General features: G+C 44.5%; 1 protein-coding gene across 1 annotated transcript; it reads right to left on the bottom strand.

Moving 5' to 3' along the window:
- Positions 1-32430: 32430 nt before the first annotated feature.
- Positions 32431-43255, bottom strand: bmp16 (bone morphogenetic protein 16). Its single transcript, XM_038961588.1, has 3 exons — positions 42708-43255; positions 36130-36482; positions 32431-35297 (listed from the first exon to the last, which is right to left on the bottom strand). The coding sequence occupies exons 2-3, from the start codon at positions 36473-36475 to the stop codon at positions 34207-34209; spliced, it is 1437 nt and encodes a 478-aa protein (XP_038817516.1). The 5' UTR covers positions 36476-36482; positions 42708-43255; the 3' UTR covers positions 32431-34206.
- Between the last annotated feature and the right edge of the window lie 28834 nt (positions 43256-72089).

Raw genomic sequence — 72089 nt, 5'->3', positions numbered from 1 at the left:
AAATAAACATGCCTTATACTTCATTAGTTACCACCAGATATTTCAGTTCAACCCTCAAATGTTTTGTATTAAAAACATACATAATATAAACAAATAATGAAAATGTGTAAAATATTTTGCAGAGCTCTCTGCCTACACAACCTCACGGTGCCATGGCAATCATGGAACCTAAGCATGTAACCTAAGCAACCCATTGTGGAGGTCTTATCAGGTCTTAAAAGTTGGACCTGGACCCGAACGGACCCAAGGACAATCAGACCCGGACTCAAAAGGACCTATCATAAAAAAAGATGGCCCCAGAGTCAAACGGACCGTAGAAAAATCAGACCCAAACTCCGTATGGACCCGACGACAATCAGGTCTATCAGCTGTAGTTACATAGACCCTACACCCAATGACAATCAAACAGGACCCAACCCTGATGGAAAAGTTAGATTTTTGGACCAGGACCCGCTCAGTTACCGGGTCAGCATTGGCGTGTATTCATAGATGCCAGGGGAAGCAAAGCCTCCACAAAAAATGTACCAAGAAAAAAGAAAACATATACAGTACCAGTCAAAAGTTTGGAAACACCTACTCATTCAGGGGATTTTCTTTATTTTTTACTATTTTCTACATTGTAGATAACACATATGGAATCATGTAGTAACCAAAAAAGTGTTAAACAAATCAAAATATATTTCAGATTTTAGATTCTTCAAAGTAGCCACCCTTTGCCTTGATGACAGCTTTGCAGACTCTTGGCATTCTCTCAACCAGCTTCATGAGGTAGTCACCTGGAATGCATTTCAATTAACAGGTGTGCCTTGTTAAAAGTTAATTTGTGGAATTTATTTTCTTCGTAATTCGTTTGAGCCAATCAGTTGGGTTGTGACAAGGTAGGGTTGGTATACAGAAGATAGCCCTATTTGGTAAAAGACCAAGTCCACATTATGGCAAGAACAGTTCAAATTTGCAAAGAGAAATGACAGTCCATCATTACTTTAAGACATGAAGGTCAGTCAATACAGAACATTTCAAGAACTATTAACATTTCTTCAAGTGCAGTCACAAACACCATCAATCGCTATGATGAAACTAGCTCTCTGAGGACTGCCACAGGAAAGGAAGACCCAGAGTTACCTCTGCTGCAGAGGATAAGTTCATTAGAATTAACTGCACCTCATATTGCAGCCCAAATAAATGCTTCACAGAGTTCAAGTAACAGACACATCTCAACATCAACTGTTTAGAGGAGACTTTCATGGTCAAATTGCTGCAAAGAAAACACTACTAAAGGACAACAATAAGAATAATATAGTTTCTTGGGCCAAGAAACATGAGCAATGGAGATCATCCATTCACCTACTCTGCGTCTCACAAAGACACTGCGGTTGGAACCAAAACTCTCAAATTTGGACTCATCAGACCAAAAGGACAGATTTCCACAATCTGTCCTTTTGGTCTGATGAGTCCAAATTTGAGAGTTTTGGTTCCAACCGCAGTGTCTTTGTGAGACGCAGAGTAGGTGAATGGATGATCTCCACATGTGTGGTTCCTACCTTGAAGCATGGAGGAGGAGGTGTGATGGTGTGGGGGTGCTTTGCTGGTGACACTGTCTGTGATTTATTTAGAATTTAAGGCACACTTAACCAGCATTACATTTACATTACATTTAAGTCATTTAGCAGACGCTCTTATCCAGAGCGACTTACATTTAACCTTTATTTAACTAGGCAAGTCAGTTAAGAACAAACTCTTATTTTCAATGACGGCCTAGGAACAGTGGGTTAACTGCCTTGTTCAGGGGCAGAACGACAGATTTGTACCTTGTCAGCTCAGGGATTTGAACTTGCAACCTTTCGGTTACTAGCCCAACACTCTAACCACTAGGCTACCCTGCCGCCTCTAACCACTAGGCTACCCTGCCCCTGGCTACCACAGCATTCTGCAGCGATACGTTATCCCATCTGGTTGGCGCTTATTGGGTCTATCATTTGTTTTCAACAGGACAATGACCCAAAACACACCTCCAGGCTGTGTAAGGGCTATTTGACCAAGAAGGAGAGTGATGGAGTGCTGCCTCAGATGACCTGGCCTCCACAATCATCCAACCTCAACCCAACTGAGATGGTTTGGGATGAGTTGGACTGCAGAGTGAAGGAAAAGCAGCCAACAAGTGCTCAGCATATATGGGAACTCCTTCAAGATTGTTGGAAAATCATTCCTCATGAAGCTGGTTGAGAGAATGCCAAGAGTGCGCAAAGCTGTCATCAAGGCAAAGGGTGGCTACTTTGAAGTATCTAAAATCTGAAATATATTTATTTAACACTTTTTTGGTTACTACATGATCCTATATGTGTTATTTCGTAGTTTTGATGTCTTCACTATTATTCTACAATGTGGAAAATAGTACAAATAAAGAAAAACCCAAACTTTTGACTGATACTGTATATAAATATGTATCTTTTGTCTCTCTGTGTTTCATAATTTTCCTACAAATCGCAAGAGGCTGAATGTATTTAACCGAAGAAAGCATCCGATCGAACGAAACAGCGCTCCTCTGTCTCTGTATGTGTAGGCCATCTATCTGATGCGGTCTGGTCAAAAAGAGTATGACATCGTTGCCGCCCATAGCATTTAATGCAAGGGAAGCCAGCGAACATTTGGGCTCCCTTGATTTAAAAAAAAGGTTAAAATAATAGCCAATCAGCAATGAGCTAAACTGAGTGAGCTCAATGGTGAATGGTCCTGGCGAACCAAAATAAAGTGTCAATGGAAGCCAGTTTGGATCATTGACAGAAACAACTTGAATTGTTGCATCTCTTTGTGTTGTTGTCCTCCGGTGGCTAGCTAGCCACAATTGGCACTTTCCAAAATTAGTCATGGATGGAGATAGGGATTTGAACTTGTAGTTTTACATATTTGTCTGTACTGGTCAATGATTCTAACGACGATTCTGATCTATCCATAAATTCATACATTGTTGTGCCCCTGGCCTGAGAGGATGGAAGCTAGATACGTAGCTAGATGTAGAAGGCTAATGTTAACTAGTTAACTTTGTCCATGAAAGGAAGTTAGGCTAGCGAGCAAGCATTTTAGCCAGGTAAACTAGGACAACAACAAAACTAAAAGCATGTACCCTATGACCGTTTCGTCAACATGAATTAGGATGGCTTTCCCATTTCTCTACAAGTAGGGTGAGTTAACATGTTTTTCCTACATGCATGAACGCACGCACGCACACACACACACACACACACGGATAGCCACATCATATTTAGCTTACGTTGATTGGACTAAATTGTTTTTGGTATCTATTAGTTGTCACTGTATTAGACTAAGCAGAGGTGATTTGATGTTGAAATGTTGAAGTTGAAATGGTGCTGGAATAGTGGAGGCAGCTCCTGTTTTCTTTCCGACTTGTGGTAACTCCGTGGTTCTAAATCAATAGTTGTTTCGTGGTCTGAAAATGTCAGAAACATTAACTTGCTTGACCATGCTGAAGGTCATGTAATTGTTTGATACATGCAAAATGCTTTGTGGACTTGACATAGGGCAGAGGTTGCTATCCGGTTTTGTGATGAAACAAAGGTGTGGTTAAATGTATTCTTCCACTATCTTCTTATTGTCTCGGCCTTAGGCCTATATATCACGGTGTCAAGGCATATGAACTAACAGGTTAACAATTCAATTATCACAACAAATAGGTTTTAATATGGCTTTTTTCTCTGGCTTGGCTTCCCCAGTCATTTTACCCACGCACCACTATTGCGATTCAGGTATTGGGTATTCAGGTTCGGGTGGACCCATGAAGACCTCTAACCCACTGGGCACAAACTGTTTGAATCAGCATTGTTTTAATGTAATTTGTCAATGTATTGTGCCGTGGGAACCACGTGGAAAATACATTGGATTTGAAAAAAGTCATCAACTGTTGTTTTGAGAGTGAAATTTCAAACACAGCATTATGTTATCATGGTAACAAACCATGTATAAAATAGACAAACCTTGTATAAAATAGGTTGAATTTGTACCTTTAAACAAACTAATGTAACGTCTAACCTTAAATTGAGTAACACACCCAGGTCACATTGAGGTTACTGTAACTAAAAATGTGTTCTCACATAATGTAAATCATATAAATAGTGCATGTTCATGATAGCATGCCATGCATAGGTTGTAACAGGTTTGTGGAAATCTTGACCATTGATACAATAATCTGCCTAACATATTGACAGGCATTAACCAAAAATCAGACATTGGTTTTACCATTGGAATTCTGTTGTGCTTTTAGATGGTTGAAAGCATAGTGATAGCACATTGGAAATTCAACAAACTTTTAGCTGTTTTTTGAGTGGGTGAACATAGGTTGTAATGTCATTGATCAATGTCTCAACCAAATGGTACCCAGTTATCCACACTGAAATGGCGTGGTGTGCACAGTGGGAAGTGTAGGGTTCTTCATAAAGCAGAAAAAATACTTTATGACTCCTTTCTGTCTCTCATTGACATTCAACCTGGCATAAAAAAAATATGCAAGTGTAAGTTTGTTCCACCTGAGCAAGTCTGACCCACAACCGCGCTATGATGACACAACAAATGCGTTTGATGCATCTTTTTGGTCGTCTTCTCATGCCTCTTCAGGGGAAAGTAATCCAAAAGTAACTAAAAGTAATCCGATTATGCTACTTAGTTTGGGTAATCCAAAAGTTATGTTACTGATTACAATTTTGGAAAGGTAAGTAGTAACTAATGGAATCAGATAATGTTACTGAGTTTGGGTAATCCAGAAGTTACGTTACTAATTACAATTTTGGAAAGGTAAGTAGTAACTAATGGATTACATTTATAGAAGATTGTAACCTATCCAACCCTGATTGACAGGTGTGCATATTCTTGAGATATTTACACAGTGTCAAGGTACACAAACAACTGTATGTGAAACATTTCCTGCATTTTGTTCCAACTTTTCTCATTAATCTTGAAATACAAATACATTATACCAGTAGTTTTATTTCGACCACCCTGACAGCAGAATGATGTGTGTTAACCAATCCTCACACAAGAGGGCAGTAAGTAACAGGGCGGTTTTATGCCAAGAAAAAGAAAGAAACATTTATGGTGAAAGTGGATTTATGTAGCCTAATTAATTAATATATTAGGACACTACAGACACATACTCCACTCATGGCTTTATTTACCTTTTTCATGTTGTGTGTAATCACAAATCAGATGCTGCAGGCTCAAGTACACAGTACAAATATGATACAAATATGAACATTAAAAATATTTTTATATTTCCTATAAAAAAAACTGTAAGAATAATGCTTGAAATGCAGTATAATCAAATTATAAAACAACTAATTAAGATTTCACCTTCCTTATAACTGTAAAATATACCGTATTTAGAGAAAATTAGAAAATGTGCATATTTTGTATAGGCCTTTCTCGATCAAAACATCTGCTTCCGTCACTGTGAATGTCACACAGAGCTCTAGCTTGGCTTCCCGAACTCGTTAGGAACTCGCCTTTCATCTCATATTATTGTCCGTCTATAACAAACAGAAAGTGTTTTTTTGTTTCAAATCTATGAATTATTTTAGATTAATGGCTGTAAATCGATCTCTGAATGTGCTACAGTGACGAAGCTGCTACGTTATGATGTAAGGATTGCAGGCATGTGTTTTGACAGTGGCCGTGAAGTAGGGTTCAGCCAGGAGTCGATGGACAGTCGGAAGAGCGAATGAAATGGTAGGAGGGACATCCCAGCTTCAAGTCGTTTCAGATTTCACATCCTACAGTGTGTCACCCAGGCTAAAAAAAATATACTACTGTGTCCATGGGAACCAGGGCTATTGCGCAATACAAGCCATTTCGATCTAAGGTGTCCACAGATCGATTTATAAGTGAGAGACAGGGGACTACATCTATCGGTTATTAATAATGGAATGCATTTCTGAAGTGCTTTTCACAAGCTCCCCCCTGGGGCTTCACATATTGACTCACATCATCTGGACCATTACCAGTGTGAAGCTCTGAACTCAACACAGACAACTCTAACGGAGAGGTGCTGAGAATTATTGCCTAATGTCTGTTACTATGCAAGATATAGAGTATTGGACATCCCCCTGTCTTTGTGATGGATGCATGCCTCACTATGAAGGAATAGGCCTATATACATGAATGAGTTTAAAACAAAATTTCAGAGCTATGGTAATATCATCAAGGCCTCGCCACATGGTCAGGCCAGTGTATTACCCCACATTAGAACAGTTCACTAGATTTGTCTCCCCGAAACATAAACACCATCTGACATGTGGTGCGTGACCCCCTGCGTTTGCATGAGGACTGAAAACAGTTACCAGGCTGCTCTAATGTGTCTGGGGTTCCAGATTAATGCAACAAACAAGGATTTAATTTACCGCTGGTGCGCAGAGAGAGAGCAGGACGGGAAACCGAGACCCCCCACGGGTGGACAAAAGTAAATATTTTAACATCAAATTGGAAGCCCTTGCAGCAGCTTGTTTTTTGAAGTCATTTCTGGACTTTCTCTATTTCCTCTGCAATCATTAATGGCTTGCTTTGTCACTGCCAATCTCCTGGTTGCCCAGTTTGAGGGAAACCAACTGTATCCGCTGTGCGTTTCCCCTTCCCTAAATTCTAAAAGAAAAAAGGTGGAGGGGAAAGCGAGAGGGACAAAGAGAGATAAAGAGAGAGAGAGGACGTTTTGAGTACAAGTTCAGATTCACTTTAAACATGGCATTAGGCCAATGGCTGCACCGCGGGAAGACAAATTAACCTCAGACTTTCCCATAGGTTGCCCTTGGACAGATTTGATCTGATTCTATTCAATCTCTCATTCTTTTGGAAAGTGTGAGATAGGGGAGGACTCACTAGCTGTCACAGACAGGTGGCTAGCTACAGATCCGAATGGCCTTCCTGTTAGGTGAGTGAGTGTGTGGAAAGTGAAGCCAGCCATCACACTATGCGAAGATCCCAAGACAATTTATTTGCACACCGTTTAGGTTTTCATCATTTGAGATGTCATGGTTGGGACCAGCTATTTGTTTTGTCTGCATCTTGAGACAGTCGTCCTCAGGATAAGGGCAGAAGGCTCTCTGTATTTATTAGTGACAGTAGCTGGTCTATTTATTAGTGACAGTAGCTGGTCACAGTGACCTGTGTGATGAGTGAGGAAAGAAGATGGAGAAGAGACGAGGGGACGTAGAGTGAAAGAGTCTGAACTCACATTTGGAAAGTGCAAAAGGTCAGGAGTAACAAGAATACTCATGCAAACCATATTGGAGTAGTCATGCATTTTCCTCCAAGCAGACCAAAACAGTACTCTCAATCATGGCAAGGATCAAACCCTCTCCAACACCTAATCCTCCTGCTGCCACCCTCCTCCATAACCCTATTGGTTTGGTTTATTCAGATCCCCATTAGCTTTTTCCCCAAGCAGCAGCTATTCTTCCTGGGGTCCACACAATAACATAAAACAAGAAGTATTCAGACATAAGTATTCAGACCCTTTACTCAGTACCTTGTTGAAGCACCTTTGGCAGCGATTACAGCCTCAAGTCTTCTTGGGTATGACGCTACAAGCTTGGCACACCTGTATTTGGGGAGTTTCTCCCATTCTTCTTTGCAGATCCTTTCAAGCTCTGTCAGGTGGGATGAGGAGCATCTCTGCACAGCTATTTTCAGGTCTCTCCAGAGATGTTCGATCGGGTTCACGTCCTGGCTCTGGCTTGGCCACTCAAGGACTTTCACAGACTTGTCCTGAAGCCACTCATGCGTTGCCTTGGCTGTCTGCTTTGGGTCATTTTCCTGTTGGAAGCACTCAGGTCTGAGGTCCAGAGTGCTCTGGAGCAGGTTTTCATGATGGATCTCTCTGTACCTTGCTACGTTCATTGTTCCCTCGATTCTGACTGGTCTCCCAGTCCCTGCCGCTGAAAAACATCCCTAAGGAATGATGCTGCCACCACCATGCTTTACTGTAGTGATGGTGCCAGGTTTCCTCCAGACGTGACGCTTGGCATTCATGCCAAAGACTTCAATCTTGTTTCATCAAACAAGAAAATCTTGTTTCTCATGGTCTGAGAGTCCTTTAGGTGCCTTTGGGCAAACTCCAAGCGGGCTGTCATGTGCCTTTTACTAAGGAGTGGCTTCCATCTGGCCACTCTACCATAAAGGCCTGATTGGTGGAGTGCTGCAGAGATGGTTATCCTTCTGGAATGTTCTCCCATCTACACAGAGGAACTCTGGAGCTCTGTCAGAGTGACCATCGGGTTCTTGGTCACCTCCCTGACCAAGGCCCTTCTCCCCCGATTGCTCAGTTTGGCTGGGCGGCCAGCTCTAGGAAGACTCTTGGTGTTTCCAAACTTCTTCCATTTAAGAATGATGGAGGCCACTGTGTTCTTGGGGACCTTCAGTGGTGCAGACATTTTTGGTACCCTTCCCCAGATCTGTGCCTCGACACAATCATGTCTCTGAGCTGTACGGACAATTCCTTCGACCTCATGACTTGGTTTTTGCTCTGACATGCAATGTCAACTGTGGGACCTTATATAGACAGATGTGTGCCTTTCCAAATCATGTCCAATCAATTGAATTTACCACAGGTGGACTCCAATCAAGTTGTAGAAACATCTCAAAGATGATCAATGGAAACAGGATGCACCTGAGCTCAATTTCGAATCTCATAGCAAAGGGTCTGAATACTTATGTAAATAAGGCATTTCAGTTTTTATTTTTAATACATTTGCAAACATTTCAAAAAATATTTTTTCACTTTGTCATTATGGGGTATTGTGTGTAGGTTCCTGAGGGAAAACAAATATTTAATCGATTTTAGAATAAGGCTGTAACAAAATGTGGAAAAAGGGAAGGAGTCTGAATACTTTCCGAATGCACTGTACACTGAGTATACCAAACACTAGGAACAGTTTCCTAATATTGAGTTGCCCACATACACAATCCACGTCTCATTTTATAACCTGTCTCCTCGCCTTCATCTACGCTGATTGAAGTGGATTTAACAAGTGACTGTCACGCCCTGGCCTTAGTTATCTTTGTTTTCTTTATTATTTTAGTTAGGTCAGGGTGTGACATGGGGGATGTTTGTGTGTTTTTGTCTCGTCTAGGGTGTTTGTATTGTCTAGGGGGTGTTTGTAGAGTTCATGGGGTTGTGTTCATTGTAGGTGTTTATGTAAGTCTATGGTTGCCTAGATTGGTTCTCAATTAGAGACAGCTGTCTATCGTTGTCTCTGATTGGGAGCCATATTTAGGCAGCCATAGTCATTAGGTAGGTTGTGGGTGATTGTCTATGTGTAAGTTGCCAGTGTCTGCACTTATTGTTTGTATAGCTTCACGGTCGTTGTTTTGTTAGTTTGTAAAAGTGTTCGTTTCGTCTTCATTAAAAAGTAAGATGTATTGTTATCACGCTGCGCCTTGGTCCTCCTCTCTTTCACTATACGATGATTGTGACAGTGACACCAATACGGGATCATAGCTTTCATCTGGATTCACCTGGTCAGTCTATGTCATGGAAAGAGCATAATGTTTTGCACACCCAGTGTACTGTACCTATGTCAGTACCTGTATATGCACACTGAGTGCACAAAACATTAGGAACACCTGCTCTTTCCATGACATAGACAGACCAGGTGAATCCATGTGATTATCCCTTATTGATGTCACTTGATAAATCCACTTCAATTGGTGGGGCATTTCTCCTCGCTCTGCTGATGAGTATTTTGCTCTGCTCCGTTAGTACAGGAGTAATAAAGGACCAGTGCACTAATTTGGTGGGCAAAAGTTTTTCCCCCTACATGTTTTTTTATTGTTATTTATCAGGAGGTGCTGCAGCCCCCTCAGCAGCCCTACTTCCCGCGGCTATGGGACAGTGTGCACTGCTATGGCGATTGCGTCATCCATGGATCTGTTGGGGCGGTATGCTAATTGTAGTGGGTCTAGGGTGTTGGGTAAGGTGGAGGTGATAAGATCCTTAACTAGCCTCTCAAAGAACTTCATGATGACAGAAGTGAGTGCTATGGGGTGATATAGTTAATTTAGTTCAGTTACCTTTGCTTTCTTGGGTACATAAACAATAGTAGACATCTTGAAGCAAGTGGGGACAACAGACTGGGATAGGGAGAGATTGAATGTGCATAAACACTCCAGCCAGCTAGTCTGCACATGCTCTGAGGACGCGGCTTGGGATGCCGTCTGGGCCGGCAGCCTTGCGAGGGTTAACAGGCAATGTAAAGCCATAGCTAGTGAGTTTCTTCAATAACAATTTATGATCAATAGCAACAGGACTCATCTTCAATGAACGATGGCGATTAATTAGGTTTTCTTCCCATGTTATAATTTAAGGTACTCCAAAGTCTTTTTCCATTGTGTTTTATGTCATTTATCTTGGTTTGGAATATAATTTCTTCTTCTTTTTGTTAAGTTTAGTCACAAAATGTCTCAATTTACAGTTAATCAACCAATCAACTGAGAGGCCTGACTTGTTTGCCACCTCTTGCATAATTTCTTTAAACCACCCAATTTTTCAATTAATCATCAATAGGAGCCAATGACAGGTGTTGTACCCAGCATATCTGGGTACAACACCTGTCATCACAAACAGCCACCTGCCGGACTTAGGTGTGTAGCTATGGCTTACACAGGTGCAGTGCAGGGAACGGGAGCGTGACTTGCTCGAGTGCAGAACTTCCATGGATGGGAGTCAGTCAGGGGGGGCCTCTCCCACTGGTTGGTCATAAATCCTGGAACGTGGCGACTAGGAGGACTGCGTTGTTACTTTGACTCATGCCTTTTTCCTCTCCTCTGCTTTATGGAGATGTCAGGCGAGGACTGGGGGAGGTCGGCCTGGGTCCCGAGGAAGGAATCAATCTTCTAAATAAACCAAATCCAAAAGTCAATCTCTGATCTGTTTCACACACGCAAGGAAGTGCTGCTGGTGGAATCAAGGGCCTGAAAATGACCAAGCCTCTACACATTTTAGAGTATCGTTGGCAATGGCTTTCATCATGGGCAATTTTCTACAACTTACAGTATTTCACGGATTCACAGACAATGGGGATAATAATGTAGTAACCATAACAACAAAACAGATAATGCGTCTTACTTGCTTGTAATTGGTGGTAATGACCCAATTACAATTTCCACAGTTTGGCCGATGAGTCACAACAATATCCACGGATAGTCTTTATGGCAACCCACAGTGGAGCCTGTGTCTCTCAAGGACACTTGGTTCTGCGGGCCCTTCCACTGGTCCCCTTCTCCCACGTCCCCTAAGGGATAATGGAGCTTGGCTGCTAATGATTGGTTTACCATGGCTTCTTTCACCGGGTGGAGCTGTCCTCCCTCCCACTAAACATGATAAACAACTAATGTCCCTGATGTTTACTGTTTTACTGCACTGCACTCAATGTATTGCCCCTGTACTGTCTTGCCCCCCACATCCATATGGTCTATTTTCCTTCATGATTTTTTTGTGTCAATGTAATGTCTGTATGTCTGTTTCTCAGTTTTTTTTTACTTCTTTTTTAATTGTAAAGTGTGTGTCGACTGTATAAATGCACTTGAAATAAATTGTGATTTGATTTGAACTAGGGCCGAACATTCAAACCTGATGGCCAGTACTTCCCTGACCGAAATTGTACATGGGTACACCAGATACCAGATATGAAAAATGAATTGTATCGCTTTGTACCAAGACATCAAAGAAAGAGAGACTTAGGGGCAACCAGAGATGGAGAAAGTTAGAGAAATTATACTTAAAACCTTGCTGACCGGGGGATGCAACTTGAGCTATGACCTCTATGTACACAAACACACTGTAAACTGTTAAGAATAAACTCAGACCATGCACATACTACAGACTAAAATACATAGTTGTTTACACATGCACGCACACACACACACACACACACACGCACACACACACAAATAAACTCACATGTACGCTTGCACATAAATACACAAATATTCACACACATGAACGCTAACATGCAAATACACAAATGAACGCTTACACATAAAAAAACACACTTATACATTATATGTGTGCACACTGCACACACACAGATCCAGGCCATATGATGGGGAGCGTCTCAGTTCCCAGGCCAACTCTGGCCCTTTCAGCTGGCTCCACCCACTGGGCACAGACGTCAATTCAATGTCTATTCAATTGAAATGACGTGGAAACAACGTTGATTCAACCAGTGAGTGACCAGTGGGCAGTCCTTTCAACGCACCCCTGGGATGTTCAACAGAACTGGAGAAACACACGGACGCTCACAGAGCATGAATGTAAATGAAATATAGTGAAGGAATGAGATACACAGAGTTTTCCCTGTTGGAAAAAAAACTGCATAGACCAGTATATGCTGGTGATTCGGGCTGGTTTTGTTGATGACCAGCCTTCGCTGTGTTTGGGACACTGCTGACCAGCGTGCCAGCATCAAGTAAAATTAGCCTGGCTTGAAAATTGATGTTTATTTCTATTGGAATCCAGCCAGACTGGGGATATCCAACAAGTGGAACTTTTATTCAGCCACAATCTGCATTCAGAATGACAACCAGGGTTAGAAAGATGAATAGGTGAGACTACCTAAACCATCTAAACTGGAACAACCATTTCGATAACAGGTGCAAAAAGTCCAACTAACAGATTGAATTAGTTAAACATTTATATTATTTATTTTTGTGTAGCATAAAATGTATTAATCAATCAATGTACATGCAAAAACACAACAAAGAACATATTAAAAAAAATCTAACTTCAATAGAGCATGCTGGGAAATATGATGGGTGTGGTTTTGCAGACCAGCTTGACCATGCTGGACCAGCATTGACCAGCTTGGTCACCAGCATACCAGCATAAGCTGGTCACCAGCATAAACTAGCCCAGCTAGACGGCCAGCCTAACCAGCTAGACCATGCTGGTCAACCAGCATAACCAGCTAGACCATGCTGGTCAGACCAACTTGACCAGTATCCAACCAGCACCAGCATAGACCAGGATGGACTAGTTTGAAATTTATGCTGGTCTAAACTGTAAAAAAATAAAAAATAAAGTACACTACTATTGTGTCACTCTGCTTTGATTAAGATTGCTGTCTCTGGCAGAGGTTTACTCTTACTGGGGATGCTCTGCTGCTTCCCTAAACTCTGTCTGTCTGTGGTAGTACAGTAGTTCTGAAAGTCATCATGTTAAACTGGGACTACTTTTGTTGTAGGACTTCTGTGTGTTCGTTTAGTATTCCTCCATCCTGGAAAATAGGACCAGTCTCGTTCTGGGAATGTAATATCTGTGTGCATGCTCTGTCTCCAGAGTAGGTCTTTCCTTTGGAACCTATTTCTGGATCTCCTTTGTTTTAGGGGAGTCTGGAGAGAGGAAGCCTCAGTCAGGCAGGTTAGCATAGGGGTGGGTACAGGGGCGTTAGTGATGCTAGCCCTCTCAGGTCTTCAAGGTGCACTATGCAGACATCGCTCCAACCTTTCCTGGTTGCTAATATTCTAATAATTTGCCTAATTTCAGTTTATCTGACAAAACAAGCAAGAATAGTGTGGAGAATCAATGTACCATCTAAACAGCTGTGAAATATATTTTCCAGCTGTTTGTTTGAAGCTGGTGTACAAAACCGAAAGTAAAAGATGCAAAAACTAAACTTAAAAACATGAAGCATTCAAAAAGTGCACATAGAACGGATCTACTGCTTCTTAGACTTGGTTTCAATGAGAATGACAGATCTGTAACTCACATTTCTATGTGAACTTGGTCGCGTCGCCCAAAAAGTTACATATTGCAGCTTTAAGCCAGCTTTGATGGCTACCACATGTACACCCGGTTTCCCAATCAAAACGCGTTTCTCTTTAAACATTATGAAAATACAGGGCGGGCCCTGGGAGATATAAAATCAAAGGAGGATTTGATCTGTCACTGAGCACCTGTGTGTGGGGACTGACAGGAACAGAGATGGGCTTCGACTCCACTGCCACGTCATTAGAAGAAAAAGAGGGAGAGAAAGAGTGGGAGGTTTTCCAGCACTGCAATCCATCCAGCCACCCATCCGTCCATCCCACCTGTGCTAAGCCTCCGTCCGCTCTTGCCTTTTATTCCACCATCTGTTTTTTCCATCTATCCCTTTCTCTCTCCATCCATAACTCGTTGCATCTCTCTTTCACACCCCATGTCTCTATCCCTCAATCATTTTTCTTGTATAGAGATTTCTCTCGTGTCCTGCCTCCCCTGTCCCTCCAACACGCACACGCACACGCACACACACACGCACCCGCACCCGCACCCGCACCCGCACACGCACACGCACACGCACACGCACACGCACACACACACACACACACACACACACACACACACACACACACACACACACACACACACACACACTCCATTTAAATATTCATTTCCGTCTGACTGTGATGTGCTCTGAAGGGTTTCCTGTTCCCAGCGTTCTCACTTCCCTGAGAAGCAAACCTGGCACTGTGTCCCTTCCCATCCTGTTCCAGTCCCAATCCCATTTTCTTCCTACCTTATTCCCAGCTAGAGAATAGGGTCAGGAAGTGAGAATAGGGTCAGGGAAGTGAGAAAGTGGGAGTCCCCGTCCATACAGGTCACTGTTAATTTAGCATTAGTGGCCTTGGGATTCTGTCATGGAATAGTTGTTGTGCTAACCTCTTCCTTCTTACAGACACTATCCCCTCGTCACCAGGACATCTTCTAATGCTCACCTCTAACATGCTAGACATATTAGTCTATTTCACAGGTGGATATTTCCGAGAATTTGTAAGGTATGATTCCTCGGACAGGAATCAAATAAAAAGGGTCAAATAAGATTTGAACCAACCACGTACCACCCTTGTGCTGCCAATCACGATCGTTCCATATGTTTTTATCCATCAACGCTACTTCTGCATTGCTACAAAAATACTGCATAAACAATATGAAAATTGAGTTTTAGATCTATTATTACTTAGGTAAATTTTCTGTGTAATCAGATTTGTTATAGATTTACACACTGACGCCACAAAGCCACAAACAGACAAGAAAACCGGACCTTAAGGCGACCACAAATCTCTGTTGCGGAAGAGCCCAGACTCTCAGAGGTGGTCCAGAACAGACGATGGGCAGACGAAGGGAGAGAGGAGGGAAATGGGCGACATGGACGTCTGTGGAACTGATTTGGTTCTGTGGTCGATTGTTTTCCTCAACCTCCCTGTCTGCCGTCACATAGAGAAAAGAGAGGTACCGGTTCTTTCACATCGCCCATCATTTACTTGTACGCTTCCACCTCTTCCCTTCTCCCTTTACCTCCTCTCCTCTCATCTCCCCTCCCATAACCTCCTTTCCTCTGCCTTCCCGCCCTCCCTCACTGGGGCTCAGGTTGGTCACTCCCTGCCTGTCAATGAGGAGGGGTCACTCCCTGCCTGTCAATGAAGAGGGGTCACTCCCTGCCTGTCAATGATGATAAAAATGTCCCTCTGATGACAGCACCTTCTCATGCTTGTGTTTGTGTGTGTGTGTGTGTGTGTGTGTGTGTGTGTGTGTGTGTGTGTGTGTGTGTGTGTGTGTGTGTGTGTGTGTGTGTGTATGTGTGTGTGTGTGTGTGTGTGTGTGTGTGTGTGTGTGTGTGTGTGTGTGTGTGTGTGTGTATGTGTGTATGTGTGTATGTGTGTGTGTGTGTGTGTGTGTGTGTGTGTGTGGAGAGAGCTTGGAGGTCTGGGAAGGCAGATGCACAGTCTAGAGCAGTGGTTCCCAAACTTTTTATAGTCCCGTACCCCTTCAAACACTCAACCTTAAGCTGCGTAACACCAGGGTCAGCGCACTCTCAAATGTTGTTTTTTGCCATCATTGTAAGCCTGCCACACACACACACCATACAATACATGTATTAAACATATGAATGAGTGTGAGTTTTTATCACAACCCAGCTCGTGGGAAGTGACAAAGAGCTCTTATAGGACCAGGGCACAAATAATAATATAATAATAATCAATAATTTTTCTCTTTATTTAACCATCTTACATATAAAACCTTAGTTGTTCATCGAAAATTGTGAATAACTCACCACAGGTTAATGAAAAGGGTGTGCTTGAAGGATGCACATACAGTTGAAGTCGGAAGTTTACATACACCTTAGCCAAATACATTTAAACTCAGTTTCTCACAATTCCTGACATTTAATCAGAGTAAAAATTCTCTTTATTTAAGAATGTGAAATGTCAGAATAATAGTAGAGAGAATGATTTCTTTCAGCTTTTATTTCTTTCATCACATTCCCAGTGGGTCAGAAGTTTACATACACTCAATTAGTATTTGGTAGCGTTGCCTTTAAGTTGTTTAACTTGGGTCAAACGTTTCAGGTAGTCTTCCACAAGATTCCCACAATAAGTTGGGTGAATTTTGGCCCATTCCTCCTGACAGAGCTGGTGTAACTGAGTCAGGTTTGTAGGCCTCCTTGCTCGCACACGCTTTTTCAGTTCAACCCACAAATTGTATATGGGATTGAGGTCAGGGCTTTGTGATGGCCACTCCAATAATTTGACTTTGTTGTCCTTAAGCCATTTTGCCACAACTTTGGAAGTATGCTTGGGGTCATTGTCCATTTGGAAGACCCATTTGCGACCAAGCTTTAACTTTCTGACTGATGTCTTGAGATGTTGCTTCAATATATCCACGTCATTTTCTTTCCTCATGATGCCATCTATTTTGTGAAGTGCACCAGGCCCTCCTGCAGCAAAGCATCCCCACAACGTGATGCTGCCACCCCTGTGCTTCACGGTTGGGAAGGTGTTCTGCGGCTTGCAATCCTCCCCCTTTTCCTACAAACATAACAATGGTCATTATGGCCAAACAGTTCTATTTTTGTTTCATCAGACCAGTGGACATTTATCCAAAAAGTACAATCTTTGTCCCCATGTGCAGTTGCAAACCGTAGTCTGGCTTTTTTATGGCGGTTTTGGAGCAGAGCTTCTTCCTTGCTGAGTGGCCTTTCAGGTTATGTCGATATAGGGCTCGTTTTACTGTGGATATAGATACTTTGTACCTGTTTCCTCCAGCATCTTCACATGGTCCTTTGCTGTTGTTCTGGGATTGATTTGCACTTTTCGCACCAAAGTACTTTCATCTCTAGGAGACAGAATGCGTCTCCTTCCTGAGCGGTATGACGGCTGCGTGGTCCCATGGTGTCTATACTTATTATTGTTTGTACTATTGTTTGTACAGATGAACGCGGTACCTTCAGGCGTTTGGAAATTGCTCCCAATGATGAACCAGACTTGTGAAGGTCTACAATTTTTTTTCTGAGGTCTTGGCTGATTTATTTTTATTTTCCCATGATGTCAAGCAAAGAGGCACTGAGTTTTGAAGGTAGGCCTTGAAATACATCCACAGGTACAACTCCAATTGACTCAAATGATGTCCATTAGCCTATCAGAAGCTTCTAAAGCCATGACATCATTTTCTGGAATTTCCCAAGCTGTTTAAAAGCACAGTCAACTTAGTGTATGTAAACTTCTGACCCACTGGAATTGTGATACAGTGAATTATTGTCACGCCCTGGCCTTAGTTATCTTTGTTTTCTTTATTATTTTAGTTAGGTCAGGGTGTGACATGGGGGATGTTTGTGTGTTTTTGTCTAGTCGAGGGTGTTTGTAGTGTCTAGGGGGTTTTGGTAGAGTTTATGGGGTTGTGTTCAGTGTAGGTGTCTAGTTATGTCTATGGTTGCCTGAGTGGTTCTCAATCAGAGACAGCTGTCTATCGTTGTCTCTGATTGGGAGCCATATTTAAGGCAGCCATAGGCATTAGGCAGGTTGTGGGTAATTGTCTATGTCTAAACGTTAGTAGCTTGTGGCTGCACTTTGGTTTTGTAGATTCACGGTCTTTTGTTAGTTTGCAAAAGTGTTTCGTGTTCATCTTCTCACAATAAAAAGGAAGATGTATTCGTATCACGCTGCGCCTTGGTCCACTCTTTCACCAGAAGACGATCGTGACAATTATAAGTGAAATTATCTGTCTCTAAACAATTGTTGGAAAAATTACTTGTGTCATGCACAAAGTAGATGTCCTAACCGACTTGCCAAAACTATAGTTTGTTAACAAGAAATTTGTAGAGTGGTTGAAAAACAAGTTTTAATGACTCCAACCTAAGTGTATGTAAACGTCCGACTTCAACTGTAACTCTGCGATGTTGGGTTGTATTGGAGAGAGTCTCAGTCTTAAATCATTTTCCACACACAGTCTGTGCCTGTATTTCGTTTTCATGCTAATGAGTGCCGAGAATCCACTCTCACATACTGTAGGTACGTGCTTGCAATGGGCATCAGTGTCTTAACAGTGCAATTTGCCAAGGCAGGATACTCTGAGCGCAGCCCAATCCAGAAATCTGGCAGTGGCTTCTGATCAAATTAAATTTTCATAGAACCGCTTGTTGCAATTTCGATAAGGCTCTCTTGTTCAGATATCGGTAAGTGGACTGGAGGCAGGGCATGAAAGCGCTAACAAATCCAGTTGTTTGTGTCATCCGTTTCGGGAAAGTACCTGTGTAATTGCGCACCCAACTCACTCGGTTGCTTTGCTAAATCACATTTGACATTGTCCATAAGCTTGAGTTCATTCGCACACAAAAAAATCTGACAATGATGCATCAGATTCACAACTGTCAGTGTCCATGCTAGCTGGTCTAATAACAAATGTAGAATTACTGATGCTAGCATTGGATGTGCTTGTGGAAGCAGAACAACTTGTGTCGTTGACAGGTGCAGGTGTAGTACTGCTGGTATGTGTCTCTATGGACGCGGGCCTTACTTTTTTTTAACCATTTATCAATTTTCGAGTAAACGGAATGAGCAGCAGCTACGTTTGGCTACATACGGACCGTTAGTGGAATTCCCGTGAGAGAGTAACAGTTAATGTGATTGGATGTTAATTATTTGACTAGACTACCTGTATTTGACATTGTGTTGATATTTTGCTGAATACTAGATGGGTTTAATTTAGGCAAGAAAAAAACCTCACCCAAATGTATAGCCCCTTTGGAAAATATAAATGGGCTGTTTGAAAATTAAAACAAAAACAATTTTTTATATATTTAAAAAAAATGTGACACATTTTTTTGGGGCGTACCCCCGACAGCGTTGTGCGTACCTCATTTTGGGAATCGCTGGTCTCGACTTGTTTTTCTCATTCTGGTGACGAACAGAATTGTGATTTATCTGACTGTGCTGTTGGTCAGGCCTAAACAGGAACAAGGGAGGGATCGATGAATGAAAACGGGTGTTGATTGCTCAATCGCAGTTTTGCAGGACCTTACGTTTTTGAGTGTTGGTCTGGTGTCGGTCCAGAGTCAGGCTGACATTTTGGATTGTGTCTGGCCCTAATAGCAGCCAGGAAATGTGTAGTTATGAACCAGTCATCGCCATGTTGACAATGCCACTTCCTCCTTGGTATGGAGTGCGGGGGGAAAAAGTTATTGAGGGTGGATGTTTTGGTGTTCTCTTGCCATAATCAACCACAATCTGGCCCGTTTTCCCTATGCAAGGAAACACAATACAGTCACATATTAAACGGAAACCATGTAATAATGTTTTCATCGAGCTCTGTGCCAGGTGACTGTGAAATAAGGACAATCTGGTCACGGCGCTCTGCTATAACTCTCATTGTTAAAGGAGACTTTGTCCATAGCCAATGAGCGTTTTGGATGAAGCGCAAGCTGAAGTAATGGGGCTTCCTCTCTTTCTCTTCCTTCCCAGTTGAGCTCTGCGTCTGAATCACCCACGTGAGAACATGGGGGCTAGTCGGTAATACACCTGAACGTGGTTCACGCTATGTTCCGGAAAGCAGAGACCATGTGGTTGATGTGTTGACAGAGGATCCTGCCCATACATGTCTCCGATAGTAAAATGTGGTTGGAAAGAGATTTGTATTTGACACATGGCGGTACCATATGACATTTGAATTTTCTGTCACCACATTTACATTTTAGTCATTTAGCAGACACTCTTATCCAGAGCAACTTACAGTGGTGAGTGCATACATTTTCATTTGTACTGGTCCCCTGTGGGAATCAAACCCAAAACCTTGGCATTGCAAGTGCCGTGCTGTACCAACTGCCCTACGGGACCATCAGATCAGTCGATCTGCATCCACAGGCATCACCAGATCTTGGGGTGAAACAATGCTTGACATGTCAGTCATCCATCTCCTTGTTGTTGAGTCTTCAGTCCGTGGAGGAAGGAGAGAGGAAGAGAAAGAGTGCTGCATTACCAAATACAGCAGTAGTTAGCAGACTGAGTCTACTGGCCAGCGAGGATACGGTACGCTCTATTTACAATAACTAGTTTGGCGTGGAGATCGGGTCTGGGCATCCAGGGAGGGGTTTTGCTAGCATGTGTCAGTTAGCTCACGGCTCCATTAACAGTGTATAACATTAGCGTTAGCTGTTAGCGCCTGTTAGCTACTCTTCTCCCAGCAGTGTCTCAGCTCAGTGTCTCGGCCTCAGCCAGAGTAATTAAGCCCTGGATGGCCCACCACCGGAGATCAGAGGGTATACATCAGCCTCCCCATCGCTTTGTCTTCATGCCGTACCAACCCTTCCTACCTTTGGAAGGTCAGTGGTGCTGGAAGCGAGGTCGTAATTAAAGGGAAAGGAATGGCGTAGGTCGCTCCAAACCAGTCCCACGCCTTCCCTGGGTTGGGGGGGAATGTTATCCTTCACACCCTCTCTCACCAGGATAGATGGTGCCGGCGAGGGTGTTTAGCATAACAAAGATGATCATGCCTTAGGTCTCTGGACTTTCATCACTGGTGGGAGTGTTGATGTTGTAACACTCCATGAGGTGAGCCTTATGAACTGTATGGTATAATGAGACACTCAACAAGTCCGGTCCCCTTCATGGGGTGGTGGTTAGTGATGGGCTTGGTATTGTGTAAAAATAAAAAATTCAACTGATTATTAGGACTACGCTTGAAGTAGTTAATTGTACATTATTGGGCTATGTCATGAGTATAGCCTGTGTAGGGTTACACAAAGTCTTATATCAGGGGTTCCCATACTATTCTGTCCCGTGACCTATTTATGAAATAAATGTAAAAAATCTCGACCCCATCATTTAAAAAAAAGTTATGTGAACAACGACCGACACTAACTTTTAAAATAATATTTGTAATAATATTTAAATCTGAGGAAGTATGGTTTGAAATGCATCAGAAAGGTATTGGGAAATTCAGGAAAACTTCATGGAAGATCATCAGGCAATAATTGTGTATGATCTGTGTAGAAAAGAACATCACGTTCTTCTTTCACCAGCCTGTATTACTGGCTGGTTCTTTACACTCTGTTCTAGGGTTTCTAAGGGAAACAGACGACACATATGTGTTCCTGGGAGTCTTATTTTTCAGGAATGCGGTCATAATATTTTGTAGCATAAACCATTCAAAAGTGAGAGCCCACATTTCTAGGAAAAAAACACTGTTATTACAACCCCATTTAGTGGCTCACGTAACCCTGGTTCTATGAACCAAGCACCCTTTTTTTACCCCCCAGTTTCTCCCGCGACCCCTAGGTTGGGAAACGCTGGCTTATATAGTGACAAGAGGCACTAAAAGCATCCAACCATTGGGTTGCGTGCTCTATGTTCTGTACACATTTGTTTTATATAAGCTGTACCAATTTAACACACGCTGCTTTGAGATGAAGGAACGAAGGAGGGCGAGAGTCGTAAAAAGAAACAAACGCACTCACACAGAGAAAAACAGAACAGACAAACCACAACAGAGGGGGATGAGGGCGGTGGAGGGGGGAGGATGGAGGGAGTGTGGTTGGAGGAAGAGAATGCACGATCGGGCCCAGATCTGTCGGGAAGCGGTAGCTTGGGCCGGACGAATTCACAGATGTTTTTAAAGTACTAATCTAATCTCTATGCCAGGCCTTTTCCCCCTCCCCTCTCCCATCGCTCCTTTTTTCTTCCTTCTCTTCCTTTTTAACTCTGGATGGGCTGAAGCCCATGTTAATGTTCCTCAGGAGCACCATGTACTGCTCAGAGATCGCCTGCAGTTATTCATGCTTCTGTTATCGGCCCTGTTCTCAGGCTTAGACACATGTGCTAATGCAATGAGGGAGATTTGAACTGAAAAAAAGGAGATTTAAAAAAAGAAGAAGATCCCTACTCTGGCAAAACACAAAGCCACCTTAAAAAAAGGGAAGAAGTGTTTCTTGTTCGGTTATGTCACCCCTGGTGACCATTCATCACATTCGATGAACTCAATTTTTTTACTCAAGCAGTCGTTTTATTCAGCTTATCCTTGTCTCGTTTACCCATATTCTGACTATCAAAATGTTACAATTTTGCTCCCAGTTAAGAACCAAGGGGATCATATTGCCATCGCACAGTAAAATATTGGATATGTTTAAGGGCATATCGAATTTTGACTACCGACTCCCTCTCTCCCCCCGTCTCTCCCTTCCTCCCCCTTTTCTCCTTTCCTCGCCACAATTCTCCCTTTCATCCTTCCTTCAATCTCTTGCCAGCGAGGAAGAGTGTTCTGTGTAATACAGTAGCCACATTGAAATATAGTCACAGCTCCCCCCGACTTAACGGATGTACATGTTCAAGAAATGTACTCTCCTTATGTGACTGCAAACCTCCACCCTGTGGTTTAACCTGTATCACCCCAGACATGCAAGACGAGAAACAAAGAAGTACCATCAGAAATGTCCACAAATAATATCAATGAAGTAAGAGGCCAATGAAGTGTATAATATCAATGAAGTAAGAGGCCAATGAAGTGTATAAAAGTAAGTGGGAGTGGAGTCTGCTATGATGCATTAATTGTACAGTACTGCAGACAGATCCGATATGCAACACAATGACATCTATCATATGTAGGCATATAAAAAAAAAACACATCAGTGAATTAATCAAGAGGAGCCGCTGGACAGAGAAGCTTTGTTTGGTTGTTGTGTTGCTGGGCTCTGACTATTTGGAATATGTTTGCCACAGACCGGGGCACCTGGGGCTGGGTACTCCTACTGTTGACCCTCAGTACCTGGCCACGTAGTGCATTGAATGTGAAAGTCATAAAATACATTCTATGATGATTCTATCCTGGCAACGACTCCACAAACACCCCCCTCCCCCCCACACTCCCTTTCCTCTCTGGGCTTCAGAACATCTGGAGAAGAGTGACATCCTGCAAGTAAACAGACCAACAGCTGTCCTCCACCGGCTCCTCACTCTCTCTCTCGCTCCCTCTTTCCCTTTCCTTTTCTCTGCCTCGCTATTTCTATCTATCTCTGTCTGTCCGTCTCCTTTCCCTCCCTCTCCATAGCACCCTCTCTCCTTGGATGTGGTCCCACTAGGCAGTTATTGATGGATATTTTTATGCCATTGTTTGGTTGGTTTGTAGGGCCAGATCAAGTTGAAAGCTGAATATGGCAGATAGTTGAATCAGTCAGTTAGAAGAGATGAGGAGGGTGTCAATGTGGCTCGTCTGAAGCCCCTCTTTCTGGGAGTTAGGGTTAGAAGAGGATCAGGTCATTATTAAGGGGGCTGTCCCATAGAGAGACGATAGTTAGGGGGGTTGAAGGGATGAGGGGGTGAGGAGTTTAGGTGACGACAGGATTCAAAACACTGCCTTTATTGTCAACAAGTTGCTCATTAAAGCAACACTTAGGGAAGATCACCTCTATCCTCTCAACTCCAGTGTTGACAGCAAAGCAAAAGTCGGCAGAGGGGAGAATATGAAGGGGAGAGACGGAGGGGAGGGACAAATGCGATTTCCAGTTGAGCAGGGACAGCATCTGCATCGTGAGACACCTGTAAAAACATACTTTTTTAATCCGGGACTGTGGGGGACTGAGGGAAGGAGCGAAGGGGCAAAACGGAGGGGGAACGGGAGCATGGTGGGCTGGAGGGTGGGGATTGGGGTGGTTCATGCTTTTCTCTCACCCCTAAGTTGTTATCCAGCCTTGAATTTCCATGGCGAGGACTCTGATTTAAGACTGCGATAGGGATTCCAGGAATAAACGGGATCCAGAGATGCAAGCACGAACAAAAACCACCAGCTGGTCCTAACTCACCCCCCAAACAAACTGCCATAATCCCCATTTACACACACCATCATCCCCCCAATTCCACAAAACGACCCCAGCCCCCCCATACCAATCACATCACCTGTGACTCCCACCCCAGCACTCCCGGTGCTCCGGTCTGCTTCAGGATGTGGATTGGGGTCAGCCTTCCCAGCTTTATTACAGGCTGGCTTCCGGTCGGCCTGAAGGTTTGATGTGCCGCAGCACCTGCCTCGTTCTGCGACCCTCTCACTCATCCAGGTTTTGTCGTTCCTTCCAGAATGGGTCCATCTTTGAAACACAAAACCCTGGCTATCTGTTTTATGTGTTCCAGACCAACCATCAACTCAGCAAACTGTATTCAGCTAGCACATGACGTTCTGAGAACCATATGTTTCTAAGAGCTTGGTGAGACCATGGTTATCGTATGGTTATTTTGCATACAATCTTTCTACAATTTTCTGGGAATGGTGAAGGATAGTTACTTGGCTTTGGAACCATCTCAGCACATTGAAGGAACTTGACAAAACATTTCTTGGTATTTCATTACTTTAACAGAACGTTTCCTGAAGTTCAAACATGGTTACATTTAATTTCAATTTTGGTAATGTTTTAGGAACGTTCTACAGCTGGTTTGACCTTGGGAATGTTCTCAAATAGTTCTGAGAACGTTAGGAAACAACGTTCTTCTGTGGGAATTTCAATAATTCAGCGTAACGTTTTCTACAGGTTCCCTCATGGTTCTATTTAAAGTCATGTTCTCAAAACGCTCAGAGAACATTAGGAACCAACATTCTTCTGTGAGAATTTCAGGACTTCAGCATAATGTTTTCTACAGGTTTCCTCGTGGTTCTATTTAAAGTCATGTTCTCAGAACATTAAGAAAACGTTCAATAATCAACACAGGAAAACAGTAACGTTCAAAGAACGTTCTAAAAATGTTGTTTAAAACGGAGTGGCTACGGATACAGAGTTTCAATTTGCCCAGGCAAAAAAAATGGATATTTCTGCAAAATAATATTTTTACTGTCAGGTCTACTCCCACTCCTCCCCTCCAGCATCTGACATCGCTGGTTTACTAACCATCGATCCGGGCAACCATCATTATGCGCACCTGGCATCATTCATGACGCGAACCTGCTCCTCATGATTAGGCTCACCTGGACTCCATTTCCTCTCTCATTACCTCCCCTATATCTGGCACTCTCTTAGGTCTATTCCCCAGGCAGTGTTAATGTTGTTCCATGTCTGTTCGCTACACTTGTGTCTTGTATTGTTCTCTGTTACGTTTATTATTAAACTCGCTACTTGCACTACCTTCCCGTCTCCCAGCGTCGTTGTTACATTTACGTAGCTGAGTGCCCACTTCTCTGCCTACATAACTACTGTGCTGAGTTCTCTACTGCTGCTCCCCCCCGATCGACTTTGTCTGGTCACTAGCGTAGCCTACAAACTTCATGTTGTACACAAAACGGTTCAAACTATTGCATTACATAACTCAGTAAGCATAAGACCAATTTCATTTTCTTTTTTCGGGAGGGATGTAGGCTACATGCAACTATTGACATGTTTTACACAAAATACATTATCGGCATGTCCGGACAAACTTTGTTGTCAGTGTTGCAGACATAAGCGCGACACAAACAGGCAGTCTATCAATTTCATGTTCTTCTTAGCTATTGAATTACACGCTATTATATCAGTATATATATGGCATAACTATGGCACCGGATGATGCAAAACAAACCCATTTTTTCCCCCCGGATACAGGCTTGGCTGTCACACCCTGATCTGTTTCACCTGTCTTGTGCTGGTCTTCAACCCTCACCTGGTGTCTCCTATTTTTCCCCATTATCCGCTGTGTATTTATACTTGCGTGTTCTGTTTGTCTGTTGCCAGTTCGTCTTGTTTTGTCAGGTCTTAACAGTGTGTTTCTCGTTTCTAAAGTTCTTGTTTTCTAGTGTTCCTGGTTCCGACCTTTCAGCCTGCCCTGACCCTGAGCCTGCCTGCAGTTCTGTACCTTTTTGACTCTTGGATCACAAACCTCTGCCTGCCCTCGACCTGCCCTTTTGCCTGCCCCATTGTTATAATAAATATTCTGAGAACCGAACCATCCGCCTCCTGTGTCTGCATGTGGGTCATATCCGGAGTCATGATATTGGCTGCCTAGATCGTTCGGCTGCCCAGAGGTGGAACGCATCAAGATACAGACACGCGGTCTAATTAGCGATTTAATGTTATTTTTTCATCATTGCAAACATTAGCTAAGCTGCACAGGAGGTCGACAGGCAGTAAAGTTGTGTTTTTTGGACACACAAAATGTGTCCAAAGTTCAGGAACAGCGTCCTGCTTCTGCAACTGCAATATTCGTTACAACAGACAGATAGAGAGGGTTGTAGCCTTCATAATACTGTGCATTCGGTAAGCATTCAGACCCCTTGACTTTTTCTACATTTTTTCTACACATGATGCTACAAGCTTGGCACACCTGTATTTGGGGAGTTTCTCCCATTCTTCTCTCCAGATCCTTTCAAAGCTCTGTCAGGTTGGATGGGCAGCTATTTTCAGGTCTATTCAGAGATGTTCGATCAGGTTCAAGTCCGGGCTCTGACTGGGCCACTCAAGGACATTCAGAGACTTGTCCTGAAGCCACTCCTGCAATGTCTTGGCTGTGTGCTGTCGTGGAGATATTGAATCAAATATTTCTCAGATACTGGAGCTTGTGAATTCAAATAGACTTTATTACAAAAATTAACAAAGCCAAGTAATTCCATAGAACAACTAAATTATCTTGCCACAGACCTCAGGCTTTATAGGTTTCCACCTTCAGATAACACACATGGTCACTCCCCTCTATGTAGATGATTAACACCCCTTGGCCTCTCGCCACCATTATCTTTCTGTCTCAACTCTTGCTTGTTTACAGATTCTGTTGGTGGCGTATCCATAGCAATGATACAAAAAATAAGACATACACAAAATGCAGGTGTCTGTCCAATGATACTCATATGACTACACAATGGCTCTCCCCAAGCCTGTAATGGCACAGACATACATATACAGTGGGGCAAAAAAGTATTTACTCAGCCACTAATTGTGCAAGTTCTCCCACTTAAAAAGATGAGAGAGGCCTGTAATTTTCATCATAGGTACACTTCAACTATGACAGACAAAATGAGAAAAAAAAATCCAGAAAATCACATTGTAGGATTTTTAATGAATTTATTTGCAAATTATGGTGGAAAACAAGTATTTGGTCAATAGCAAAAGTTTATCTCAATACTTTGTTATATACCCTTTGTTGGCAATGACAGAGGTCAAACGTTTTCTGTAAGTCTTCACAAGATTTTCACACACTGTTGCTGGTGTGAAGCACGGGGGGGCAGCATCGTGTTGTGGGGATGCTTTGCTGCAGGAGGGACTGGTGCACTTCACAAAATAGATGGCATCATGAGGGAGCAAAATTATGTGGATATATTGAAGCAACATCTCAAGACATCAGTCAGGAAGTTAAAGCTTGGTCGCAAATGGGTCTTCCAAATGGACAATGACCCCAAGCATACTTCCAAAGTTGTGGCAAAATGGCTTAAGGACAACAAAGTTAAGGTATTAGAGTGGCCATCACAAAGCCCTGACCTCAATCCTGTAGAACATTTGTGGGCAGAACTGAAAAAGCGTGTGCGAGCAAGGAGGCCTACAAACCTGACTCAGTTACACCAGCTCTGTCAGGAGGCATGGGCCAAAATACACCCAACTTATTGTGGGAAGCTTGTGGAAGGCTACCCGAAACGTTTCACCCAAGTTAAACAATTTAAAGGCAATGGTACCAAATACTAACTGAGTGTATGTAAACTTCTGAATGTGATGAAAGAAATAAAAGCTGAAATAAATACATTTCTCTGTTATTATTCTGACATTTCACATTCTTAAAATAAAGTGGTGATCCTAACTGACCTAAGACAAGGAATTTTTACTAGGATTAAATGTCAGGAATTGTGAAAAACTGAGTTTACATGTATTTGGCTAAGGTGTATGTAAACTTCCGACTTCAACTGTATATAGACCGGTAGGTGCCTTTCCAAATCATTTCCAATCAATTGAATTTACCACAGGTGGACTACAATCAAGTTGTAGAAACATCTCAAGGATGATCAATGGAAACAGGATGCACATGAACTAAATTCTTCAAAAATGTCTATAAACCTGTTTTCGCTTTGTCATTATGGGGTATTGTGTTTAGATTGATGAGGACAAAAATGTATTTAATGCATTTTAAAAATAAGGCTGTAACATAACAAAATGTGGAAAAAGGGAAGGAGTCTGAATACTTTTCGAATGCACTGTACATATGCCTATGTTTTGGAATGTTCATTGAAATTGCTGCAGGGTTTTTATTTTAGCTGTTCAGAAATTTGAGGTAGAGACATAAGCACCATCATCATGGTTCAGAAGAGGGTGAGTAAAGGCTCTACTACACTTCAGTCATCGGCTTCCGGTGTAGCCATCAGACATCAGCCAATGAGGGAATGCTTTCTTTAAAATCAATGAAAGATACTATTCTGCCCGTGTTGCAATCGCATTGCGTCACATCCAAAAGCCGCGTCCAAGCTCAAAAATAGCCGCGGTTCAAATCTTGATCGCTGACGCGCACGTTCATTCTATCTTTTGAATTGAAATAATGAGAAATAAAGTTGATTTTGGTTGCATATGGCCTCGAGTATACACCATGGGTTATTTTATTAACATTTATGAAGTCAAGAATCTACTAGCTAGCAGAAACGTTAAAACTCTGTATCCGTAACCACGGCCTATTTAAAAACGTATACATTCTGTTCTCAGCTTGAACAAAACTCTCTCTATCCTCTATCTTGCTAAGTGAGTTCAGGTGTATTGGTCATTCCCACTAATTGGCCAAACCTGATCTTTAAGAGTGCTTGTTTCCTTTGAAATGGGGTCTGTTTGAATAGACTAAAATGAACAACTTCGTTTACGTAAAAAAAACAACATGGCATTCTAGCTCCATCCTGATGGTGCAGTGGACCAATTCCATGGATAGAGAACAGAAGGTTTGAATCTCAATGTCACTGTGACACAATAAAAAATAAATGTGTTTGTATGATTATTGCCTGAGCAAATGAATATTTCCATGTGTCCTATCTCTGCTTGGAGTTTAAAACAGTTAACCTAAGCCAACAGTGTTATTAAAAGTCTTATTGAAACATGTTCTCAGAACGTTATTTATTTACCTTCAAATCACCTATAATTTCCGTTCTCAGAACGTTAATAAAACCTCCCAGGAAAACTTTAGAGGAAACAGAGTAAAATGCTCTCGGAACCTCCCAGCAACCTGACATTTTCACGTCCGTTCTCAGAACATTTCAAAAACGTTCAGTTTTACCGGTTAGGAAACTTATGGCTTCGTTCCCAGAACCAATGGGAAACCAAAAACGTAAGTTCCCACAACTTCCAAGGAACCAAATGTGCTAACTGGGGAGGCTTTGACCACAGCTGCTATGGAGGTTTTATCTTATGACAATATGTATCATATATTGTACACGTGGGGGGATCCATGATTGAAAACCGTGTCTGATATAGTACATGGAAACCTTTGAAGCTGAGACATATATTACACGTTTGTGACCACACTGAACTGCTGTTGTGAGTTTTATTGAAATCACAATGACCTCAAAGACCTGGAACACATACATCACTTTGGAGCATGTACTGCTCTTACCTACATCACTGATGTTATCCCACTAGAGAGTTTTAAACTAGTCTGAAGCATATTTTGGGCTATTCGAAATATAACTCAAGCCCAGAGCTTTTGCTTGATAAGGTCACCCTGTTCTGTAGCCAGACTAGTCAGTCCACTGGTTCTGACGCTGAACCATGTCTAGGGCCGGGATTCAATCCAATCGTGGGTTTGGATAATGAGCCATTTAAAGGTCATTTCAGATTGAGCCGACATATGCAACGTTTACCGTGCATGTGCTTTCCGCGAACGTGGGAACAGTGCCTTTAAAATGTGCATTGCCGACAAAATGCTCTCGGATTGAATCCCAGCCTCGGTTGGCACAGAGCAATTTCCAACATGGTAATTTGTGTATGCTTTGTGTGTGTGTGTGTGTTTGTGTGTGGGTGTGAGTGTGTGAGCAAGTGTGTGTGGTTGGGCGGATATGGACAGTGGGTGGGCTGTACAGTTGACACACAGTGAGTTGACAGACAGGAGTATAAGGGAACCGGCGGTGGTGGGAGTTATTATCCGTATTACAGGGTGAATGGGGAGAAGCCTGTCAGTTAGTAGGGTATACCAGGGATGGGGCCTGCTCTGTTCTGGGCTTACCTTGGCCCTGCCTGCGTGGCTGGTTGGATTGGCATGTTGACGGAGATCATGTCAAACACGAGTTCAACTTCCTTTCCATGAAATCCACACTCCAAAATGGAGGCACTTCTGGGCCTATCCCCAGTCCCTGTTCACATAACATTCTACTAACGCTCTAACACTACTGAATGTTCCAATTAAACTTCCACCTGCACGTAGCACAGACTCTGAGTTCCATAACTGAGGTTATAATCACAACCGTACTATCTGAACGTTCCAGGCATTTGTGGCTGGAACTGCCCTGGGCCTCTTGAACACGGCTCGGTTTCTGTAAAGCGGTTCTCACAAACTTTTCACTGAATGCAGCTATCTTCTGTATGTCAGAAAGAGGGCTATGTAATGTGAGAAATGTGTACTCCCCCGCCTGTCTGGGGTCCATCACAGATACATCCAGGCACCTGGTTGGAGGTGAGGCCCCGCGGCCCTGTCTCTGTGGGTCGGGTGGGTTTGGAAGCCCCCAGTAGCGTGTGATTTAGGGCTGAGGGAAGGTGTTCCACGGGGTTGACTGGGTCAAGGCCACTGCTATCCAGGCTCACAGAGCCTACACACCTGACAAGATAAACTGGCCATATCCTGTCTCCACTCCCCAGTCCTGCTCCACCCACCTGATACCCTGAACCACAGTCATAATCCAGCAACTGGGAGAGAGGAGGGTTTGGGGTGAGGGAGGGGTTACGGGGGGTGAGAGAAAATGGAAGGGTTGAGGGATGGGTTAGGGGGGAGGCAGGGGGAAAGGGAGGGGTAAGGGGGTGAGTAGTCTTGGCTAGGGGTGAGGCGGGTGATAAGGGAATGGGCTGAGAGGGGGGAGAGGGGAGGGTGGGATGAGGAATGGGTCAGAGGGTGAGGGATGGGTTGGGTGGTGAGAGAAGATGTGTGAGGAGTGGGTTGGGGGGAAGGATGGCTTAGAGGGGAATTAGGGGAGTTAGGGCGAAAGGAGTTAGGGAGGATACAGACCCTCTGTGGAGCAAAGGTTATCCTCCTGCCAGAGCATGGCTGACTCATGCTGTGTGTATTTCATGAGATGGCTTTCACTACTTACCTAAACACACATCTACACACACAAACACATTAATGCTGTCTCGCACGCATGCAGACAGACAGATGCACGCACACACACACACGCACACGCACGCACGCACACACACGCACACGCACACACAGGAGCCCCGTTGGCAGTGTGCTGCTGTTGACAGCTGGTGAGAGGCGATATGTAAGAAGAATCTGGACAGCTCCAGCTGTAGCCGGCGAGCTCTGGACCACGTCCAGCCTCTGACAGGAGGGGAGGAGGGTCGCCCCTCCCCAGGACGGAGCAAAGCGGCTGTGGGTTTCACACTGTTCGCCTCCCAATACTTCACAAGCAGTGAGCCGATCCATCTGGAGGAGAGGGGGGAGGGGGGGTAGTTCCTTTCAACACACAGGAATGCGGGATCAAGAAAGCTGTTGAGTTGGTTTGACCCCCACATTCACGACGTGAGGAATGACCCGTTGCCGAGCACACTGACTGCTGCAAGCTCAGAGGCGCAGTAGCTCTCTGCATAACATCTGGCGATCAGAAACACATGTGGGCTACATCATAGGCCCGGGTGTGAATTGACAAGGTGGTGCAGTGGTTTTGCCAGTAAGGGATGTGGATCTGCCCCATGAATAGCCTTTTCCTCATGCCCTTCTATCACAGGCCTGTGTGTCTCATTGGGACTATATAGGTACTCTAGGCCTACAGCCAAATCTGGTTTGTTCTGGGTTCACCAAGAGACCACTGGCTTCCTTCCTTGGCTCAAATGTCTATCTAGAGGCAATTTGTGATTGAAAGAGATTCTGACCAATGAGAGGATTTCACAGTCCCCCTCTGCTCTCCCCTTGACTTTGTGCATAGACTCAGAGCAATACGTCCTCAGAACACTAGCAGAGGAGGAACAAGGAAATGTGTTTGATTTTCAAAACCCAGTCATGTAACAGAGGTGCTGCTTGGTCTGTTTATTACAGGTATCACCATGTCTTCAGACAACGTCAAACATTTTACAGACTGTTGTTTAAATGCTTCCGTTTAAATAGAGGGAAAAGCAAAACGCTGGAAAGGTACTCAACATACTCAACTCATAACAGGAGAAGACCTGCGAAGCCCTCGTCCAAAAGGCACTGGAAATCAACTGCTTTAACGTTAGCTGTTCTTTAAAAAAAAACATGCACACCGCTAGCAAAGACATCTGTGTTTCGATGACGACATTCTTGTTACACGATTCGGTAGAATACAATACACCGAGCCTTGATGTGTGGTATTTCTTGAGCTTATGACTGCATCGTTACAACACTGTGTTTGCATGTGTGGTACACCAAAAGCCACCATAACTTGCTGTACCAAAGCTACTATAAGGACCGCAGGCTCCAGTTTTAGGTGTATTACGGTACTGTACATGTGGCTTTGTAGAGAGCAGATATCTTAAATATTTTCAAGGTTAAATACACCATATGGGGTTGCTATTTAAATACCTAATGTGACTCTTAAGTTAGATTTACCATTTAATGGAATTACTTGGATGACAACAGTTTTCTGAATTTTCTTCATCTCTGCAAAGGAAATGTACAAAAAAAGTTATCTTTAAATAATAATGATAGTAGTACATTCAGACAATAGCATAATAATTCCTCTGTATTATTGTTGTGGTTTTAAAAATATCTCATGACGGGAAGATTCGTGTCTGTCTGGCTGTCTGTCTGCGAAAATCCATATCTATCCAGTCTGCGAGGAGTGTCCGTCAACGTCTCTCTTGATGAGAGATCAGTAGCTGTCCGTTGGCCCAGATAGGTTTGCTGAGTTAGTTTGAGGATGGTGTCACTGATGCAAAGGCTATATGTTTCATCCTCCTCATATGGGCCACATGACAGCTTTCTCTGTACTATAAGTCTTGATATCCAACCGTACAGATAGTATACTCTGGCACTGATATCGTCATCTCTTGCCAGTCCCCTTCCACTCCACTGATTGAGTGCGTCTCTTTCACAGATTGATGTTGGAATGAGGTGAGCACGGAGAGACACAGACACAGACACGTTACAGACACGTAGAGGGCTGGTGAGGGAGCATTGAACAAGCACAGGACTGTCAGCGAGTGGAGTGCTGTTGACAGAGAAGAGGTGGGGCTTCTCTTCTCCTCTACTCCTGGCTGTCGTTCCTCTCTTCTTCTGTCAGCAGCATCCTCTTCCCCTACCGGGATGTGGAAGACTGCTTCGTGTTTCTCTCCCTCTCCGTCTTTCCCTCTGTCTCCTCTTCACACTCACTGTGTGGTACTTCTGAAGCACTGCACTGTGTGTTCTAAGGGGGCTCCTCTGTCTGTTTTTCCTCTCTCTCTCTCTCTCTCTCTCTCTCTCTCTCTCTCTCTCTCTCTCTCTCTCTCTCTCTCTCTCTCTCTCTCTCTCTCTCCCGCTCTCTTTCTTCTCTGCTCTTTCTACTCCTCTCTTTATTTCCACTACTGACAGCTGTGGCCCTCCAACACCATGCACTTCTTAGAAAGCACTTGTTCCTGCTGGATCGGGTTCTCCATTCCTGTCTCTTCTCTTCCTACCTCATCCATCTCTCCGGTCCCCCGCTAGTACTAGTATTTTCATCCCTCCGCCACAAGATCCAGGTACTCTTGTCTCACGTGATCCTGCTGGGCTGGGTTCTGTCCTTGCCCTCTGTCTTTACGCCATCAATCTCTCCTTCCATCTCTCTCCTCCCTCCCTCTCTTTTGTTTCCCGTTACCGGCATCCACAGCCCTCCACCACCATGTCCTGGTAGTTTTTGAGCACCACGCGGTCCTGCGGGTCCAGGTAGAGCATGGCGATGGGGCTGAGGGCGGTGGGCACGCAGCAGGCCCGCGGCACGGCTCCGTTCACCGAGTTCACCAGCGTCTGCACCATGGCGTGGCTGGATGAGTTCATGTGGTCGGCGAGCGGGAAGCGACACTCCCCCAGGCAGAAGAAGGCGTCGTAGCCACTAGGCGCCACGATCCACTTGTTCCAGCCCACGTCTTTGAAGTCCACGTAGAGCGGGTGGCGGCGGCAGCGGGCGCGGGACAGACGCTTCAGTTTTGCTGCGCGGCCACCATTACGCTTCACTCTTCCACCCTCGTCCCAGCTACCGCCCCAGCCTGGGCTGGCGCTCCGGTCCCTGTCCCTGTCCCTCTCCCTGTTCTTGTCTCTGTCCCTTCCCCGGTTGCTGCTGCTACTCCTGCCCCTTTCTCTGGCCCCCTTCCTCCCCCTCATCCTCTGGGGAGTGCCAGAGGTTCTCCGGCCATGGGCGGCTAGTGCCTCCCCACGCCCGTCATGGCTGTAAGTAACCAGCAGGGGTCTCTCTCGTGCCCAGCTGTGTTCGTCCTGTCCCAGAGATCTGCGCACCCTCAGGTGTCCCACTCTTCGTCCTTCCTCCCCAGTGGAGGGTGGTAGAGCATCATGGTCAGGGGGGGTGAGGAGGGTGGTGTTACCCAGAGGGGTCACCTCCAGGAGGAAGGCCAGGCTCCCAGTCTGAGCGTGGGCCCCCAGGAAGAGTTCGGTGCTGAGGCTGAATGCCTCCCAGGAGACAGCTGGCTTGGTGTTGGGGGCCCATGTAAGGACCCGTGACTCCAGCAGAGTGGGCTCAGACTCAGAGTCCCCAGGGCTTCCAGAGAGGAACAGGCTGACCTTGTGGGCCCCGGGGCCTGGGCTGGCCCCACCACCCCGGAAGAAACGTAGCTCTGCAGACACCACATGCTCATCCTGGGGGATGGAGGACACGTTGAAGGAGATGGGGACCCTGTTGTTGCTCGCGGTGGTCTGCCTCTTTTCAAGGAGGAGTGAGGGACTGGTAGACTCTGAGAGAGAGGAAGGAGGGAGAGAGAGAGAGAGAGAGAGAGAGAGAGAGAGAGAGAGAGAGAGAGAGAGAGAGAGAGAGAGAGAGAGAGAGAGAGAGAGAGAGAGAGAGAGAGAGAGAGAGAGAGAGAGAGAGAGAGAGAGAGAGAGAGAGAGAGAGAGAGAGAGAGAGAGAGAGAGAGAGAGAGAGAGAGAGAGAGAGAGAGGTTAAGATAGTTCAGAGATGAAGGTTCAATTTGTAAAACAAAACGGATGTTCTCTGCAGTTCCATGGAGGTCTCTCTTGTAGGATTTCCTATATCAAACATTGTAATCTCACAATGTCAAATACAAGGTAAATTGACCTGTCAACCCTTAACTTTAAATGTCAGACACATTCAGTGCCATAAACAGCTAGATAAGCTTTTCATTGCACGCTCTACCATCAGAATAGGACCTCCACTTGTTGCTGGTTAGCTTGTGACTGTTATGGAAACATCCATGTTATCAAATGGAAAATAGATGGTCTGACTTTGGAGCCTACTAACTGCCAAGGTGGAGTCATAACAGAAAGAGACTGGGAATCACAGCGCCGTCGTCATCCATGCCATCCAACCCGGACTGAAACTACAAATGGAATGTGCAGGACAGTGTCCATTAAAAAACGTATTGTGGAACTGATACCAATCAGTGGCAGGACATGGTAGAACAGCGTTGCAAACTATCCACAAAGAGCCTCAGATTAGGAGTGCTGATCCAGGATCTGTCCATATGATCTTATTCATTATGATCTTAAAGGCTAAACTGATCTCAGACGCTTTGGGGATATGGGCCCAGACCACATGTGTAACGTTACCTGTGTGGTGGAAGCTGCGTACGGTGTTGGCCTCCTGGACATGCTGGCTGGGGTAGTTGAAGTGTGGATCCTGGACTAGGTGGTACTGCTGGGAGTGGAAGCGATAGAGGTCCACTATGTACTGTGGGACGGGGGCACCTGGCCGGGGGTTGGGGTGGGACTGCAGGCCCAGGCGGCTCAGCAGCAGGTTCTGGATGGTCTGGGCCAGGCTAGGGTCCAGGGGGATTGGTGATGACGATAACAACGACGACACACTACCATCGGGCTCGGTGGCTCCGCCCTGGCGACCAGACGAGGCTTGAGGTAGCAGCAGGACCATCAGGACCAAGAGGTTAGCAGGGAACATGGTGGATCTACATGAGGGAGAGAGGGGGAGGAGAGGGTGAGGAGAGGAGTGAAGTTAGGGTTTATTTCAGGGAGAAGAGGAAACGGAACACTTAAGTCTTTCACTTTTTGACGCTTCCAGTGGTGCTCTTTAAAGTCTCACGTGTTCATTGAAATTCATATACCATATGTTTAATATCTTTCAGTAAATTGGAGTGTGGGTGGTTGAAATACCACTACTCATAGCTTAAATCCTTTGAGAGAACGTTTTATGACATTCGGGATTTGTCATTAGTACTACACTCTTGTGAATGAATTGATGCATCTTGGATGACAAATGTACCTTTTTTCTTTGTCAAAAGAAAAGTCGGGACACCTGGGAAGAGGCTGAAATACGGGACGCAAATACAGCTCTGTCTGTGCGGAGCTCATCAACTGTGAAAGTATTATGTAAGATCACTAGCGTGCTGGGACCAAAGTTGATAATGTTGCAGGTTCGCTAGCGAAAGCTCAAGACAGAGCGAGACAGAAAGACAGGGACAGAGAGAGAGAGAGAGAGAGAGAGAGAGAGAGAGAAGCAGACAGGCGGAGGAGAGCGATGAATGCGATTGAAAGAACCCGAATCGACTTTCACTGGCCTTAAAACCGTGACAGAGAGGTGGGGGTGTTCGTTTCATTTGGCATAATCTTTTATTTTCATATTTACCACTGTAGCAGTACAAACGTGCTGTTTAAACAAAGAGGAGAATGGTTCAATTAGAGACCCCCACCAAATGCCCCCTCACGTAATTCACACACTGCTTGTCAGGCTATTATGCAGTAAGTCTGGCGCGATATCAAGAAATGTACTGCTGAAGTCCATGTGTTGTTTGCTGGATATACACATGGCTGTAAAAACAGCACCACTTTGTTTTCCTCATTGTTTAATTTATTGCTATGTGTTGCCAAGGCCCCATCTCCTAGGAAACTCAAGCACAGGGGGATAAGAGTGATTAAGCAGAGAATATATTCAGTGTGTGTGTGTGTGTGTGTGTGTGTGTGTGTGTGTGTGTGTGTGTGTGTGTGTGTGTGTGTGTGTGTGTGTGTGTGTGTGTGTGTGTGTGTGTGTGTGTGTGTGTGTGTGTGTGTGTGTGTGTGTGTGTACATGCGTGATTTAGGAGAACCATAATAGTAGTCCTGCTAAAAACCATCAATTAACTAAAGCTAGTTGACTTAAATGGAGAATAATAACTAGTGGAGCTACTGTACTTTATATCTCGTTTGCTCTAATTTACTTTCCACAGCTTACCTATACAGTAGCTTCAACCAAATAATGAGACCATAGTTGCCAACTGGCCTGTCTGCTGCGCGGGAAAAAGTCCCAGTGCCGGAGGTCATAGCATTAACGCCCCATCCAGCCGGGTTACCACCCCATGTCTCTGTAGTACAGCTGTTAATGATTGAGTGACTAATTATACACTACAGGCCTTAATGGCCTTGTGCCCTCTGGAGTCAGGAGTTAGAGGTCAGAGTACGGTGTCTGACCTGTCTATTGTTCAAAGTAGGATGAAGTTGGCCCTGGACACTTAACTAGCAAGTCAGGTTGCCGTTAGGATTGGGGGAGGTTAAGCTGACCCTAGATTTGGTTCAAAGCATTCAAAGTTTGGAGGTTGATGTAGAGACTGAGACGTGGGCTGGGCCACGACGTCTCTCCTCTCAACCGGTCTGCTTTACCGTCATCCTTCAACTAAAGAAGTGAGAGATGTCGTCATTATTCTAAGAAGCAAAGATACATCTCAAGGAATGTAAACGACGTAGAGCTCAACGTCCTAGTTTTCCCTGCAGACTAGAGCGAAGCGTTTTCTTATTCTGCACTTATCTCTCCCTGCCTATCCCTATCTCATCTCGGGACTGAGCTGAGAATCGATTAAGTCCGACACAGCTAGATAACTGAGACGTTTATGGCACAACGAACACATAACGACGCCCTAATGACAGCTAATCATGCTATAGTGTCAGAGGAGGGTTTACAAGAAGTTCACAGTATGTGTGTGGGTTTGTGTGTTTGTGTGTGTGTGTGCGTGTGTGTGTGAGCGAGAGCAAGAACAGACACAGTAATACCCTGGGAAAATAAGGTGTGAGCGTGGGACTCTGCTCACTAGCCATTAACTCAGGCAGCCCCACCCAAAGTAATGCCTCTCCACTTGAGGCAACGCTACAGGACAATTAGAGTACGATTAGAGATTAGAGAGCCACAACTGTACAGCCTTTCCCGTGGCGTCCCAAGGCTCGTAAACTAGATTGAGGGCCCCCCCTCCAACCCCCTAATGAAGGTTCAAAGGTTACTTGCAGAAGGGGGAGTGGGTGAGGGTGGTGGTTGGTGGTTGGGGGGGAGTCAGAGGACACCCTGCCATACATCCATCTAGAGTACGTCCACCCATCTTCCTGTGTTTCTCCAGCTAATCTAAACTGGGAGAAAAGCCACTAAACTCCATTTGGCCTCATTATCTGCTATCCTCTCCGTCAAGCCGCCCCCCTCCCCATTCATCCTGGATGGTGACATCCCTGCGTTAGCTTTCACTCCATCCCCCTCTCTCTCTCTCTCCGCTGAAATGGGACTAATCAAGTCTTCCGGGGGAGGTGAAGGGTGAGGTGGGGAGAGGGGGTGCTCTCAGACATATTAGATGGTGTCTGACCCGGAGCAGACGTTAGAGTGACCCCGTGCGCACGAAGACGAGAGATTTGTGTGTGTAATCAGGCAGGGCGGTCTGCTCGCTGGCCCTCTGAACCCACAGATCAAAACAGACCAACATAAGTGTACCTCTTTCCCTCTCTCTACGTCTCTTTACGCTCTCTCTTTTAGTCTCTCGTTTTCTTAGTCCCTCTTTATCTCCTTCATTTGTCGCTGCATCAATCCCTCCCTTTCTGTTAATCTGTCCCCCTCATTCTCTCTTAGTTCCTCTCCATTTCTTTCCCCTCTATTCTCTGTATATCTCCTCTGGGGTGGAGATGAAAGACATATGGACAAGGACAAGGGGTGATAGAGAGACACAGTTAAAGAGAGAGAAGGGAAGATAGACAGAGATATATAGTTATATACAGTTATATACAGATATATACAGATATATACATATATATACTCTGTATATACGCTCCCCTTCTCTCTCTTTGACTCAGTCTCTCTATCACCACTTGTCCTTGTCCATATGTCTTTCCACTGCCACCCCCCCTCTGTGTTCCCCCCCCCCCCCCCCCCCCCCCCCCCCTGTGTTCCCTGTCTCTCCATTCTTCTTTATCTGCATGTCTCTCTCTTTCCCAATCTCTATTTTTCTTTCTCTCCCTATCTTCATTTCTCTCTGCCCTCTCTCCCTTGTGTCGGTCTTTTTCCTAAGCCCTCTAAATGAATGGTGTTTTTGCGGAAGAGTGCCGCCGAGTGTTGCCGGGCGAGAGGGCCCAGTGTCACCGCAGGCGGCTGATTTATCCGCGCCCGCTGTCTTCGTGTTACGCCTGGTCCCTCCACTTTCCCTTCCTGTTGTTCTTCCCGTGTTTCTTTTTCCCCAGATTCCTTCTCTCCCTCTCCCTCTCCCTCTCCCTCCCTCTCTCTTGCTCTCTAACACACACACACACACACACACACACACACACACACACACACACACACACACACACACACACACACACACACACACACACACACACACACACACACACACACACACACACACACACACACACACACACACACACACACACACACACATAGACTCTCTGCCCCGTGTCATAATTACGAGACGTCGCGGCAATCTTCAACTCACACTCACACCAACTTGTGCAAGCTCGCGTAACACACATCCCAAGAACGTCGGGTTTTTTCTTCTTCTCTAACTTGCTCAACCAGCACCTGTGTGGACCATTCTCATAATCACCTGAAACCTACACACCTACCCCTAATGCATCTGGAATGTTCCTCACACCTCTCTATACATCGCTATCACACGACGGAGCTCTCTGGTGACTACAGCATTCGCTGCTTTATGATTTCATGTACGAGGCTGAAGCTAGGAGGACATTTTTTCTCTCTCGAAGCGTGACAGATGAAATCATTAGAATAATATTCCTGGTTGCCTGCTGGGTGGTTTTATTAGAGAGTATTATAATTTATCCCAGCTGGGGCGGTTAAGAGGCTAATGACGCGGGCAGCCCAGACTTTCAGCCCGCCGCTCGCCTTCCTCAACAAACCTTTACGGTATTTACTGCCCCCAATGCACGGCTCCACACGTACGCACCACGCAGGCAGAGTGCAAACACGTACATGCCAAGAGGAACAGATATGTGTGTTGTGTGTGTACTGTATGTGAATGCGTATGATGGACAAAAGCCAATCGATTTGAATGTTTTTTAATGCATAGCGCTGCGCATGCATCGCACGCACGCACGCACGCACGCACGCACGCACGCACGCACACACACACACACACACACACACACACACACACACACACACACACACACACACACACACACACACGGAGGAGAATGCAGTGACCGTTTCCTGCCAGGGTGAAGATGACAGCAGACGATGAGGCTCCCTAAGGAGAGGTGGAGTAGACCAGACACTTTCCGGCTCCTGGGGAATCAACCAACACTCTCACAACATCGCCAGAAACTGCAACTGCGAGGCACCCGGCCGCAAAAGGCCCTACAAAGGGTGGTGAGTACGGCCCAGTACAAGACTCCAGCCACCCAAGTCATAGGCTGTTCTCTCTGTTACCACACGGCATGTGGTACCAGTCTGGGACCAACAGGACCCTGAACAACTTCTCCCCCCGAGCCATGAGACGGCTAAAGAAGACTGCTAAATAGCTAATCAAATGGTTACCCGGACTATCTATATTGACCTTTTTTGCACTAACTCTCGTGCACTGACTGTTGACACACTGGACCCACACACTCACACATACTTACACTGACACCCCAACACACACATACACACTACATACGCACATGAGACACGCACACATGCATACTGACACTCACACACACACACACACACACACATTTTCACACTCACCACATACACTGCTGTTACTGTCTATTATCTATCCTGTTGCCTAGTCACTTTACCCCTACTGTACCATACTGTATGCACATATTAACCTCAATTAACTTGTAGCCCTGCACATCGACTCAGTTCTGGTACTACATGAATATAGCGTGTTATTTTGACTCGTTATTGTTCTTCGTTATTCCCTGTCTTTTATTCCTCTTGTCACTATTTCTATTCTGTAATGTTTTTATATAAATGTATCTTTAACTCTGCCTTGTTAGAAAAGGTTCCCGTAAGTAAGCATTTCGCCTTTAGCCTACACCTGTTGTTCGCGAAGCATGTGACAAATAACATTTGATTGGATTTGGAACATTAGCTACCTGGACCTTTGGAAAGACATTAGCCAGACACACAATGTACAGTATAGTAATCACCACTGCCAGGGCTTTCATTCCCAGGTACATTCTCACAAGAGTCTAACTAGGACATGCAGTGCAGAGCATCAACAAGTCAACTTTATCTCCATCTATTTCAACCTGAACTGTAAGTCACCGGAAGGCGTTCAGCTCTTGTACATCTTCATCTATTTCAACTAGAACATTCACAACTGTACGCCTCTGTAACTGTACGACTCTGTTTTCACGCTTTTTCCCTCGCCGGGATCCACATGTTTCATCCAGAGCTACGTTCAGATGATGTGAGAGTCAGGGAGTTAAGTGACCGGCAACAAGAGGCTATGTTTTGGTGAACAGGGGGCTCGCTGAGGGCAGAACATTGCAGAAGCATTTGGTGGAAACAGTGACATGTCCGACACGTGACATCAGAGAGTTCAAAGACTTCACACGTCCGGTCGACACAGACCGAGGTGGAAAAGACAGAAACAGCACTGAAAAGCTAGGTTCACCGTTAACACAGAGGAAAATAATTCATGCCTTTACGCTCCTACAGAGAAGTCACGTTATGTCTTCTGAAAACATAACAGTCACATTGTTCTTGGACCTTCGCTTCCAGGCGTTTGATTTAGAGCAACACAGTATGCTGCCTCTGCGGGCGTGTGAGCATGTGTTTGTTCTCCCTAGAGTGGCTAATGGTTTGAGCAGTGAAGTTCCCGTGGCCAGTCAGAGTTGGCTTGGTGTACATGGACAGTATATGTGTGTGTTTGCGTGTGTGTGAGAGAGTGTGTGTTTATGGGTGTGTGTGTGTGTGTGTGAGAGTGTGCAGTACTCACGTCCAGGCGTGGTAGGAGGTGTGCAGAGTCCATGGTTTATCCTTGAGCTCCAGTGTTACAAACCCTCGTCTCTCGCTCCCGCTCGGTTGGACAGAATGGACAAACTCTTTACCTCTCTTCCGCTCTCTTTCATTCCCCCTCTTTCTTATCCTCTATCTCTGCTTCTCTCTCTCAGGTTAGCCTGTGTCTGTGTCTCCTCTGTGAGTGGGCTGTGAATGAGGACGCTGTACTCTCCATGGTTCTCCCCCTGTACTGCTGGGCTCTCCCCCCCTCACTCACCCTCTCATCCTGTTGTCAGTTTCAGATAAGCGGCCTCTTAAAACATATCCACCGGCTTTCCTCTGCCTGCCTGACCTCTTCAAACAGGCAACTCCCTCTCTCTGTCACCTACACTTCCACCTCTGCTCAGACACAGAGAGACAAATATACACGCAATATATCTACTGTATGGACCTGCACAAGACAAATTAGTCTGGAGAGTTTTCTGTAACCGGCAAAAAATTCCCTCTTGTCCCCAGCTTCCGAAATGTGTCTTTTTCCTTTCCTCTCTTTCTCTGTCTCTCATTCTCTTTGTCTCTCCTCCCCTTTTTCCCTTTTCCTCTCTCTCTCCCTCTCTCTCTGTCTCTTATGCTATACAGAGAGTCCAGCTGGTAAACTCAGTTTAACTCTAATTGACTTTCCTGGTCATTTGGATCCTCCCTGATTGTGATGTCACTAAGTCAGACCACCCCCACTACCATCAAACACACACACACACACACACAGTTAGAGATAAGGTCAGGGTGGACTGGCTAATTATTTTCCATCATTACTTTTACAAACTCACCCACTGATTTTCATTGACACCGTTTTCATTATCAGCTAACATGCTGACATGATCACAGACAATACAATCTCCACTATCAATTCATGACTATGTTACTGAATAAGACCAAACATATTCTCTTACCAGACCAAGGTATGAATGGATGACTCATAGGGGAGGATAAAGTCACTACAATTTGGGGGATGTGATTGGATGGATCGAGCCAAAAAAAGGTACATTGTAATTCTCCACTGCATTGTTCAAGCAAGGTGCAATCGTCCTTCCAGCGTCGGCCACCAAATTGGTATTCATCGGGCAGGGCTATGAGGAAACGTCTCTTTACGATGCATCGTCTCACATATTAGATTTCATCTGGAGATTCACTTGCCCCCCCCCCCCCCCCCCCCAAACACACACTCAACCCAACTCCCATCAATTCACCCAGTCTGATGAATTACCCTGGGCCAGAGGGACAACACACACGCCTTCCCATCTGTGGGCTCAGACAATTTACAGGACAGTTATCTAATGTTATCTGTTTCATCTGAACAATTACACTGTAATTATTTGTACTTCACAGCAGTATTTGCTTTGATCATGACGTACAGTATTTTTCATTGTACATCTGGATTGGTGAGGACATTATTATCCAATAAGAGGCCACTAGGAAGCAACATGTGCTGTGACCATAACATGAACCCGTACAGTCTCTCAGTGAGTAGCCTACTGTATGTACCTTTCAGTGAGTAGCCTACTGTATGTACCTTTCAGTGAGTAGTCTACTGTATGTACCTTTCAGTGAGTAGCCTACTGTATGTACCTTTCAGTGAGTAGTCTACTGTATGTACCTTTCTGTGAGTAGTCTACTGTATGTACCTTTCAGTGAGTAGCCTATTGTATGTACCTTTCAGTGAGTAGGCTACTGTATGTACCTTTCAGTGAGTAGGCTACTGTATGTACCTTTCAGTGAGTAGCCTACTGTATGTACCTTTCTGTGAGTAGCCTACTGTATGTACCTTTCAGTGAGTCGCCTACTGTATGTACCTTTCAGTGAGTAGCCTACTGTATGTACCTTTCAGTGAGTAGCCTACTGTATGTAACTTTCTGTGAGTAGTCTACTGTATGTACCTTTCAGTGAGTAGCCTACTGTATGTACCTTTCAGTGAGTAGCCTACTGTATGTATCTTTCAGTGAGTAGTCTACTGTATGTACCTTTCAGTGAGTAGCCTACTGTATGTACCTTTCTGTGAGTAGCCTACTGTATGTACCTTTCTGTGAGTAGTCTACTGTATGTACCTTTCAGTGAGTAGTCTACTGTATGTACCTTTCTGTGAGTAGCCTACTGTATGTACCTTTCTGTGAGTAGTCTACTGTATGTACCTTTCAGTGAGTAGTCTACTGTATGTACCTTTCTGTGAGTAGCCTACTGTATGTACCTTTCTGTGAGTAGTCTACTGTATGTACCTTTCTGTGAGTAGTCTACTGTATGTACCTTTCAGTGAGTAGTCTACTGTATGTACCTTTCTGTGAGTCGCCTACTGTATGTACCTTTCTGTGAGTAGTCTACTGTATGTACCTTTCTGTGAGTAGTCTACTGTATGTACCTTTCAGTGAGTAGCCTACTGTATGTACCTTTCAGTGAGTAGTCTACTGTATGTACCTTTCTGTGAGTAGTCTACTGTATGTACCTTTCTGTGAGTAGTCTACTGTATGTACCTTTCAGTGAGTAGCCTACTGTATGTACCTTTCAGTGAGTAGCCTACTGTATGTACCTTTCTGTGAGTAGCCTACTGTATGTACCTTTCAGTGAGTAGTCTACTGTATGTACCTTTCAGTGAGTAGCCTACTGTATGTACCTTTCTGTGAGTAGCCTACTGTATGTAACTTTCTGTGAGTAGTCTACTGTATGTACCTTTCTGTGAGTAGTCTACTGTATGTACCTTTCAGTGAGTCGCCTACTGTATGTACCTTTCAGTGAGTAGCCTACTGTATGTACCTTTCAGTGAGTCGCCTACTGTATGTACCTTTCAGTGAGTAGTCTACTGTATGTACCTTTCAGTGAGTAGCCTACTGTATGTACCTTTCAGTGAGTAGTCTACTGTATGTACCTTTCAGTGAGTAGTCTACTGTATGTACCTTTCAGTGAGTAGTCTACTGTATGTACCTTTCAGTGAGTAGTCTACTGTATGTACCTTTCAGTGAGTAGTCTACTGTATGTACCTTTCAGTGAGTAGTCTACTGTATGTACCTTTCAGTGAGTAGCCTACTGTATGTACCTTTCAGTGAGTAGCCTACTGTATGTACCTTTCAGTGAGTAGTCTACTGTATGTACCTTTCAGTGAGTAGTCTACTGTATGTACCTTTCAGTGAGTAGTCTACTGTATGTACCTTTCAGTGAGTAGCCTACTGTATGTACCTTTCAGTGAGTAGTCTACTGTATGTACCTTTCAGTGAGTAGCCTACTGTATGTACCTTTCAGTGAGTAGTCTACTGTATGTACCTTTCTGTGAGTAGTCTACTGTATGTACCTTTCAGTGAGTAGCCTATTGTATGTACCTTTCAGTGAGTAGCCTACTGTATGTACCTTTCAGTGAGTAGCCTACTGTATGTACCTTTCAGTGAGTAGCCTACTGTATGTATCTTTCTGTGAGTAGTCTACTGTATGTACCTTTCAGTGAGTAGCCTACTGTATGTACCTTTCTGTGAGTAGCCTACGCCTACTGTATGTACCTTTCTGTGAGTAGTCTACTGTATGTACCTTTCAGTGAGTAGTCTACTGTATGTACCTTTCTGTGAGTAGCATACTGTATGTACCTTTCTGTGAGTAGCCTACTGTATGTACCTTTCTGTGAGTAGTCTACTGTATGTACCTTTCTGTGAGTAGTCTACTGTATGTACATTTCAGTGAGTAGTCTACTGTATGTACCTTTCTGTGAGTAGCCTACTGTATGTACCTTTCTGTGAGTAGTCTACTGTATGTACCTTTCTGTGAGTAGTCTACTGTATGTACCTTTCAGTGAGTAGCCTACTGTATGTACCTTTCAGTGAGTAGTCTACTGTATGTACCTTTCTGTGAGTAGTCTACTTTATGTACCTTTCTGTGAGTAGTCTACTGTATGTACCTTTCAGTGAGTAGCCTACTGTATGTACCTTTCAGTGAGTAGCCTACTGTATGTACCTTTCTGTGAGTAGCCTACTGTATGTACCTTTCAGTGAGTAGTCTACTGTATGTACCTTTCAGTGAGTAGCCTACTGTATGTACCTTTCTGTGAGTAGCCTACTGTATGTAACTTTCTGTGAGTAGTCTACTGTATGTACCTTTCTGTGAGTAGTCTACTGTATGTACCTTTCAGTGAGTAGCCTACTGTATGTACCTTTCAGTGAGTCGCCTACTGTATGTACCTTTCAGTGAGTCGCCTACTGTATGTACCTTTCAGTGAGTAGTCTACTGTATGTACCTTTCTGTGAGTAGCCTACTGTATGTACCTTTCTGTGAGTAGTCTACTGTATGTACCTTTCAGTGAGTAGTCTACTGTATGTACCTTTCTGTGAGTAGCCTACTGTATGTACCTTTCTGTGAGTAGTCTACTGTATGTACCTTTCTGTGAGTAGTCTACTGTATGTACCTTTCAGTGAGTAGTCTACTGTATGTACCTTTCTGTGAGTAGTCTACTGTATGTACCTTTCTGTGAGTAGTCTACTGTATGTACCTTTCTGTGAGTAGTCTACTGTATGTACCTTTCAGTGAGTAGCCTACTGTATGTACCTTTCAGTGAGTCGCCTCCTGTATGTACCTTTCTGTGAGTAGTCTACTGTATGTACCTTTCTGTGAGTAGTCTACTGTATGTACCTTTCTGTGAGTAGCCTACTGTATGTACCTTTCAGTGAGTAGCCTACTGTATGTACCTTTCTGTGAGTAGCCTACTGTATGTACCTTTCAGTGAGTACCCTACTGTATGTACCTTTCTGTGAGTAGTCTACTGTATGTACCTTTCTGTGAGTAGTCTACTGTATGTACCTTTCAGTGAGTAGTCTACTGTATGTACCTTTCTGTGAGTAGTCTACTGTATGTACCTTTCTGTGAGTAGTCTACTGTATGTACCTTTCTGTGAGTAGTCTACTGTATGTACCTTTCAGTGAGTAGCCTACTGTATGTACCTTTCAGTGAGTCGCCTACTGTATGTACCTTTCTGTGAGTAGTCTACTGTATGTACCTTTCTGTGAGTAGTCTACTGTATGTACCTTTCTGTGAGTAGCCTACTGTATGTACCTTTCAGTGAGTAGCCTACTGTATGTACCTTTCTGTGAGTAGCCTACTGTATGTATCTTTCAGTGAGTAGTCTACTGTATGTATCTTTCAGTGAGTAGTCTACTGTATGTACCTCTCAGTGAGTAGCCTACTGTATGTACCTTTCAGTGAGTAGACTACTGTATGTACCTATCTGTGAGTAGCCTACTGTATGTACCTTTCAGTGAGTAGTCTACTGTATGTACCTTTCAGTGAGTAGTCTACTGTATGTACCTTTCAGTGAGTAGTCTACTGTATGTACCTTTCTGTGAGTAGCCTACTGTATGTACCTTTCAGTGAGTAGCCTACTGTATATACCTTTCTGTGAGTAGTCTACTGTATGTACCTTTCAGTGAGTCGCCTACTGTATGTACCTTTCAGTGAGTAGCCTACTGTATGTACCTTTCAGTGAGTACCCTACTGTATGTAACTTTCAGTGAGTCGCCTACTGTATGTACCTTTCAGTGAGTAGCCTACTGTATGTACCTTTCAGTGAGTACCCTACTGTATGTAACTTTCTGTGAGTAGTCTACTGTATGTACCTTTCAGTGAGTAGCCTACTGTATGTACCTTTCAGTGAGTAGCCTACTGTATGTAACTTTCTGTGAGTAGTCTACTGTATGTACCTTTCAGTGAGTAGCCTACTGTATGTACCTTTCTGTGAGTAGCCTACTGTATGTACCTTTCTGTGAGTAGTCTACTGTATGTACCTTTCAGTGAGTAGCCTACTGTATGTACCTTTCAGTGAGTAGTCTACTGTATGTACCTTTCTGTGAGTAGTCTACTGTATGTACCTTTCTGTGAGTAGTCTACTGTATGTACCTTTCAGTGAGTAGCCTACTGTATGTACCTTTCAGTGAGTAGCCTACTGTATGTACCTTTCTGTGAGTAGTCTACTGTATGTACCTTTCAGTGAGTAGTCTACTGTATGTACCTTTCAGTGAGTAGCCTACTGTATGTACCTTTCTGTGAGTAGCCTACTGTATGTAACTTTCTGTGAGTAGTCTACTGTATGTACCTTTCTGTGAGTAGTCTACTGTATGTACCTTTCAGTGAGTAGCCTACTGTATGTACCTTTCAGTGAGTCGCCTACTGTATGTACCTTTCAGTGAGTCGCCTACTGTATGTACCTTTCAGTGAGTAGTCTACTGTATGTACCTTTCTGTGAGTAGCCTACTGTATGTACCTTTCTGTGAGTAGTCTACTGTATGTACCTTTCAGTGAGTAGTCTACTGTATGTACCTTTCTGTGAGTAGCCTACTGTATGTACCTTTCTGTGAGTAGTCTACTGTATGTACCTTTCTGTGAGTAGCCTACTGTATGTACCTTTCAGTGAGTAGCCTACTGTATGTACCTTTCTGTGAGTAGCCTACTGTATGTATCTTTCAGTGAGTAGTCTACTGTATGTATCTTTCAGTGAGTAGTCTACTGTATGTACCTCTCAGTGAGTAGCCTACTGTATGTACCTTTCAGTGAGTAGCCTACTGTATGTACCTATCTGTGAGTAGCCTACTGTATTTATCTTTCAGTGAGTAGTCTACTGTATGTATCTTTCAGTGAGTAGTCTACTGTATGTACCTCTTAGTGAGTAGCCTACTGTATGTACCTTTCTGTGAGTAGTCTACTGTATGTACCTTTCAGTGAGTATAGCCTACTGTATGTACCTTTCTGTGAGTAGTCTACTGTATGTACCTTTCAGTGAGTAGCCTACTGTATGTGTAAAGAGAGTACGAGTACCGCTCCCTCCTGATTCAGCTCTTACCGAGGCTCGAACCGAGGCTCTGCCTTGCAAACACACGTGACCACCCTCCTGAAGTGTTTTACCCAATTGTGCCACCGAAAATACTTCAGGCTGAGGAGTGAGTTTCATAGACTCCCATCTTCTACATACGGACCCTTCAGTTAGAGTAGGCTAGTGTAAGGACCATTCATCACAAGAGCAGTGGTAACTCCACTTCTTCCTCCAGGTTTCCCGTCCTCTGGAACAGACGTCCGCTGTCCCACGTCCCCCTCCACATTCCGACGGGGGTGGAGGAGCTTTCAAAGTAATACCTCACCGCTCTCTTAACAAGCCGACCGGAGTCTCCCCCTCACCATCCCTCGATCCTTTTCCTGTCCACGACACTGACTGGAGTCACATTTGGAGAAGAGGGGACAGAGACTAGGGCCCTTTGATCCCCATGTACCCTTCACTTCAAACTGTTACCTATATCATCATCATGGCGTACTTTGGCGTTCAGCACACACACTTTATGTACCAAATATTGTACGGTATGAACATTGTTGCCCCTTTGTGTGTGTCTGAAATAGGAAAAGTAGTCAAAGAAATGGACCTTACACACAGAGGCTTAATTCTGTTGTGGTTTGATGAATTGAACTTCAACACGGCTGACAACCATCCAGGAAGCAGGAAGTGAGGTGGGGAGAAGAGAAGAGCAGTAAAGCTGTGTTGACGATGGCGTATCTTGGGTCTTAAGTGATCCTTGGCCTCAGCAATAACACAAACAGCTGAAGTAGAGCCGTTCAGCTTGAGTATAAATGCTTCTCAGGCGATACTGGGAGAATTTACGAGCCACTTTATATCTGTGACAAAGTTCCAAACTCCTTATCTGTTCCCAACTAAACATCTGTTTGTTCAGGTAACCTCCTCATTAAACTCAGAACTGCACACACATGATGCATGACACACGTTCTTTTGACATCACTCTGTAAGTTTATAAGGTGGCTGATGGTGTGCTCTAAAGCCTATTGTGTACTGGTATTTCTGTAGCGATATTGCCTGAAAGAATTCCATTGAAAATAGGCAACTTTTATGTACAGGTGTAGGATCTTAATTTGATCACTTTTTTGTTGCTGAGAATTTTCCTGCATGGCAGGAAATGCAAACGTGTAGCGTATTCGAGGTTTAAAAGGCTTCTAAAGTTTGTAACTGTCACTTTAAAATGTCAGACTTGATTTGCCCAAACAAAAAATGTCAACACACTACAAAAAATGTCCACGAATTATAATACACATAATAATTCACATTTCCTGTTGCTGCAAGATCATTTTCCTGCTGTAGCAAACTGTCCCAAATTAAGATCCTACATCTGTATCTGGGGATATTTACCTTAATACGGTATTCAAAAATACATTGAAGATCAAATTAAAGTATTAATCTTTAATAATTTGAAGGAAAGATAATTGGAAGTGCACGCAGTTGCTATTAAAATGTTGAGAACAAATGATACTGGGTTTGGCCTCTGAAGGAATGACACTGCGAAAAAAAAGTGGAGTGGATGATTTGTGAGTGTTGCGTGCTGGGAAGGACAATTTGATCTTGATGTCAGAGAGTGGACTGCAGTGTGAGGGATGAGGAGGAACACAAAGGAAGACTTTCACCAACAGTTCACATGAAATAATTGGGGTAACTCATGGACCACAAAACACACACCAAGCACAGACTCTCGTGCACAAAAACCACACACCATATGCAAACATTCTCACACGCACATGGTTAGACAAACACATGCTCGCATGGTCAGACAAGTATTGCATTCACTGGTGATGAATTCCAAAGTGCATTTTTTGCTGAGATAAGATTCCATTCTCCTGAGCTCACTGTTTTCAAGACAGAGTAAGGGAGAGGGAGATGGTGGCAGGAGGGGGTCACTCATGGCAACACCCCTCTGGCCTCCCTCCCCCTCGTTCATTCAGACTCCCCCTCCACCACCACCTCATCGGGAGACTATGAGAGCCAACAGGTTTCCTCTCTGTGTCCTATTGACTGAAACCTTCCTGCAAATGCATGACAAGACCTGCTGTACCAACACTTTCCTTTCAGGTTATATGATGAAACTCACTTTTACTTTCTCCCTAACACACACACACATCAATGCACAGAAACACGTGCACACACACGTGCATGCGCATGCACACACAGTCACACACACACACACACACTGACTGTCCGACATCCTGCCCCTCCCTCCCCCAGAAACACATTCCAATTATCATGCAAATGCTGAAGACAAGGTCGTTGAGCAGGCAAACGTGGACCAGGGTGTGTGTTGAAGATTGTGTGGGTGTGTGTGTGTACGCGTGTGGGGGGAGTGTTCGTCCTTGTTATCAAGACAAGGATTTTATAAATGTGTACGGAGGTTAGAGGAGTGGATGTGAGAGATAAACAGGGCACGTATACAACTCTCTCTCTCTCTCTCTAGACGTGACAGTTCACGCAGCTTTAGTATTCTGATCATAGAGTTCTGATCACGGAATTCCGAATGCGTCGTACATCTACATTTAAATGTGTCGTACATCTACATTTAAATGTGTCGTGCATCTACATTTAAATGTGTCTACCGTGTCCACAGTGTGGCCGGATTCCCGTTTCACACGCTATATTCAAATTGCAGTATATATTCTACAAACGGTGGAATAGGCAGAATATGATAATAACACAATTGAAGGCAGTAGCTAACTACTGTAGCTAACTAGCCAGTTAACTTCTGTAGCTTGCCAGCTAGCTAGCAAGCAACACTAAAGATATTGCAAACGGTTTAGCATATCTCTAGCCAAAATAAATAAGTAATAATTCTAAATATTAGCTAGCTGGCTAGCATTTACGAGGCCAGCAAACACGTCCCTGACACGTATTTCTTCCAACATTATAATGAAAAGGTGCCTCTGTCCCAAAACACACGTTTTCTGGAGACTTGTGGGGGAGCGCTGATGTCGTCGCCCACTGTATGCGCTTTCGGTAGCCTGATTGTGTCCAGACTGAGGAGAAATCCACATGCAATGCATCCTTGAATACCTCCAGAAGTGGTAAGCCAGATCTGAACACAATCAGACCACAAAACGACTTTTGTGCATCTAGACCCGACTTTTCAATGCGATCTTCGTATTCTGATAACAGAAGTCACATGTAAGTGTCAAGTGTAGACACAACCTCTGTGATCCCCATGACCTCTCAGAAGCGTGGCAGTCAGACCGCACTAATTCCACCACAGGGGACTTCCCCACTAGCAGCATCCAAGCTGTCTAGAGCAGGCCAATACTTTTTTTATCATCCATCTGGTCAAACTGTCTATGCAACACACACACACACACACACACACACACACACACACACACACACACACACACACACACACACACACACACACACACACACACACACACACACACACACACACACACACACACACACACAATGAGTGTCTGCAAAGGATAGTGATCTCTGAGAGGAGTAAAGCATTGGCTTGATCGACTTCTCCAAAACCTGTCCACTCTCATCAACAATCGTCAGCAAAATACCTGTTTTTACTGGCGATCTCACAGAACATTGAAATAACAGATAGCTTCTTCATTCAAGGTTATACACAGTTCTGTGTTGCCTTGACGACGACCCCAAACTATGCCCTGTGTCTGGGGTGACAGGGCTGTGGTACTTCCCCTTCCTGTGTCTACTGTAATACATACAGCTCTGAACTAAGGTCAGCTATTTATGTTTGAGGTATTTTCAGACTCCAAGATCAACAAACTGCATGTGTGAAGCAGTGCCAGAGGAGAGTGGGTGATGAACCATTGAAGCATTGGCTGTATACTTTTTAACGCAGGTGCCAATACCACCATTGAGGTCAGACTAAGTCTACCTTCCTTGGCAAGCTGAGCACACAGTAAGTAGCGTTATCAGCAGTGGTGTGTCGAATGTCGAGTGTTTTCAGAGTCAGTTTGACTCAACTCATCCGTAGACGTTTTTTCCCTTGGTCCTCTGTTCCATTCTCATCTTTAAGGGTAAATGGGATATATTATATATCTATGATAATAATAACGACACAACAATTGTGGGACAAAAAGATAATATACATTTCAATTACACAAGATTAGATTGTGCTACTTTTAAATTTTGTACATTTGGGTGTGCTTTCTTAAATTTTTCTGACACATCTCCAGATACACAGTGTGGTCTTTGGCAGACCAGGCTCCGTATTCACAAAGCGTCTCAGATTAGGAGTGCTGATCTAGGATCTGTCCATAAAATCAGATTCATTATGATCTAAAAGTCAAAACTGATGCTAGATCAGCATTCCTACTCGGAGACGCTTTGTGGAGACGGGCTCAGGACTATGTAAGCTTCGTCACCCTCCATTTCCATGGTGCCCATGATGTTTGTTTCCCACAGACAACATTCAGCAGTCAGTCAGTCAGTCCAGCCATCAATGCAATCTCCCCATCTGTTTATCTGTAGTGGGAACGGCAAGTACATCAACCGTAAACATAACTGTCCTTAACAGACAACCAGGGATGAGAAGAGGGATGTTTGCATCTCTGCATGTTTGTGTTAACTGGTATGTCTATGTCTGTTTGTGGTAGCTGTGTGTAACATAATGCATGTTTCTCTGTGTGTGTGTGTGTGTGTAAGCACCTGTAGAATGCGTGTTTGTGTGTGCGTGTGTCCCAGAGTGCGTTTGCACAGCCTATGTTTACAATGTGATGCCCATGCCTCAATTTATGGAGTTGTGTGTGCATGTCCTTATAGTATATATTTGAGTAGTGTGTGTGTGTGGAGGGGCTGGAGGAAGGGGGGGGTCTGTAATAACAGGAAGCTGGTCCTCTGTGTTGATATAAACCTGTCTGGGTGACGGGCCATCTGAAATAAATAAATAAGAACCCAGAACTCAAACTAGCGGAATGTTCTTTAAAAAAAGAAACTTGAGGCCTCCCTCAAACCCAAACAGGAACACCTGCGACTCGCCCCGAGCCTGGTCCGTTGTCACGACAACCACTCGCATTGTGTGTAAACAGTTTACAGTAGAACAGGGTTGGGAGCAGGGAGAAGAATGTAGCACAGAAGTGGGGGGGGATTGGGATGAGAGAAAACAGTGTGCGTGTGTGTGTGTGAGAGAGAGAGCGAGAGAGAGAAGCACAGGTTGAAGAGTTCTTTGAGCAGGAGTGGTGGTTGGGACTGAATCAGGTGGCCTTGCAGCGGGACAAGGGACACGCTATACAGTACCAGTCAAAAGTTTGGACACACCCACTCATTCAAGGGTTTTTCTTTATTTTTACTATTTTCTACATTTTGAAATAATAGTGAAGACATCAAAACTATGAATTAATACATATGGAATCATGTAGTAACCTAAAAAGTGTTCAACAAATGAAAATATAATTTTAGATTCTTCAAAGTAGCCACCTTTTTCCTTGATGACAGCTTTGCACTCTTGGCATTCTCTCAACCAGCTTCATGAGGAATGCTTTTCCAACAGTCTTGAAGGAGTTCCCAAATATGCTGAGCACTTGTTGGCTGCTTTTCCTTCACTCTGCGGTCCAACTCATCCCAAACATCTCAATTGGGTTGAGGCCGGGTGATTTTGGAGGCCAGGTCATCTGATGCAGCACCATCACTCTCCTTCTTGGTCAAATAGCCCTTACACAGCCTGGAGGTGTGTTGGGTCATTGTCCTGTTGAAAAACAAATTATAGTCCCAATAAGTACAAACCAGATGGGATGGCGTATCGCTGCAGAATGCTGTGGTAGCCATGCTGGTTAAGTGTGCCTTGAATTATAAATAAATCACTTACAGTGTCACCAGCAAAGCACCCCCACACCATCACACCTCCTCCTCCATGCTTTACCGTGGGAATCACACATGCAGAGATCATCCGTTCACCTACTCCGAGTCTCATAAAGACACAGTGGTTGGAACCAAAAATCTCAAATTTGGACTCATCAGACCAAAGGACAAATTTCCACCGGTCTAATGTCCATTGCTCATGTTTCTTGGCCCAAGCAAATCTCTTCTTCTTATTGGTGTCCTTTAATAGTGTTTTCTTTGCAGCAATTCGACCATGAAGGCCTGGTTCACGCAGTCTCTGAACAGTTGATGTTGAAATGTGTCTGTTACTTGAACTCTGTGAAGCATTTATTCGGACTGCAATGTCTGAGGCTGGTAACTCTAATAAACTTCTCCTCTGCAGCAGAGGTAACTCTGGGTCTTCCTTTCCTGTCGTGGTCCTCATGAGTGCCAGTTTCATCATAGCGCTTGATGGTTTTTGTGACTGCACTTAAAGAAACTTTCAAAGTTATTCATGTCTTAAAGTAATGATGGACTGTCGTTTCTCTTTGCTTATTTGATCTGTTCTTGCCATAATATGACTTGGTCTTTTACCAAATAGGGCTATCTTCTGTATACCCCCCTACCTTGTCATAACACAAATGATTGGTTCAAACGCATTAAGAAGGAACTTTTAACATGTAACACCTGTTAAGTGAAATGCATTCCAGGTGACTACCTCATGAATCTGGTTGAGAGAATGCCAACAGTGTGCAAAGCTATCATCAAGTCAAAGGGTGGCTACTATCTCAAATATAAAATTTATTTTGATTTGTTTAAAACTATTTTGGTTACTACATGATTCCATATGTGTTATTTCATAGTTTTGATGTCTTCACTATTATTCTACAACAACAACAAAAAACCTTGAATGAGTAGGTGTATCCAAACGTCTGACTTGTACTGTATATAGATGAGAAGAATGCACAAATAAGAACAAGGCAAAATTAGCAGTTCTTTGGAAGATGGTTCACCCCCTCATTTGACCTTTAAATGGTACAGAGGGGGAGGGAGGGGGGAGTGCTCACCTGAGTAACGTCATCCATCCAACTCAGGGTTAGATGAAAGTTCAGCGGTGTCATAAAGTATGACCTTCCACATACAGTGCCAGTATAATTAGTTACAGAACCATGGATGTACAGTACAGCCAGAGATATCAGTTTTGATTTGGGTGAACTATCCCTTTAACTCTATGGTTAGTTCTATGGTTGTGTAGTAGCCTGGTTGCCAGTCTGTTCCTATTTTGGTTGGAGCGAGACATGTTATTCCTCTTGTCCCTGGTCACATATGGGCTCCCTACACTAGGGATCGTTTTCACAAAGGGTTGTTCCATTTGATTTTAATCACTTTTTGACCTCATCCCTTTTGATTTGAAATAAACTTTCCATACATATGTAGAAGTGGTCATTGTAGAAGTGGTCAGAAAGTAACTTTGTGGACCTGAATGCCAAAACATTCAGGAGATCAAAGTTCAAAGTCCATCCATTTTGCATACCCCACGATACCATGAGACATCCATGTCTTCGTCACTGGAAAAGATTAACGGCTGAGTTTGATATAATTTAAAAGCTTACAAACAGGATTGTCAAACAATTGAATAATTTCTTTAAAAATCTAAATTGTCATTTTTTACCTTTAACATCAATTATCTAAAAATGTATAATCTCAGATTTGTTTCATTTTCACATATGTTGTATCTTAAGCCCTAATTTACATTCTGAGATGTATGTGTTGTGCCTGCCATCAGTTGAAACAGAGCATGCTCTTTAATACAGGGTGGATGTCATTTCAATTATAGAAATAAAATTCACAGAATGAACCTATACCTTCAGATCACTGCAAATTAGCTTGTACACCATTGAAATTGTAATTTAATGTACAATTTTACTTCCAATTATTACCACAAAGATGGCTGTCGGCCCACCCAACGTTGAATGTCAACTTAAATGATATCTATTCTATTATCTATATTTCTATGATTTCAATAGGTTGCTATGGAAAATTGGCAGTGTAATTTAAAACTGATATTCCCATTCAAGTCAACATTCTCTGAGGGGTGGACCTCCAACCATCTTTTTAGCACCATTTGAAAGTAGAAATTTCAATTTTATTCAACCGATGGTGGGCACAACACAAACACCTCAGATGATGTAAATAGGGACTAAGCTACAACATATGCAGAAATTATGTTTTTAAATGTTTTTAAATAATTGGCATTAATAAAAAAATAACAATTTTCATTCTTAAAAAAAAGAAAGAAATTATAAAATAGTATGACAACCCTTTTTTTAAAGCTTTTAAATTATTTCAAACTCAAAGGTTTACATTTTCCAGTGATGAAGACATGGATGTCTCATGGTATAGCAGGGTATGCAAAATGGGTCAACTTTGGGCACCTCTAAGTCCAAAAAGTCACTGTCTGACCACTTCTAACATGGGCAAACATGTATGGGAAGTTTTGTTCAAATTAAAAGGGTTGGAGTCAAAAGTGATTGAAATCAAATGGAACGACCCCAAAGCTTCCCAGAGTAGGAGTACTGATCTAGGATCAGGTCTCCACCTGTCCATATAATGGTATTCATCTTAGATCAACACTTCTACTCTGAGAGGTTTCGTGGATACAGGCCATGCTCTCAGATTCCTCTATTAAAAATAATTTATTTAACTTGTATAGCGCTTTTCATTACATAAAATAATCTCAAAGCGCATTAAAAGCAAACAAACAACACATTTCAATTGAGATGATGAAGATGGAGATTGAATGTCTCTAGTTGGGTTCGGATGATGGAAAGTCCGGGAGTTGAGGTAGTTTGGATTGGAAATGCAGTGTAGCGTCAGCGGAAGGGGCATCAATGGCACAACCAGGAAAAAACAAAGACAGTCTGACAAACATTCCTGGAGCTCTTCATCAGTACACCAGACCTGCTTTTCTGACGGTCAGTTCCTCCAAACGTCTCTCCTCCTTAGATACTCTTCCTCCATTGTCGAACTTGTAGTGATGCCTGGGGGATGCCACGGATGCTGAAAAGCGCACAGAAAGCCACCACATCTTGGCATTGGTTAAGAACAGTCCCTGAGCCGCCTCTGCCATCACTGGACACAGCATGCAGTCCTTGTTGTAGTTCATCCTGACAGATGAAACAAAAAAAGCAACAGGGATGAAAATATACTTTTCACCCCAATTCTGCAAATTTGAGAGTCAAGAATGTCAGGATGTCTCTACTGACAGTGACATGCCTCTGCTGCCTGTAGAGAAGCTGCTGGGTCAGAGAGGACCAGGGGATGTATGCTCCTGCAGTATCAGTGGGGTCCAGTGGGTAGTAAAAGTGCCACTCAGAAAGACAGAGCAGGTGATCGTATTTCTCCCCCAGACTGTGGGATAAAACACACGCCTCATTTGATCCATAAAATACAACAGCCAAGCTCACAACTCATGAGGCGGAAGGACACACTGGATACAGAGTGTCAGTGTGTGTGAGTATGAGTGTACATGCCTGTCTGTGTGTGTGTCTGTATACAGTATGTGTGTGCGTCTCAGAATATGTGTTTCAGAATGTGTGTGTGTATGTGTTATTTCACTCCGTCAGAGCCCTAGCTCCAGATGTGCGGGGGTCACAGGAGGAGTTTAGCTCTCCCAGATGTGGCCAGGTGTTGCCTGTGGCATCACGCCACCAGACCCATGGCTTCCCTCCACACAGGGCTTCATCTAGCGGTCACAGGGTCATGTCTGTCTGCCTGTCTGTCCAATCAGCACTCCAGAATGGGAGGAGAGGAGGACCTGGGTAGGACAGGGCCAGGCTGAGGTCCAGCTTTACTGTGGCAGGAAAAGGACACTGAAGTTTGACACCACACACTAGTGCTGAGGAGGGAGGGAGGGAGAGCTGGGCAGGTTACGAGGAAGGGGAGTAGTAGTAGAGGTTTGGGACCAGTCAAATCAAATCAAACTTTATTTGTCACATGCGCCGAATACAACAGTAGACCTGACCATAAAATGCTTACTTACAAGCCCTTAACCAACAATGCAGTTCAAGAAAAAGTTAAGAAAATATTTACCAAATAAACTAAAGTAAAAAATTATAAAAAGTAACACAATAAAATAACGAGGCTATATACAGGGGGTACCGGTACCGAGTCAATGTGCGGGGGTATAGGTTAGTCGAGGTAATTTGTACATGTAGGTAGTGGTAAAGTGACTATGCATAAATAATAAACAGCGAGTAGCAGCAGTGTAAAAACAAATTGGGGGGAGGTGTCAATGTAAATAGTTTGTGTCGGCCTCCCGAGTGGTGCAGTGGTCTAAGGCACTGCATCGCAGTGCTAGCTGTGCCACTAGAGATCCTGGTTCGAGTCCAGGCCCTGTCACAGCCGGCCGCGACGGGAAGACCCATGGGGCGGCGCACATTTGGCCCAGCGTCGTCCGGGTTAGGGGAGGGTTTGGCCGGCAGGGATGTTCTTGTCCCATCGCGCAATAGCGACTCCTGTGGCGGGCCGGGCGCAATGCATTCTGACACGGTCGCCAGGTGTACGGTGTTTCCTCCGACACATTGGTGCGGCTGGCTTCCGGGTTAAGTGGCCATTGTGTCAAGAAGTAGTGCGGCTTGGCGGGGTTGTGTATCGGAGGACGCACGACTCTCAACGTTTGCCTCTCCCGAGTCCGTACGGGAGTTGCAGCGATGGGACAAGACTGTAACTACCAATTGGATACCATGAAATTGGGGAGGAAAGAAGAAAGACTTTTTGTCCTAGACTTGGTGCTCCGGTACCGCTTGCCTTGTAGTAGCAGAGAGAACAGTCTATGACTTGGGTGACTGGAGTCTTTGACAATTTTTTGGCCTTTCCTCTGACACTGCCTAGTATATACAGTAGGTCCTGGATGCTTGGTCCGAGTGATGTACTGAGCCATACGCACTACTTGTTCACATTGAGAGAGAGAGGTTGTTGTCCTGGCACCACACTGCCAGGTCTCTGACCTCCTCCCTATAGGCTGTCTCATCGTTGTCGGTAATCAGGCCTACCACTGTTGTGTCATCAGCAAACTTAATGATGGTGTTGGAGTCGTGTTTGAACACGCAGTCGTGGGTGAACAGTGAGTATAGGAGGGGACTAAGCACGCATCCCTGAGGGGCCCCAACATTGAGGATCAGTGTGGCAGACATGTTGTTGCCTACCCTTACCACCTGGGGGCGGCCTGTCAAGAAGTCCAGGATCCAGTTGCAGAGGGAGGTGTTTGGTCCCAGGGTCCTTAGCTTAGTGATGAGCCATGTGGGCACTATGGTGTTGAACGTGGAGCTGTAGTCAATGAACAGCATTCTCACATAGGTGTTCTTTTTGTCCAGGTGGGAAAGGTCAGTGTGGAGTGTGATTGAGATTGCGTCATCTGTGGATCTGTTGGGGCGGTATGCGAATTGGAGTGGGTCTAGGGTATCCGGGATGATGCTGTTGATGTCAGCCATGACCAGCCTTTCAAAGCACTTCATGGCTACCGTGGTGAGTGCTACGTGGTGGTAATCATTTAGGCAGGTTACCTTCGCTTCTTTGGGCACAGGGACTATGGTGGTCTGCTTGAAACATGTAGGTATTACAGACTCGGTCAGGGAGAGGTTGAAAATGTCAGTGGACACACTTGCCAGTTGGTCAGCACATGCTTTGATTACACGTCTTGTTAATCCGTCTGGCCCCGCGGCTTTGTGAATGTTGACCTGTTTAAAGGTCTTGCTCACATCGGCTACAGAGAGCGTTATCACACAGTCGTCCGGAACAGCTGGTGCTCTCATGCATGCTTCAGTGTTGCTTGCCTCGAAGCGAGCATAAAATGCATTTAGCTCATCTGGTTGGCTTGCGTCACTGGGAAGCTTGAGGCTGGGTTTCCCTTTGTAGTCCGTAATAGTTTTCAAGCACTGCCACATCCGACGAGCGTCAGTGCCAGTGTAATAGGATTCCATCTTAATCCTGTATTGATGCTTTGCCTGTTTGATGTTTCGTCTGAGAGCGTAGCGGGATTTCTTATAAGCGTCCAGATTAGTGTCCCGCTCCTTGAAACCGGCAGCTCTAGTCTTTAGCTCGATGCGGATGTTGTCTATAATCCATGGCTTCTGGTTGGGATATGTACGTACGGTCACTGTGGGGACGTCGTCGTCGATGCACTTAATGATGAAGCCGATGACTGAGGTGGTATACTCCTCAATGCCATTGGATGAATCCCGGAACATATTCCAGTCTGTGCTAGCAAAACAGTCCTGTAGCGTATTATCCGCGTCATCTGACCACTTCCGTATTGAGCAAGTCTGCTTTAGTTTTTGCTTGTAAGCAGGAATCAGGAGGATAGAATTATGGTCAGATTTGCCAAATGGAGGGCGAAGGAGAGCTTTGTATGTGTCTCTGTGTGTGGAGTAAAGGTGGTCTAGAGTTTTTTTCCCTCTGGTTGCACATGTGACATGCTGGTAGAAATGAGGTAAAATGGATTTAAGTTTGCCTGCATTAAAGACCCTGGCCATTAAGTGCACCACTTCTGGATGAATATTTTCTTGTTTGCTTGTGGCCTTATACAGTTTGTCGAGTGCGGTCTTAGTGCCAGCATCGGTTTGTGGTGGTAAATAGACGGCTACGAATAATATAGATGAGAACTCTCTTGGTAGATAGCGTGGTCTACAGCTTATCATAAGGTACTCTACCTCAGGCGAGCAATACCTCGAGACTTCTTTAATATTAGACATTGTGCACCAGCTGTTATTGACAAATGGACACACACCCCCGCCCCTCGTCTTACCAGACGTAGCTTCTCTGCCCTGATGCATGGAAAATCCTGCCAGCTCTATATTATCCGTGTCGTCGTTCAGCCACAACTCAGTGAAACATAAGATATTACAGTTTTTAATGTCACGTTGGTTGGATAGTCTTGATCGTATATCATCCATTTTGTTTTCCAATGATTGCACGTTGGCCAATAGAATGGATGGTAGTGGAGGTTTACTCACTCTCCTACGAATTCTCAGAAGGCAGCCCGACCTCTGCCCCCTTTTTCTCCATCTTTTCTTCACGCAAATGACGAGGATTTGGGCCCGTTCCTGAGAAAGCAGTAAATCCTTCGCGTCGGACTCGTTAAAGAAAAATCTTTGTCCAGTTCGAGGTGAGTAATCGCTGTTCTGATGTCCAGAAGTAATTTTCGGTCATAAGAGACGGTAGCAGCGTGGCCTCCCGGGTGGAGCAGTGGTCTAGGGCACTGCATCGCAGTGCTAACTGCGCCACCAGAGTCTCTGGGTTCGCGCCCAGGCTCTGTCGCAGCCGGCCGCGACCGGGAGGTCCGTGGGGCGACGCACAATTGGCATAGCGTCGTCCGGGTTAGGGAGGGTTTGGCCGGTAGGGATATCCTTGTCTCATCGCGCTCCAGCGACTCCTGTGGCGGGCCGGGCGCAGTGCGCGCCAACCAAGGGGGCCAGGTACACGGTGTTTCCTCCGACACATTGGTGCGGCTGGCTTCCGGGTTGGAGGCGCGCTGTGTTAAGAAGCAGTACGGCTGGTTGGGTTGTGCTTCGGAGGACGCATGGCTTTCGACCTTCGTCTCTCCCGAGCCCGTACGGGAGTTGTAGCGATGAGACAAGGTAGTAATTACTAGCGATTGGATACCACGAAAATTGGGGAGAAAATGGGATAAAATGTATTAAAAAAAAACAAAAAAACAACAAAAAAAAAAAGAGACGGTAGCAGCAACATTATGTACAAAATAAGTAAAAAAAGAAGATACAAACAACGTGAAAAAACAAACAAAATAGCACAGTTGGTTAGGAGCCCGTAAAACGGCAGCCATCCCCTCCGGCGCCATTCTCAGTTAGGAGGGTACGGGGGGGTGATTATGAGGGGGTGTGGAGGTGCAGAGGAGGTTGGGTGGAGGGTAGAAGGCAGTGGGGGCTAGGATGGAGGAAGATGTCATCTCCTCGTTATCTAGGTTCAGTGTTTACCCAGATTCCAGCTCTAAGATACCATCAGTAAATAAGCGGCCAGGGAGACGTGCTCTGGGACCCCGCCAAAAATGACCCGCCCCCCCTGCAAACACACACACACACACACACACACACACACACACACACACACACACACACACACACACACACACACACACTATCCGATGCCCAACTATGAGCTCTGAGGGACAGGGGTAGGGGTTATGGGGAGCATTTCTTCTAACACTAAACAGACCAGGCCAAGCAGTACAGAAAGCCTGGATAGGCCTGGATAGAGAAACAGCTGCTCTGAGTGGGATGAACAGAGTAATAGAATCACCACTCACTTAGACATATAAAGGCGTACCACATTAAAACAGTATAACAATGATAGATCATGATCATATCAATTATAAAGACTCAATTATAAAGTGTCTTCCTCATTCTCCTTCCCACTCATCCCTCTCTCTTTCTCCATTCTCTAGTGACAGATTATCAACATCATAATGGCTCTTTCAAAATGACAGTGTAACGCGGTTTGATTCACTTCATATTGACCAAGTGGTTTTGCGTCTGCCCTCTCCTCCCCTCTCTCTTCCCATCTCTCCATCTCAGCCTCCCTCTCACCATCTCCATCTCTCCCTGCGACAGAGTGATGAGACAGTAGAGAGCAGACAAGGTTGGGTTCCCCTGGTAATTTCGGAGGGGACGGAACCGCGGCGTCCCACCCCGGGCCCAGAATGAGCCCACTGATGATTCACCCGCCTGCGTGACGAAGGTTGGCAACCCCAATTTGAGAGAGGGAGGAGGAGGAGAAGGATGATAAGAAGAGTGGGAAGAGGTGGAGGAGGGGACAGCGATACCTAAATCAGTCTCTCGCTAATGGGCAGATATCCTTGTCTTTGACACAAGTAAGTTAAGCCTGATGAGAAGATGGAAAGAGAGGCCAGAGGAAGTGAACGAGAAAGACACACACTACATGACCAAAAGTTTGAGGACACCGGCTCGTCGAACATCTCATTCCAAAATCATGGGCATTAATATGGAGTTGGTCCCCCCTTTGCTGCTATAGCAGCCTCCACTCTTCTGGGAAGGCTTTCCATCAGATGTTGGAACATTGCTGCGGGGACTTGCCTCCATTCAGCCACAAGAGCATTAGTGAGGTCGGACACTGATGTTGGGCGATTACACCTGGCTCGCAGTCGGCATTCCAATTCATCCCAAAGGTGTTCAATGGGGTTGAGGTCAAGGCTCTTCCACACTGATCTCAACAAACTATTTCTGTTTGGACCTCGCTTGTGCACAGGGGCATTGTCATGCTGAAACAGGAAAGGGCCTGTTTTTGTTGCCACAAAGTTGGAAGCACAGAATAGTCTAGAATGTCATTGTATGCTGTAGCATTAAAATTTCCCTTCACTGGAACTAAAGGGCCCGAACCATGAAAAACAACCCGACTATTATTCCTCCTCCACCAAACTTTACAGTTGGCACTATGCATTAGGGCAGGTAGCGTTCTCCTTGCATCCCTCAAACCAAGATTTGTACGTCGGACTGCCAGATGGTGAAGCATGATTCATCACTCCATAGAACGTGTTTCCACTGCTCCAGAGTCCAATGGTGGCGAGCTTTACACCGTTCCAGCCGGCGCTTGGCATTGCTCATGGTGATTTTAGGATTGTATGCGGCTGCTCGGCCACGGAAACCCATTTCATGAATCTCCCAATGAACAGTTCTTGTGCTGACGTTGCATCCAGAGGCAGTGTGGATCTCAGTAGTAAGTGGTGCAACCGAGGACAGACGATTTTTACATGCTACGCGCTTCAATGGTCCCGTTCTGTGAGCTATTGTGGTGTACCACTTTGCGGCTGAGCCGTTGTTGCTCCTAGACGTTTGAACTTCACAATAACAGCACTTACAGTTGACCGTGGCAGGTCTAGCAGGGCAGAAATTTGATGAACTGACTTATTGGAAAGGTGTCATTCTATGACAGTGCCACATTGAAAGTCACTGAGCTCTTCAGTAAGGCCATTCTACTCCCAGCATTTGTGTCTATTTTTTATTTATACCTTTATTTAACTAGGCAAGTCAGTTAAGAACAAATTCTTATTTTCAAGGTCAGGCCTAGGAACAGTGGGTTAACTGCCTTGTTCAGGGGCAGAACAACAGATTTTTACCTTGTTAGCTCAGGGATTTGATCTTGCAACCTTTCGGTTACTAGTCCAACGCTCTAACCACTAGGCTACCTGCCGCCCCCATGCTGTCTATGGAGATTGCATGGCTGTGTGCTCGAGTTTATACAGCTGTCAGCAACGGGTGTGGAAATAGCCGAATCCACAAATCTTTAGGGGTGTCCACATACTTTTGTGTGTATATATATTGTAGATTGAGATTGCAGTCTGGTCCGGGGAGGGGGCTGGTGGGCGTGAGTATGTGTGTGAGATAAATTATAAGCAATTAGGTCTACCTCCTGAAAATGTGCTTTTGATGATGGAGAGTAGAGGGGAGAATAAGTCTCCTGTAGTGTAGCAAGTACTGGAGGATGAGGGGGCGTTGGAGGGAGGAGGAGGGACTGAGTGTTGGGAACCGTCCTCCCTTCTGTTCTTGTGGGATCGTCTGAAGATCAGTGCAGCGCTCCAGTCACAGACACAGCGTTAATGACCACAGGAAGAAAAAACTTTAAATGTATGTGATTCTGCCCCTGATAGCTTTATGAGACTGCCACTTCTCAGTGCCAGAGCGCTTTCCCTTGTAGATACATGAACAAACATCTCCTTTGCACCTCTGTTAAAATAACCAGATTTAGTCATTTAAGGGAATGCAAGAATGTCTAATGCGTTCTTGCTCATCGGACAGGAATGTTATTCAACATAACAAGATGTTGAAATAAGAGTCCTTGGCATAGCAGGGTCAGGCCTGGGCCCTTGCCCACACCGAGCTCCAACAGGAAACTGCTTCTCAGATATTGCCTGTCTACTTCCTGTTATTGTCTAATTAAAGGATTATTGCAGTGAGATCCTAGCAGCCTGGAATGGTCCGTTAATACTGTTGGACCTGTAGTTCTTTGGCCTGGACGTCTGCAATGAGGTTCAGGAGTGGTTGGGAGACCAAGGAAGGTCCCAACTTGACTGGAAATATGAAACATTTTTATTTTCCCTTGGCCTTTGAACATCCTAAAAGCCTGTGTAGCTGATATAAATATGGATGACTCCATTTAACCCGTTTGGAGGGTTGGATGGACCCATTGACATCATGCTTATCCACAAACATACCAAAATGGCAGCTTTGCTTTCCTGCCCTCCTCTGATTGGCTGAGGAATGAACTTCATAGCTTGTGAAGCGATCCAATCATCAGTTGGGAGATCTGTTGGTGGGTCATCAGCATCATAGACAGTCATTAGCAGCATCTTCCTGTGTTTAGCCCTGTGGGAATGGGAGTGGGACAGTTAGGGTTCTCTAGGCTTTGATGTAGATAAAGTGTAGATAACTTTAATCTCTGACTAATTAGTGAACCCCCTTCTTCATGTTTTTCTGTCTAGACAGAGTACATGTGACCCCCTCCCGTCCTTCCCTATTAGGTCACTCAGGAAGCAAAACTATGTTCCCCCACTTTACTATGATGTGTTGGAAAGCAGTCAACCAGCAGCTGATATGCTCAAACCATAGACTGTCTATCAACACGCTCAAACCTAGGGAAGAAAGAAAAGTTGGAATTTTAATTTATGAACGTTTCATATACATAGCAAATATACTCAGACAACACTAATAGATTAAATATTTCCCGGGAGATGTTCGGTTCAGGAACACATACTTTACACAGATATAGTATTATATAGTATTATATAAATGAGCAGGCTTGAGGCCTCCTGTTATGAGCTAAGTGGGGTTGTTTGGGTTTGGGGCCCAGACGTCTACTTGCCTGGGTCTCTCTGCTGGCATGGTCCCCTGCCTTGGTCTTTATCTCCCTGGCCACTTGAGCCGGGGAAGTGAGCCTGCCACATGAAGCGCCTGGCCCTCACAATCACTGGAGCTCCTCCAACATTCCCTCACAGGCTAGTCAAACAAACCTGGGGCATGCCGCCTGCCCGTGACTCAGTCAGTCCCCCCTCTGTCTGCTCTGCTCTGACTGCCGCACAGCGCCACAATGAGCACATTCCAGTCAACATCCCCAGCGGCCCAAGGAGCCACCGTCTTAATCTCCTGTATGGAGAAACCAAACAACAACATGTCTGATGGAGGGCGCTGTGACCCAATCACCACTGTGTTTTTCATATTATTCTAATCAAGTGCAGGGCTTTTTCTACGGAGAAACTGTGGTGCTTTCCATCCACATAAAGCACATGTTTTAGGTAGCACCTCTTCTCCCCTTGTTTGAGCACAAACAGCTTGCCTCTCTAAATAAAAAACAAGAGGCCGGAGACTGGAGAGAGCATGATCCAGGCCCCACAATAGGACAGGCTTTGGTCCTTTCAGAGCCAAGATTAACAGTGCATTCGGAAAGTATTCAGATCCCTTTACTTTTTCAAAATGTTATTATGTTACAGCCTTATTCTAAAATGGCCTCCATCATTCTTAAATGGAAGAAGTTTGGAACCACCAAGACTCTTCCTAGAGCTGGCCGCCCAGCCAAACTCAGCATTTGGGGGAGAACGCCCTTGGTCAGGGAGCTGACCAAGAACCCAATGGTCACTCTAACAGAGCTCCAGACCTCCTCTTTGGAGATGGGAGAACCTCCCAGAAGGACAACCATCTCTGCAGCACTCACCAATCAGGCCTTTATGGTAGAGTGGCAAAACAGAATCCACTCCTCAGTAAAAGGCACATGACAGCCCGCTTGGAGTTTGCCAAAAAACAAGATTCTCTGGTCTGATAAAACCAAGATTGAACTCTTTGGCCTGAATGCCAAGCGTTACGTCTGGAGGAAACCTGGCACCATCCCTACGGGGAAGCATGGTGGTGGAAGCATCATGCTAAGGGACTGGGATGTTGTCAGGTTCGAGGGAAAGATGAACAGAGAAAAGTACAGAGAGATCCTTGATGAAAACCTGCTCCAGAGCGTTCAGGACCAGACTGGGGCCAAAGTTTCACCCTCCAACAGGACAATGACCCTAAGCACACAGCCAAGACAATGCAGGAGTGGCTTAGGGACAAGTCTCTGAATGTCCTTGAGTGGCCATGCCAGAGCCTGGACTTGACCACAATCAAACATCTCTGGAGAGACCTGAAAATAGCTGTGCAGAGACGCTCTTCATCCAACCTGACAGAGCTTGAGAGGATCTGCAGAGAAGAATGGGAGAAACTCCCCAAAAACAGGTGTGCCAAGCTTGTAGCGTCATACCCAAGAAGACTTGAGGCTGTAATCTCTGCCAAATGTGCTTCAACTAAGTACTGAGTAAAGGATCTGACTTATGTAAATGTGATATTTCAGATGTTTTTTTTTATACATTTGCAAACATTTCTAAAAACCATTTTTGCTTTGTTATTATGGGGTATTGTGTGTGTGTAGATTGATGAGGAAAAAATACAATTTAATACATTTTAGAATAAGGCTGTGGATAAAGTCAAGGGGTCTGAATACTTTCCGAATGTACTGTATACCCATGTATCTGCCTCTGTATTTTGAAGTGGAGAAAGAGGAAACGGATCCTTTTCCCCTCTCATGGTTGTATCATGTAGGACTAAGACTGTTATACCAACGTGTTTCTTTCCACTACTACACTGATGTTATGTAGGGGAAGGAGCTCCTTTCTGATGAACTCATGGACACTCATTTATTGGTACACAACAGCGTGGCTGTCCTAAAAGCTTTGAAACAGTTACACAGCCCATTGCCAGTAATGGCTACAGGAAGGCGTGGACAAAGAGCTGTGATGGGATGGTGAGTCTGCGGTACTGATGTGTTCCTGAAGCTGCTGAAAGGGTTTCACAAGAACCCAGCAAGGTGAAACCAATCTGTTTCAGGTTCCATTGACTCTTCAATTAGGTGTGTGAATTCCTCATCTGACTGCTGGCTCATTGGTAAAAGACCAAGTCCATATTACGGCAAGAACAGCTCAAATAAGCAAAGAGAAATGACAGTCCATCATTACTTTAAGACATGAAGGTCTGCCAATCTGGAACATTTAAAGAATTTCTAACGTTTCTTCATGTGCAGTCACAAAAACCATCAAGCGCTATGACGCAACTGGCTCTCATGAGGACCGCCACAGGAAAGGAAGACCCAGAGTTACCTCTGCTGCAGTGGATAAGTTCATTAGACTTACCAGCCTCAGAAATTGCAGCCCAAATAAATGCTTCAGAGTTCAAGTAACAGACACATGTCAAAATCAACTGTTCAGAGGAGAGTGCGTGAATCAGGCCTTTATGGTCGAATTGATGCAAAGAAACCACTACTAAAGGACACCAATAAGAAGAGACTTGCTTGGGCCAAGAAACACGAGCAATGGACATCTGTCGTTTGGTTTGATGAGTCCAAATTTGAGATTCTTGGTTCCAACTGCAGTGTCTTTGTGAGATGCAGAGTAGGTGAACGGATGATCTCCGCATGTGTCGTTCTCACCGTGAAGCATGGAGGAGGAGGTGTGATGGTGCTTTGCTGGTGACACTGTCAATGAATTATTTAGAATTCAAGGCACACTTAACCAGCATTGCTACCACAGCATTCTGCAGCAATACGCCATCCCATCTGATTTGCGCTTAGTGGGTCTATCATTTGTTTTTCAACAGGACATTGACCCAACACACCTCCAGGCTGTGTAAGGGCTATTTAAACAAGAAGGAGAGTGATGGAGTGCTGCATCATATGACCTGGCCTCCACAATCACCCGACCTCAACCCAATTGAGATGGTTTGGGATGAGTTGGACCGCAGAGTGAAGGAAAAGCAGCCAACAAGTACTCGGCATATATGGGATCTCCTTCAAGACTGTTGGAAAAGCATTCCAGGTGAAGGTGGTTGAGAGAATGCCAATAGTGTGCAAAGCTGTCATCAAGGAAAAGGGTGGCTATTTGAAGAATCTAAAATCTAAACTATACTTTTGGTTACTACATGATTCCATATTTGTTATTTCATAGTGTTGATGTCTTCACTATTGTTCTACAATGTAGAAAATAGTAAAAATAAAGAAAAACCTTTGAATGAGTAGGTGTTCTAAAACTTTTGACCGGTAGTGTAAGCTGAGCACTTGTTGGCTGCTTTTCCTTCACTCTGCGGTCCAACTCATCCAAACCATCTCAATTGTGTTGAGGTCGGGGGATTGTGGAGGCCAGGTCATCTGATGCAGCACTCCATCAATCTCCTTTTTTGGTAAAATAGCCCTTACACAGCCTGGAGGTGTGTTGGGTCATTGTCCTGTTGAAAAACAAATGATAGTCCCACTAAGCCCAAACCAGATGGGATGGCATATTGCTGCAGAATGCTGTAGTAGCCATGCTGGTTAAGAGTGCCTTGAAATTTAAATAAATCACAGACAGTGTCACCAGCAAAGCACCCCCCACCATAACACCTCCTCCACCATGCTTTACGGTGGGAAATACCCATGCAGAGATAATCCGTTCATCCACACCGTGTCTCACAAAGACATGGCGGTTGGAACAAAAATCTCTAATTTTAACCCATCAGACCAAAGGACAGATTTCCACCAGTCTAATGTCCATTGCTCGTGTTTCTTGGCCCAAGCAAGTCTCTTATTTTTATTGGTGTCCTTTAGTAGTGATTTCTTTGCAGCAAATTGACCATGAAGGCATGATACACAGTCTCCTCTGAACAGTTGATGTTGAGATGGGTCTGTTACTTGAACTCTGTGAAGCACTTATTTGGGCTGCAATTTATGAGGCTGGTAACTCTAATGAACTTATCCTCTGCAGCAGAGGTAACTCCATTCCTGTGGCGGTCCTCACAAGAGACAGTTTCATCATAGCGATTGATGGTTTTTGCGACTGCACTTGAAAAAACGTTAAAAGTTCTTGAAATGTTCCGTATTAACTGACCTTCATGTCATAAAGTAATGATGGACTGTCATTTCTCTTCGCTTTTTTGAGCTGTTCTTGCCATAATATGGACTTGGTCTTTTACCAAATAGGGCTATCTTCTGTATACTGTGCCACCCTTGCCTTGTCACAACACAACTGATTGGCTCAAACGCATTAAGAAGGAAAGGAATTCCACAAATGAACTTTGAAGAAGGCACACCTGTTAATTGAAATGCATTCCAGGTGACTACCTCATGAAGTTGGTTGAGAGAATGCCAAGAGTGTGCAAAGCTGTCATCAAGGCAAAGGGTGGCTATTTGAAGAATATAAAATATATCATTTGTTGAACACTTTTTTGCTTACTACATGACTCCATATGTGTTATTTCATAGTTTTGATGTCTTCACTATTATTCTACAATGTAGAAAACAGTAAAAAATAAAGAAGAATCTTTGAATGAGTGGGTGTGTCCAAACTTTTGACTGGTACTGTATCTCTATACACTTTGAGTCCTCGACCTCATGCCTTATGTTAACCAGTAATGAGTAATAATTGTAATTTCTCAACCCCAGCTCTCCTAAACCAAAAACTGAATCCATGAACCCCTTATGAGGCAGTCAGAGGGTAAACACATACATTCCCTAGAAGTAACTGCTCAACAGTTTTAATGGAGGAATTTATAGGCAGGGGCAGACTAAGTGGATGTGGCCATGTATTTTTGTAAGTTATCACAGACACTTGACAGGAAGTAAGAGAGGGCCACAAACAGGAAGGAGTGGAATGTGCTT

This window comes from Salvelinus namaycush, chromosome 23, assembly GCF_016432855.1.
Source record: "Salvelinus namaycush isolate Seneca chromosome 23, SaNama_1.0, whole genome shotgun sequence".
Taxonomy (NCBI): Eukaryota; Metazoa; Chordata; class Actinopteri; order Salmoniformes; family Salmonidae; genus Salvelinus; species Salvelinus namaycush.
The sequence above is the reverse complement of the archived record's forward strand: the minus strand, read 5'-3'. Positions and strand labels throughout refer to the sequence as shown.

Coding starts and splice junctions, on each gene's coding strand:
- bmp16 (XM_038961588.1), bottom strand. CDS start 36,475: ATGTTCCCTGCTAACCTCTTGGTCCTGATGGTCCTGCTGCTACCTCAA. Junction 35,298..36,129: donor ACGCAGCTTCCACCACACAG/GTAACGTTACAC, acceptor CCTCTCTCTCAG/AGTCTACCAGTCCCTCACTC.